Raw genomic sequence first — 72089 nt, 5'->3', positions numbered from 1 at the left:
CACATGCTCAGTTGAGCTTGCAGCTGTCCATGCAGCTGCTGTTAGATTGTAACTGTCAGGATGTGTTCACCAGAATAAGCAACTGTTAGCTCCTCCCACTTGTTGACTGTGCATTTTCTGTATGACCTTATATGTACCTAAAACCAGCATTTTGTACTTGTACCACCTTCAATGGAGCTCCTGTGTGGGTATAAAACATAAATAGCAAAGTAATCATGAAAAAAGAAATCATAACCCAAAAAGCAGAGGTGGTCAGGCAACAACTGTCGCCAACCTCAAAGGAAGCCAGGCAACTCCATGCATGTAAGCACTACAAGGAACATTAGATATGTGCAACAGAACACACAGATGCGGTAGGTAGAGGTAGAACTCCTACCAGAAAACATTAATAACTCCAAGCGAGTGCCAATGAGTATGATCACTTAGTGCCAAGCATCTGGCTAGCTCAAACTGTATCATGTAATATTCATCGTAATGTAAACTTAATTTACCTCTGAGTGTGAGCAGCATGCTATTTTGAATAAAAATATTAGCATGGTAAAACACAAACACAATAAAATATTACTCACCAAGTCCTGAAATCTTAATTCCTAGCAGGTCAATCAGGTCCTGCTCAAAGTCAATAATGTTGGCCCAGTGTTTTCTCAACTGCTGTTGGGTGCACTGAACTTAAATGTTGTGGCACCCTACCCCAGCCCAGCTGACGCTCATGCAGGGCATACCTGCTCCCAGGCCTGCCGCTTGCTGACAGCATGGTGGGGAGGTGGTGCTCCGGGAAACAACCTTTACAACGCAACTTTTACAACGCACTACCATTACAACAAAACTTTTACAATGCAACATCCATTACAACGCATGCATTTACAATGCAACCATTACAACGCATGACACTACAACGCACACCACTACAATGCATGCCATTACAACGCAGTCATTACAATGCATACCATTACAACGCATAGCATTACAACACATAGTACCCTTACACTATCCAACACTTACCCTACTGTTGCACCCCCTGGAGTTAGAATAGTAATTTCTACCCCTACACTATCCAACACTTACCCTACTGTTGACCCCCTGGAGTTAGAATAGTAATTTTAATCCCAACACTATCCAACACTTACCCTACTGTTGCACCCCCTGGAGTTAGAATAGTAATTTTTACCCCTACACTATCCAATACTTACCTTACATGCAATGTAATGTTATGCGTTGTAACTGTAGTATGCATTGTAGTGGAATGCGTTGTAAAGGTAGTTTCAAAGAATTTGTTGTAATGGCATGCGTTGTAATGGTATGCATTGTAATGGATGTTGCGGTGTAAAAAATGCGTTGTAAAGGTAGACGTTGTAAAAGTATGCGTTGTAACGTCATACATCATGGTGCTCCACATAAAAAACATATGCTGCCACTTCTGCCTCTTTAAATTGGTGCTAGCTGCACTGCTTGGTGGAGATGACGACCGCACGGCATGCACCTAACAGCCGCACTAGTGCTGCCACTCCCTCTCTCACCCCTCTCTCACTCCTCTGCCATGGTGCTTGGTGAGGAAAAAAAAAGAGTGGAGAAAAAGGATGGAAGAAAGGAAGAACTAAGGGAGTAAAGGAAAAACCAAAAAAGTAAAACAAATTACGAAAAACATTAAAGGCAAAAACTTAAAATACACAAACACAAAGAAACACTGACATAATAAAGGAAAGTAAGGGGTGGACGAGAAGGATAGGGGTAGAATTGTCAAGATTAAGGGTGATCTGAAAACAGGTCCAGCAGCACCATGCACAGAACAGGAAAGAAAAATGGGTGCATCCATACAAACAGAGTTGTGCTGTTTGCGTGCAGTTTCCAGCGCGGAAACACACATCGTACTACTGGAACACAAAATGGTTGCACAAATAGGCGTGTCGAGCAACTCTGCCCACCCTCAGAATTCCATTGAATCTCGCAGAGGATTTGGTCTGCTTCAGGGATTTCCTCAAACCAGAACTCCGGGAACATTGCCCAAGTGTACTGCACACACATGCCCTAAAATGGCAGGCCTGAGACATGTTTGAAGGGGTTACTTAAGTGAGTGGCACAATCAGTTCTGGCAGCCCAATAGCAGCATTTAATTTACAGACCCTGGGCACATGTAGTGCACTTTGCTAGGGACTTTTAAGTAATTTAATATACCGATTGGGACAAGCCAATATTATCCTAATCATAGGAGAGTGTACATGTACTTCAGCACATGTTAGCAGTGGTTCAGTACTCCAAATACCAGCAAAAAAGAGGTCATAAAAAGTGGAGGAGTAAGGCAAAATAAGTTTGGAGGAGACCACCGTAAGGCTGACAGGTATACCATTAAATGCAAAAACAATTGATGGACAGAATGCATAACAATGTCATACATTCACCCCAGTACAGAGATCTGGGCCTACAGCCATCATTTTTTTGCTCACCATGCCATTCCAGTTTTAACCCAGCCATATGCAAATCAGTCTTGACCCTGTCCCCAATGGGAACAGTCCAGTCGGAACTGCCAATCCAGTAAGGCACAGTTTTACTAACTGCAATATATTCAGATAGCTGATCAATGTAATACTTGATTTTGAATTAGATGTAGTAATAGTTAATATGAATGCAGGCATTGCTGGATGTAGAAAGGGAGTTGGTGGTTATGAGGCATTCCAAGGTAGGAAAAGAAATGGTGTGGATGGCTGTGCAGCTTAGAAACTCTTATTAGTAGAATCCAGGGACCATATTTAATCACTATTGGAATATGAGGATCCCTCCATTTGAGTCATAACTGGAATCTGGGGACCCTGGCCTAGGCATTTTCAATGACGTGAACTAGAAAACAATACACAAAATGAAAGAAACTGACATTTATCCAAGAATTACACATTTTGCTTCTTGTATCTTTAAATGTTGTTTTTTATTTTTATTTTAAGTGTTCGTAGATCCTGTGATTACGCGTTGCAGACCCCCAGGGATCCCCGGCCCACAGATAAAGAGCCACTGCCCTAGGTGACATGTACTATTCTTATTCCCTATGAGGGAGAGTTAAGCCAGGATTCTGTAATGCATAATCACAGGTGTGAGAGTCAGTGAGGTTTGTTATGTGGTAACATGGATATTGCCTAATATACTATTGTGAAGCACGCACATATGAATATATAGCTGGGTGTCAGTCAGTTGATAGACTAGTTGTGAACGCATAGGAAAGGAATAAGGTTGGTCATATTAACACATTTGTGGCAGACATGTTTCAGGAAGGGAAATTAATTCTGAGAATTAGAGATGGGAATATGGTATACATATAAATTAACTGGTGGGAGACATGTTTAGGTCATAGAGGGGCATGAATGGGTATGGAATGCTGTTGAATTTGGAGGCTCATTTCTGTTTCTACTTGCTAAATTAAGAGGACACATACCATTTGTTCAGGTCCAGAAGAAGAAGCATAGCATTGCCCTGACAACCCCAATAGAGCAGGGGCTCCGCAGACCTTCAGAGTCCCCCATTCAGCCAAAGGCAAGACTGTGCCCATCCATGCCTGGACCACGCCCAGCACCAGGAGCCCTGGCTTCTCCATCCCATCGAACGACACCACCACAGAATTCTGAACCCAGGTTGCACCAACAATCTCTGCTGCACAACATCCCTTCAGACCACCGAAGGACTTTTCTTCTGCCAACACAGCCACCTCACCTCAGCACCGAAGCAACCAACCTCACCAGCAACACAACAATCGCACCCGCTACATCAACTGAGACCCCCACAACAAAAATTTCAGTCAACCCTACTCATCGCACATTCTCTCAGTAAACACCATGGAGATCTGGGACACTATCTCCTCCCTAGGTTCAAATGTCATCTTTCTCACTGAAACATGGCTTAACCCTGCCCCTGCACCAGACATCGCCACTACCATCCCTGAAGGTTATGAGATAATGCACCAAGACCGTATCGATAAGCACAAACGTGGAATCGTCATCATCTGCAGGGACAGTATCCTCTGCACAGCATCTCCAGGTGACCCAACACCAGTAATGGAACACCTCAACTTCCAACTCAACACAGATAGGAAAAGCACCATCAGAGGCACCCTTGCCTACAGACCACCAGAACCACGCCCAGCTTCTGCAACAAAAATCCTGGAAATCATTGCCCTTATTGCATTCAACTCCAACCACTTCATCTGTCTAGGGGACCTCAACTTCCACTTTGACGACCCTAGCAACACCAACTCTATCAACCTCCTGAAAGGCATGAGCAGCATTCTATTCAAACATAAATTCAGGACACACGCTCGACCCCATCTTCACCTCCTGTGACTACGTCAAGTACACCCACAAAACGCCACTCAAATAGTTCAACCACTAAAGAATACACGTCACCATCTGAGGACCCAACTTTTCCAGAGATGGGCCCCTCAGATCCATGTAAGGTAACTGGCAAAGTATATCAGAAGACCAGTGGAGAGACACGCTCTGCTCCCACCTCCCAGACTCTACACATGACCCTGAACAACCAGCAGAGAACTTCAACCAGTGGATCACAAAAAGCACCAATGTCATCGCCCCCATCAAGACAGACAAGATCAAAGAACATAGCAAAAGTGTGAGCTGGTTCACCAAAGGTCTGCACTCCACCAAAGACAACTGTTGACAGCGTGAAAGGAAATGGTGCATCAGCAAAATAAATGACCACACCACCTAGGGGGCCACTGTCAACTAGTACCATCGCCTCCTAAAAGAAACTAAGAAGAACGCCCTAGCAGACAGCATCAAACCCAGTGCAAACCACAGCAAAGAGTTCTTCACCATAATGAAGGGGTTAAGAAAATCCTACAGCCACATTTAACAATATCACTCCCTCCCACGAATTGTGCATCAACCTTGCAGACTTCTTGCACTACAGGATCTTTGCCGTCAACAAAAACTTCAAACGCCAACCATCCACTGCATAAAGCTTCAACCAGCACAAACCCACAAATAAAAAACACATTCTTGACAACTGGGAACTCCTTACCCGCAAGACACTATCTCCATCATGAACTCCATGCACCCTGGAGCACCCACGGGTCCATGCCCCTGCCCTATCTTCAACCTTGGAAGGAAAGCAATCACCGACAAGCTCGCGAAGTTGCTAAACACCTCAATCACCACTGCATCCTTCCCTGAAGACAGTTAACACACTGACGTGAGGCCCCTCCTGAAAAAAACCTCCTGCCGATCCAGCCAAATTGAGGAAATACTGACCCATCTCACTGCTTCCAGTGGCAGCTGCCTCAAAACGATAGTGTATAAATAAAAAACAATGTCCCAATAGGAAATAATAAACAGTCAATTAATTATGCATGCACATTGCATTGCTAGCAAGGGAAAAAGGAGACTCTCTAATAAACTTTCAGGCAAGGTAGTAAATCATCTTGTTTTATGGTGAAATGTATGGTCGGAATATTACAGTTATAAGCAGCACTGCATATATTCAAATTAGATGACAACCAAAAAGAAACTTGGTGCTCTACAAAAAGTAACTGTGGTGCAGGTGGCGACGCAAGTGAAGAAGTGAAACAGCAGAAACGGCGCACTGTGAGAGGGTGCAACTTATCTCCCGCTCGTGTCCCTTTCTTTACAGGACTCGTGCTGGATCGGCGGATCACAGATGACCGCCCAGCGCTTCTAGACCTGTATGTACACATTTATTTCTGCCTTTTGCTAACCGTCAATAAATGATTCCATATGCTGACTCTAGACCCCCACTGCCTTTTAACCTACAGAGCCTCGGTGCAGGTCACCATTCAATCACGGAGGACCAATTAATATCGTCCAATCCTTCAGGTAATTACTACCGGGTTTTCCAAACTCTAACAGCCTGATTCATGATCGGGCCGTTTTGCGAGGCTCAAATAGCGAATCATAAGGAATCGCTATTTGAGACTCGCAAAACGGTAATCATGTAGGAATCGCAATATTAATTGCGATTCCCACTGATTCCTTATTTGCGATTAGCTAATTGCTAATCGCAAATAAGGAATAACTCCCCATGCATTCCTATGGGCCAAAAGGCCCATAGGAATGCATGGGGAGTATTCCTTATTTGCGATTAGCAATTTGCTACTCGCAAATAAGATAGCGATTTAAAGGGTGCCAGGGGTGTCCAAAGGACACCCTGTAGCACCCCTTAAATATAAATTGAAACAGGTGTTGCGCACACACATGTCCAAAGGACATGTGTGTGTGCAACATGCAACTTAGAAAAATGCTTTTAAAAGCATTTTTCTAAGTTTTTGCTATTTACCGAGAGGTCTGACCTCTCGGTAAATAGCGGCCCAAAATTGCATTTTCGCAATTTTCAAATGCTTCATGAATTGCATTTAAGGAATCTCAAATAGAGATTCCTTAAATGTAATTCCTCGCAATTTAGCGATTTAGTAATTACCGATTTTTGCATTTGGGATGCTGAATCCCAAATGCAAAAATCGCACTCGCAAAGGGCCGGATTCTCAGAATCCGGCCCTTTGCGAGCCGATTTAGCCTTCATGAATAAGGCTGTTAGTCCCTTCCCTACCACCGGTTCCTTGTTCCTCATTCCCTCCTTCTCTTTCCCCTTGCAGCACGCCCCTAACAAGACAGCCAAGTCCTGATGATGATCCTTATTTACATGGATCGAAACGCCGTCGACTACACAGCTTATTAATAGGCGCATTCTCTATATTGTGGTTCTTAAAAACAAAAATTGGAAATATAACATTGTATCTGTGATTTCACTTTGTCACATGATCCGAACCACTCACTGTAGATAAGTTGCACCCTCTCACAGTGCGCCGTTTCTGCTGTTTCACTTCTTCACTTGCGTCGCCACTTGCACCACAGTTACTTTTTGTAGAGCACCAAGTTTCTTTTTGGTTGTCATCTAATTTGAATATATGCAGTGCTGCTTATAACTGTATTATTCCGACCATACATTTCACCATAAAACAAGATGATTTACTACCTTGCCTGAAAGTTTATTAGAGAGTCTCCTTTTTCCCTTGCTAGCAATGCAATGTGCATGCATAATTAATTGACTGTTTATTATTTCCTATTGGGACATTGTTTTTTATTTATACCTTCCTACCCAGTCCTAATCAGGTATATGGGTCATACTCCTGTTAACTGTACTATCAAAACGATAGTGGGCAGGCAAGATGGGGGATTTAGGGGAACATAATGATTTTTTAAAACATACCTCTTGCTGCCCCTGATGCCGACGGTCACCTCAATCCTTCAATCTCAGCAGTCTCAGGGAAGGCACAGGCTTCCCACCAAATCCAGACACTGCTCTCATGCTATAAGAGCAGGTCCAGGATTGGTCTGAGTAGCCTGGTCTGCCATTCAGACACTGCCTGGAAGCCTGCAGCTTTTCTCCAACCCAGCTGTGAACACAGCCGGGTTGGAGAAATAGAAATGTGCATGTCTGTTTGGCTGGCCTAAGACGGATGGCCAAACTTACATGCACACCACTCCTCCACCTCCTGACCTAGCCCTGTCCTACACAGGCATGTCAGCCAGACAGGGAAAAATACAATTACATTGTTTTAACATCATTTTTTTTCGGTGATTGACTCTCACAAGTAGGGCGACACTCCTCCGCCATTAAGGAGGAGCCACCCCTGACTGCTACCCTACCGAGCAAAAGTCCTCGAGAGAGCAATCAAACAGCAACTCACCCAATACCTAGAAGACCACAACCTCCTGAACCCCTCCCAATATGGATTTCCAACTAACCGTAGCACCAAGACAGCCCTGACTGTAGCTACTGATGACATCAGATCCCTCCTGGATTGGGGGGGCAGCAGCCCTCGTTCTCCTAGACCTGTCCGCTGGATTTGACACCGTCTCCCACTACATCTATATCAACAGACTCCACAACATCAGGATTCAAGGAAAGACCCTCAATTGGATCGCCTCATACCCCAAAAGCAGAACCCAAAGGAACCATCTCCCGCTGTTCACCTAAGATCTCAAGAAGATCATCTGTGAAGTCCCCCAAGGATTGTCTCTCAGCCCCACCCTCTTCAACACTTATATGCCCACCTTGGCCAACACCATCAGGTCACATGGACTCAAAATCATCTCCTTATTCAGATGACACACAGCTCATCCTCTCACTGTCGAAGATTCCTCTGCCACAAAAGCTAAGTTCCACAGATGCATTATGAATGTCGCTGACTGGAATAAGGATAACTATCTCAAACTCAACTCAGAAAAAACAGAAGTCCTCATCTTTGGGAACAACACCTCGACTCATGGTGGCCCATGGAGCTTAGCACAACACATGTCCCAACAGACAACACACGCAACTACTATTTCATCTTAGACAGCAAGCTATCCATGTAGAAATAAGTTGACGCAGTGACATCGGCACGCTTTCATACCCTTAGCATGCTCTGCAAGATCTCCAGGTGGCTCCCGGTAAACATGAGAAGGACAGTAATGCAGGCCCTCATGACCAGCAGACTGACAACAGAAACAAACTCTACGTAGGGATCACTGGACGCCTCCTGAAGAGACGTCAGACAATACAGAACTCAGTGGAAAGACTCATACTCAACCTCCACAGAAGGACCCACATCACACTCAATCTCAAGAAACTACACTGGCTCCCAATTCAGATGAAAACCAGTTCAAGATGCTAACCCACGCATACAAGGCCCTGCACAATGAACAAACAGCATTTATCAACAAACACATAACCTTTCACCAACCCACCAGACACCTCCGATTAACCTCTCGCTCCCTCGCAGACACCCCACAGATCCATCCAGCCCACAGCGGAGGATGCTCCTTCTCGCACATAGCAGCCAAGGCTTGGAACAATCTTCAATTAAGCAATCAGGGTTTTTAAAGCGCAATCTATTCACCCGGAAAGGGTCTCGAGGCGCTGAGGAAAAGGGGGATGGGGCGGGGTTCTTCTGTTCCTGGTAGTTCACTGAGTTCCATCGAAGAGCCAAGTCTTGAGGTCCTTTAGGAACTTAGGGAGTGATGCAGTCTGTCGGAGGTGGAGGGGTAGGGAGTTCCATGTCTTGGCCACGAGAAGGGAGATGGAGCGACCTGCTGTTCAGTTTTTCCTGATCCGAGGAACCGTTGCAAGGGAGTGCTGGGCCGAGCGGAAAGAGCACTAGGGAGCGTGAAATGTAAGGTGGTGGTTCAAGATGGCGGGTCAATAATTGTGAAGGGTCTTGTGTGTGTGAGTAGCTTGAAGGTGATTCTCTTCATAACGGGAAGCCATTGTAGTGTCTGAAGGTGTTGGCTGATGTTGCAGTGGCATGGTAGATCAAGGTCTAGTCTGGCTACTGATGAGGGTGTTTGTGACAGTTTTCCTGTGTTTGGGGGGGTCTACTTGAAGGTCTTACAGAGGAGGTGGAGGGTGTGGTAGCAGGAGGAGGAGATGGCGTTGATCTGAGGTTGCTTGACTGGTCCGTGGGGGAGGGGAAGTTCCCAGGACGTGGGGCCACCAGGTGTTGTCCCAGGCATTGGGGTGTGGGCTCATGATGATTACCTAGGTATTGTCCATGTTGAGTTGAAGATAGATGTTCTTCATCCATCTGGTGACAAATTTCATTCTATCTTGAAATTTGTGTTTGGTGATGTTGGAGTCGTTAGATAGGGAGAGGATGAGTTGGGTGTTGTCTGCTTACGATGTGATGTTGAGTCTGTGTGCTCTAACAATGGATGCGAATGGGCCATGTAGAGGTTAAAAAGGGTTGGGTTGATGGAGGATGCTTGTGAGACCCCGAAGGTGGTTGGAGTTGGTTCTAAAAGAAATGGAGGGAGTCTTACTCATTGCGTTGCGCTGGAGAGGTAAGAGAGTATCCAGTTGAGGGCCTTGTTCCAGACTCCTGCGTCATGGAGTCTGCGGGCTAGGGTGTGGTGAGATACAGTGTTGATGGCCGTGGAAAGGTCTAGGAGGATGAGGGCCACAGTCTTTCCTCTATCGAGGAGCGTGCCGATGTCATCTGTTGCTGCGAGGAGTGTGGTTTCGGTGCTGTGGTTCTTCCTGAAGCCTGATTGGGAGTAGTAAAGGATGTGGTTCTCTTCAATGAAGGTGGAGAGTTGCCTGTTGACGGCTTTTTCCATGACTTTGGACAGGTAAGGGAGTAGGGAGATCGGTCTGAAATTCTTGAGATCGGTGGGGGCCGCTGAAGGTTTTTTTCATGAGACGGTTGTTCTTTGCATGCTTCCAGTCATCGGGGAAGAAGGCAGACTCAAAGGAACGGTTGATGATACTTTGAAGCTCTGGACAATGATGCCTGCTGCTTTGCGGTAGGTGCAGTGGGGATAGGGGTCCGTGGGGGCCCCGGAGTGGGTGGTCCTCAATATTCTCAGAGTGTCTTCCATGCTGAGGGTGGTCCAGCGGTCTAGTGTTGGCTGCATGCCGACACTAGACAGGGGGGGTTCCTCGTAGGGGTTGTTGTTGTCGAAGTTGTCATTGATGGCCTTGATTTTGTAATGGAAGAAGGTACTGAGTCTGTCGCAGAGGTCCTGGGAGGGAGTGGTGTCTATGGGATCGCTGTTGGTTTGGGCAAACTCTTTGATGCCATAGAGTTCCTTGCTGTTGTGTGCATCGATGAAGATTCTGTCCTGGAAAGCTTGCTTCCTGGAGAGTCTGATGAGCTTGTGGTGGGCAGCAGTAGCAGATTTGAAATTGTCGAGGTCTGTCATGGTTTTGGAGTTCCTCTATAGTTTTTCGAGTCATCTGCAGGTGCGTCTGCAGTCTCGAAGTTCAGATTAAAACTGTCTGGCTTTCTTGCGTGGGGCATGGAGGCTTTCTTGAGGGGGGGGCGATGGTGTTGGTGCAGTCTATGATCCAATTGTGTATATTTCCGGCGACGATGGTGGAGTCATCGTCTGTTGTGGTTGGAGTGGAGTTGCCGAGGGTGGCGGCAAGCTGGTCGTCAGCGATCTTGTTCCAATTCCTGTACAGGAGCTGATGTGGGCAACTGCGGGGAATGTTGGCTTTGAAGGGGAAGTGAACACAGCAGTGATCTTTCCATGGGAGTTCGAAGGTGTGGCTGAAGGTGATGGAGTTCCCAGCTGTGAAAATGGGAACGAGGATGTGTCTAGCTGTGTGCATTGGTCTGGTACTATCTGCTTGTGTCTTATGTTGTGGAGGTTGTCCAGGAGGGAGGCAGAGTTGAGGTCCTGGTGGTTGTCGAGGTGGAAGTTGAGGTCTCCTAGCAGTATAAAATCAGTGAAGGTGATGGCATGCAGCGTGATGATGCCTGTGACGGAGTTCGAAAAAGGAGAGCGGGGTCTGGGTGGTCTGTAGATGAGGGTGCCTCGGAGGGTGGAGAATGGGTGGGTGTGGATCTTGAAATGAAGGTGTTCCTTCAGGTGTGTGGGCCCATCGAAATAGGTGGTCAGTTGGAGACTGGCCTTGTGGGCGATGCCTCCTCCGAACCGAATGTATGATGTTATAACACATACATTTACAACACATGTCCTTTTTTATTTTAATGTTTTTATTGGTATTTACAGGTTACATAAATTGACAAAACATACAGACTTGACGTTCTTTGAAGGATTATCGCGCCGGGCATTTGTGATGAGTTCAACGGTACAACTTTGTTCGCCCTGTTGGACTGGCCCACAAGTAACATGTAAAACTTATTGTCGCCATTGGCTGGCTCTTAGTTAGAAATATAAAACATAAAACATGGAACCTGGAGTGATGGTTGTTGTTTGTGACAGAACATCCCTACCAGGCTAGAGGTCTGGTTATGTTTTGTCTATGGTGGTTTGAAGGAGTCTATCAGATTATCTAGTTTAGACCACATCTCTCTATTGGGGTGTCTCCCTGGTGTGTTTCTGAGGGTGGTGTAGACTGCACCTCTGAGGAAGATCACCCAGTTTAGCCACCCTTTGAATGTGGCCTTGGTTGTGTCCTTCCAGTTTGTGAGTATCATTTTTGCTGCTTAAGTGAGGAGGAAGTCAAGGAGATTTCTGTCTTCGTGGGTGAAGATGCCTGATGAGATGTGTGCTGTGACGATTGTGGGGAATGTTTGCTTAAGGCTGCAACCTAGCGCTCTGTTTGTGAGGTCTAGCACCTTTTTCCAGAACTGTTTGACTTTCGTGCAGCTAAATATGAGGTGTTCTAGGTCTCCTCTTTCTGTTCCGCAGTTCCAGCAAGTGTCGTTGTCCTCTAGACCTATGGAGGCTAGTCGTGCTGGTGTCCAATGTACACCAGCACTACTAGCTGCAACACAGGCCTGCTTTTAAACTTACCTCAGGCCTCAGCAATGCGCAAGTGCAGAAAAGGCTGCTGGCCTCTAGATTGCTATGTCCTTTTATATACTAGGGAGGTAAAGGTAGTTTCGAGCCCCCTGCCCTATTATGTACTAGGGTCTGATAGGTATTTCATGTCAATCATAGGGGTACCCTAACCCATAGTGTAAGCTAGTGTATGTAGGTGTTTTATCTGTGTTCTAAATGTGTTTTCAGCATAGCACTGGCCCTGGGTCTGGTTAGGCAGAGAAAGGGAAAGTCAGAGTCAGTTACCACCAGTACCAGTCAGCACAAAATGGGGGTGTACAGGGCACAAGGTTGACTTTGCAACATTGATCAAGAAGGAAACCTTTGCATTTTGTGTTTATCTTGTCACATTTGCTCTGGGTTCAGCCAGTTGTCAGGTATGTCTAATAACGCAATGCTGCTTATTCTTGTATCAACGGATATGGTATTTTCTTTTCTTTCTCTGACTGCAGTGAGAAAAGTATGTAAAAGTTACTTAGGTGATAATCTCACTGGGGTGCAGGGAGTGTTAATGGAAAGGTTGGAGGCGGTCATTGTTTCTACTACATACATTTATAAAACTATTAGCAGCACCCCAACTCTGAAAATTGTGCCAGAACCACTGGGAGCTGGTATTAAAATATCTTCCTCCCCTGCGTAACTCTCAGTTTAAACGTGATTACTTTATTCACAATCTGGTATGGTAAGTAGAAACTCGTGCAACTTAAAGTAAGCTGTACAAATGGACACCTGCGTTTACAATGATAGGGCTTGAAAAAGTACATGGGCCGTCAAACTACAATTTCTTTGATTCCCACTACCAGTTTTAGAACAACAATTATGCCATCGTGCATGCATCAATGCACCATCTGATTAGAGCATTTAGCACATTTCAAATAATCCTTTTGCATCCTTCCTTGGCAATTTTCATCCAAGATCTGGTTCGAATTACACATTGCGACCTTTAAAGCATTTCTACGGCCAGGCAGTTATCTTCAAGTTTAATTTGGGTCAGAAGAAAGCTACTGGGGCATCTCCAAAGATTAAAAGATGTGACCAATAAAAAGCGTCGTCAGTGATGTAAATGTGGGGATCTCGAGGTCCGTAATTGCATCCAAACGGAGAGGGACATTCCTTCCCATCTGCTGATAACAAGGTGTATTCCTTTTCACTCTGAAGGCCCATGTAAAGTGATTCCCTACTCGTTTCAATAATTCTTATTGTTTTATATTACATTTAATTATATTGTATTTCGCTTCTGTTTTTTGGTGCACTGCATGGATGAAGTGCATACAATTTTAAAATAATTGTCATGCTGTCCTGTTCTTTCCCTGACAAGTTTTTCTTTTTTATTGTTGTAATTGACTTAAAACGGAGGTGGCCAACATGCATAAAAGTCTATAAATTGAAGCTCCCCCGATGCCCTATGTCAATTAAATCTTAAGAATACGTTGACAAGTAAACGGTGTATGGGTGGACATGCTCCCCTGGAAACGATAACCGTTTTGCTTCCGAGGGTCAAAGCCGAAGCTCGGAATAACATAGGCAGTGCCAAGGTAAAGCATAACGTATTCATTTTATTGATGACATGTTGACGACCGAGTAAACGTGAAGCAAATGCACGTTGTGTGGCGTCATGGGCCCTAGGCCCTCAATGTCGCAGCAGTAATGACACGGACAACAGATACCACTGACTGTAGTTCACTGACTTCAGGCACGTGCGCCCGGCCTCTTTTATTAGCGGAGTCACCTGATGTTGCACCTGTGAGGGATCGCTCTGTGTTTCCGCGTCCACACGTTGCAGACAGAAACCGGACAGGAAGGATGAATAAAACTAGGACACATGGATAAACAGATAAAAAAGAAAGATGACACAAACACGTCCAAAAAGTTAATAGATTATTCGTGTTAACCTTTTGCAAACAAATATTGGGAAATGTCCCGGAATGATTTGCTGATGATATCTGAGTCTTCCCATCGTCCTGGCACCTGGGAGGAGTGTGCCTGCGCGAGCGCCTGATTTGAGTATAAGTATGAGTGACTGGAAGGGTTTACAAAGCTGCGCGCCTAAGAACATCCCAGCAAACCACTAGGACCGTCCGCGCGCAGTCATGAGGGGGCGCATTGTCTTCCTGCTCCTGGCACTTGGCTGCTGCTTGGGTAAGTAAACATTAGACGATTCACCAGCCAAAGCTTGTCAGGTTTATAAATCAACAGTGCTTAAGGGATTACAAGTCACCTTTTCAAGCTCTGAACTGATTGTGTTAGCTTACCTGCGGCTACCTTTTTATTGGAACTGTTATACTTGTGCATTCAAAGCAATTAGTTGATTTTAATGCATTATCAGTTGTTAATTTCTGAAACAGTGATGAGGGGTAAACTACCTACAATCAAAAAAGAAAGCAGAGGGCCATTCATATTAAAAAGTTATCCATCTCCAGTTTTACATTTTTCCCTCATACACAACTAATACGTGTCAAGACTGTAATGAGAAAACCACATGGAGCTAAAATGCTTCACCTTACTTGATTCACAAACCCCAAATTATGGCTCGACAGATTTCTGACAAGAAATCCCTTTATAGGCTTGTGGTTGCCCGATATCAGTTGGTAACTCCCACTCTACCCCCTCTCAAGCATTGCCTTAAAATATCCGAGCGATGTCTACAAAAGGGCGTGGTCTTCTAGAAACTGTAGCCAAGCTGGTTGGCAACGGGTTTGACATCTCACACTCAACTCTTCAGGGCCACTAGTAATTGAAGATACCTAGAAATGCCACTGACAATCTATTTGCTCATCCATTCTCAGTAGTAGGGCTCCTTATACTCCTTGGGTTTACTCTTCGTTGTCACCTGATGTGAACTCCACTGGCTTCTTCAACCCTGGACATAAGCAAATGAATGCCCAACAAATGCTCAGTTTTATGATGTCCCAAGTTAGTGTAAAATTCCTCAGAATCCACATGTTTCGTGTTTTTGAACTACAGTGTCTGAGTGAAGAAGATAAGGGGTGAACCTCAAGAAGGTACACAGTTCTCCTGCATGTGGGGTCATCTACAATAGCACTATATTTCCGCCTGCGGGGCTAAATTCTCAATACTGGGGTTTTCTGTTAATCATCCTTCAACCTATTGCTATCCAAACTATACCAGAAGATATGGCATCACCAGTAGAGAGACTTGAATTTCTACATGCTAAAGACATTATAAATATATAGGTCCTTATTTAGAGTTTTGTGGACATGTTCTAGTGCCATATTACAAATGCATTGTTGCCTATGGCACTTGTCATTCGGGGACAGGGTATCCTGCACATTTTTATGAAGTTGAGGGTGACTTTTGGCCTCTGCTATCACTGTCTTTAGAGTGAGTGTTCAGAAATATCTGGCAGTATGTCTGCACCTATAAATTCAGGGAGTAGCATCTTTAGTCTGGGGCTAAATTGCCTTAGATGAGAGACAAGTTAAGCAAGGAAGTATATTCCCTATAAAGCATGGAGACCTAAGGCATGAGCCTGCCATGACTAATGCCTGTGGATGAGCCGGACCGTACCTGCCTTAATGATAATTAACAACAGTGATAACAAAATGCACACTGCTGAAATTAGAATGTAATGCTGCAATGCTCATATATACTTTCATTATACGAAAGTGAATATCGCTACTGCTGACGGGTGCATCAAACCAGGGCTTTAAGTGGGCCGGGTCTCAAGGGGTCTGAGCACCGGCAGTTTTTTTCAGGGGGCCTCGAAACGGGTCTCTATCGGGCTCTGTTTTGAGCGCTGACACAGGTAGCCCTTTTTTTCCCGGACTGCAATGACCGCTGTTTGCCGTCACTGCAGTCCGGAAAAAGTGCCATGGCTCAAAACAAAGCCTGATAGAGACCCGTTTCGAGACAGCACCAGGCACATGGATGCCCGCTGCTCACACTGCTCACTTCTCAGTAGTAGAGAAGTTACAGCACGACGTCATGCCAGGGGAGCGTTGTGGGGGAAGGGAAATCCTTTAAGAGTCATTTTCTTTCTGGATTTCCCTTCTCTTTCTGAAACTCAGGAGCAGCAACATTGTGGTAGGGTCACCAAGGATTTAATTGGAAGCTTTGTCAATATTATATACAAGTTATAGTTGCAGTTTATTTATCTTCTGCAAGTAATAACCATTGACAAAGCCAATATTACTTACTTATTGTAGGTATGATGTTACTTGTATCAAATATCTGGATGCAATGACGGAAACAGCAAAATATAAGTCGGGCGGCACCCTATGCCTCCCGCACAGATTTTTTGCGTAAGTGATTTAAAGCCACGCCCCTAATTACACTGGCCACGCCCCTTTGAGAGACCCCCTAGTTTTTTATCCCACTTAAAGCCCTGCATCAAACGTTCGTCTGTTTGTCTCTCTGACATGTTGTCATGGCACACCGGCTTTCCTGCGGTGAGAACCGACGTGGGCGGGGTAGGTGTCTACATGCCTGAGACAGCAGCGAGTCAGGTGCTAGGCTATCAGCACTGACCCCACCAGGTCTGCCGGGAGGATTACCACCCAGGGACCGCGGTCCCAGGGAGGGCTTCATTGAAGGGGTGATCCTGCGACACAAGCCAGGTCGTATACCTAGGTCCTTAATTCTTAAGGAACACTATAGCAATTTATGAGCACTTAAGGTCCTGATGAATTGCCCTGTTGGGCATGAAACATGTCGACCGCACTTGGACTGAGGGTTGAATGAGGCCTGACTACCCTAACTATCACGCCTCAGTACCCCTCACCTCTTCACATTTTTTAATGAGGCAGTGAGCCATGCAATTAAAGGTTTCCCTCTTTGGACTCCACTGACCTGTTTTAACCTCACCCACGCTCACCTTTGCACTTTTCTAGGCCCCTCACACACATGCACCCACTGGCATAAGGAATAAAAGATCTCCGTAAAAGAGCGGCACTTTTGTGCTGCCCGACGGGCATTGCACCGCCAGCCTGCCGTTGGAGCAGGGTGCCAATGATGATACTGAACATTCATCGGGTGGGATGACATCAGCCATTCAACCTTTGGTATGTGTGAGGCACCCTAGATTCCGAAAAGGGATTACTTTACTCTCTGCTATGTCACACCCTGGAAGAGAAAGACCATTGTGAGTTTCTCTAGTTAATCTTGTTGGGGAACTTTGTACTTACTTTGTTGATTCTCATGTTGTCATGGCATTCTTAAGGATTGATTTCAGGATGTCATTGAATCATGAACTTACATATCTTGGTAACTTTTTAGTAAAGAGTGCCATTGATTTATTAGTGCTGCGTTCTGCATGGGCAGGAGGGTAGGGTTGTTATAATGACAGTGACATGCAGTTGAATAATTTGCGTTTTAGAGCATTTCTTTTATAGCTCTGGCTATATCCGATGTGCGCCCAAAATTCACTCCCTGTAGCCGAGATGACTCAGGAGGGAGCGCTTTGGTCAATAGTGCAACACTTCACAGGTTGGAGTTCCAATCCTGTTCGTGTCACAATTTTCCTGTGAATGCATATTTTCATTGAGCCAATTGGTTCAAAAGACATAGATTGAAACATGTTATCTGTTGCCTAGGCCATGCATTCTTAATATAGTGACTACCTAAGGGCATTGCTCACCTTGTCGAGACATAACAGAACACACATTGGATTTAAATGTATTGCTGGTTGCAGGCTTCCATGAGAAGCCGTCATATAGGTTAATGTTTTTTTTTTATTTGTCCTCCACCCTTTAACTAATCTCCCTGGTTTATAGTACCACAGATAACAGCACAACATTTTGCCTTTCTCAATGAGCTAGTCATAAAACTTCCACGGAGTTTCAAGAACATATAGTACACATCTGCTTACCAAGCTACAACTGACAACAAAAAACTGTTTATTATTAATCACATAGGCGAAACCTATTGCATTTACCAATGCGTGTTAATGTTTGGGAGTAGATAACGTTGAGGGTGTTGTGTGATGTTGCAGGACGCCAGGTACTGTTTTGAAATATTGGATGAAAGGAGGAGGGATGGATATAACATGGGGTGGGCCCTGGCACCAGGACCATGGGTTTAATATGGGCTAAGGGTAGGTGAAGGGAAGGCCACCTCATGTAAGACACCCCTTAAGACACTTTTACTCCTGCACAGCTGATGATAATAACAGAAGATGAAGTAGCGGAAGCATACGAAACACAAAACAAAACATTGTGAATAAACGGGATCTTTCAAACATCAGGGCACTTCGTCTAGTTGCCTATTCGATGTCCATCAGGGCCCCTCAGTAAAAATCATCCCCACTACTCACAGTTATCCATTTATAACTTTATGTATCATTAATAAGGAATGTCTCTGTTGAAGTGAAATAAAGTAACACCAGAACTGGGCTAGGCTCATTTCGCTTTATGGGATGTTCTTCCAAAAACTCTGGATTAAGACACATTTTATTAGGGAAACATCAGTCGTTTGATTTGTGAGACAGCATGTGCCAAAGAGAGATTTCAAGTCGTGGTGCGTGCAGTTTTTGTGAAATGCAATGACATTAAGTATTTATCTGCCTTAAGGTGATAGTCTGTCAGTGATTTTCAACTGTACCGTTTTATGTTCCGCAGCAAAAGCGACAGCCTTCAATATTCCTGGGATGGAAAACTTGCCGGTAAGTTGGTCCTCATGGTGAAAGGCTGTAAGAAATAAGAGCAGCTGAATTAAAGAGCCTTACCTTTACCAGTAGCCATGGACAATGCATACTCACTTCAGGCACATCATAAGACTTTCCCAAGAATAGCTGTTAATCCATTTGAACGAGACGAGGATCAATTTGAAAAGTCCGCCCACAGACTAGTTATGTTCACACTTTTGAAATTAGTCAAAAATGCGGAGTGCTCTGCAGGGGTCTATCCAACCTGGGGAGTTGGTCAAATACAATAAAACTAGTCTGAACCACCATGCGGGTCTTCACTGCTTAGTAATTATATTCACTCACCTGCAGGGGTTGAAAAGTGTAAATAAATTCCGCACTGCAGAATACTGACCAAGAATATCCAACTATTAGAGAGATTCAATTGTTAATCGCATTTGAAGAACCAAAAAATCCCATCAATCTGCACCCCGCACACAATGCTTCGTCCATGTCTATGTTCGGGGAAAGAGTGCTTCAGAAAATACTTTATATGAGAAAGATTCCCCCCTAAAAATCTCTCCAAACAATTCGCTTTAAGAAAAAGTGCCCTGAGGATAAAAAAGGCCTAATACATGAACGCATTGTCCCATTGACAGAGAATATTAAAACCCTCTGACACACCAGACCCTAGGTATCCCTCGTAAGAGTTCACTTAACGATATATTGTCTACGTAGAGCAGTAATTCCACCAATAAAACCCGATGTTGGACAATGTGTAACTGGCCACGGTAAATGGAAGCACCATGAAAGAAAACATGCCATGGCGAGGAAATGTCACTGTTCAGAGTAATGCCGAGTCGATGAGATAGCATAGGATACATGTCAGAATATGGTGTGCACATATATGATGTGCAAATTAGACTAGCCATAATGTTGAGTCTTACAATATAGTTGAGGTAATGTTCAATTTACTCCTCTTAACTACACATCGATATACCTTGAAGATATGCATATTGTCAAAGTACATCAACGTGAAGTCAGAATGCTAAATCTTCACTTACTTACATGGGCTTACACTGTCACTATTGTGGTAGTCAATATTTCGGCTCTTTTACTCCACTGTATATGAAATTGTTCCTAACCAATGTTCCAGGGACACGTTCTTTATCATTCATGCTCAATTTTACTAGTCATTAATGGACCCCTCCCCGTGTCCCCCCAGTTTAGACCCAGCCATTTGAAAATCAGTCTTGACCCTGTGCCTCATGGAAAGAATCAAGCCTGAACTTCCCAGCAGGCCCTCTCTGGACTGGAAACAAGCATCCTGGGACCAGTTTCGAGGCATCACCCTCACCAGCCAGGCTAGCTTGAATCCAGTGTCACAGTAGGGTGAGAAAGCAAAGACACAAAGATGATTAACAGAATGCAGAGCTAATGAAAAATTTAGCTCCAGTCAAGAGATCTGGGTTAAATCCGTTATTCTTTTGCTCAACATACCACTCCAGTTTAGACCTAACCATATGCAAATCAGACTTGACCCTGTGCCTCATGGGAGCAGCCTAGACCGAACTGTCAAGTCAAACTCGGTGGTGAAGTGAGCTAAAGATCGATGATGGATTCAACCCAGATCTGTGACTAGGGGTGAGTGTCTGAAAAATGTCAGTGCTCCGTCAATCATCTCCTCGTGTTTGCCTAGTCATTAGTGAATACAGTATCAGTCATGTCTGGAATTCAGAAAAGTGTTTTTTTTATATGGAAATATATTTCCTTTATAGTCTATGGTGTCAACATTTATTACAAGTCAAACAACTGTTAAAAAGTAATGTATGACGTTACAACGCATACATTTACAACGCATGCCTTTACAACATAGTTTTTACATCACAACATCCTTTACAACGCATACATTTATATCGCATACCATTACAACAAATTGTTTTAAACTACATATACAACGCATTCTATTACATCACATTATATCTTTACAATGCATACCATTGCAACACTTTTTTTAAAAATACATTTACAACGCATTCCACTCCATTACATCACATTATATCTTTACAACGCATACCATTGCAGCACATACCATTACATTGCATTTAAGGTAAGTGTTGGATAGTGTAGGGGTAAACATTACTCTTCTAACTCCAGGGATGTGCAACAGTAGGGTAAGTGTTGGATAGTGTAGGGGTAAAAATTACTATTCTAACTCTAGGTGGTGCAACAGTAGGGTAAGTGTTGGATAGTGTAGGGGTACTATGAATTTTAATGGTATGCGTTGTAATGACATGCAATGTAATGCCCGCGTTGTAGTGACATGCGTTGTAGTGTCATGCATTATAGTGACATGCAATGTGATGGATGCGTTGTAACGGATGTTGCGATGTAATGACTGTGTTGTAAATGTAGTGCGATGTAATGAATGCGTTGTAAAGGTTGCTTCCCTGTTAAAAGTGATCATAGAAAATACAACCTTGCCAAATGAAACCCTTGTCAAGTAGATGGCAATCTGAAGTGATAGTGAGAGTATCTTCGAGCCCTACTACCCACAAAGTCAGAAAACTGTATGTATATATGCTTTATAGTCTTCCGCTGTTAACGGGTCAGGACACCCAGCATCACACTAGATGTCCCTAATGTAAAGACCGCCTTATCTTTGCTTGCTTATTTGAGTAATTTGTTTTAAACTGTTTTTCAGAAAGAAGATATTAAATATTTCATACGCTGCATGGACCATCTTATTGTGAAGTACAGAGCGGCTGTGGTAAAAAATACTTTAGACTCTTTCTTACATTTGCAAAGTGATAATTGATAAAGAAACACAAGGAATATGATCTTAAAACTGGAGAGTTCCCACCTACTGGTGTTTATCACTAAAGAGTAAAGTTGCACATTCATTAAAAAAACAGTATTGCAACCAGAACTACTGTCAAAACACGCCGTAGAAATAATGCATTGAAAAAGTAGAGAAGCTGCCATGGCTCTAGCATGAGACCACAGTTTTGAAACTAAGGATGTTTGAAATTGTGCCAAAAAGGTTCCCCTTGCCTGCACCTGACGAGGACCCTCTTTCAAGTCCATGTACTTTTGGTAGAGAGTACTATAGCAAGGGTTGCAGGGATCTTATTATATAAGCAATGAAAATGGTCCTCGTGATCAAGGGCTTAGCTATCAAAAAATCTGTGGAAATGGGACCTAGAGGTGTGAGGGGCCCACTGCGCCACACCTATGGTTGTTTCCTTCTAAACAGTGTGGTAGACAACACATTTGCACAGCCTCAGTTGTGGTGCAATGGATCCCTCAACTACCTTGGGCCTGGTGCCAATGGACCTGTTGCTCCAATAGCAGTTACTACCTTTTATATGTGTTTATTTCATGCTATTCTTGATGAAGTGTCCCTCTCATCCCTGGTTAAGTGTATTTATATGGACTGCTACCAATACCACAAGCAGTAATACTACAGAATATAATGTATTCAGGTATTCGTCCATAGTACATGGAAGCCTGCAATCCAATCTCCTTATTAGAGACGACTTGTGACAACAGTAGTTGGAAAGAAGAAAGCCACACAACTCTAATAATCATAATTGAATTCATTTCAGTTCATAAACTTTATTTGACAGTTAAGTCATAAAAGCAATTCGTGCAACATTCAGCAGTTAAAGAATAAAACAGTCATGATAAAAATGATTTATATAAATAATTAAGATGTAATTAATCTCCCTACGACAACTATCGAATATAATATTCTTAAGAATGCAAAATAAAATCATTTTTAAAATGTATCAAATTTACAATTTTACAACAGACACTGCTCTAAATACGCTAATTCATTATATAGGTTATGGGGTAATTCGGGAGTCATGCAGAAGTTCAAAATGGAAGACTATTCACTTGACAATAACTTGTTTCGAAAGAATTGACCAAGCTCATTTCAAAAACTTCGCTACGGCTATGGCAATGGGGGGTGGGGGGGGTTGGGTTCTGTACATAAAATTCTCAGTGCCTCTTCATGTCTACGAGTATCAATAATTTGACAGATTGGTTTTATCCACTTTTGCCGAGGCGCTAAATATAGAGGACAAAAGAACAAGATGTGACTGACAGATTCTTGTTGGTCCGTACGCATAGTGCATTTGTCATCTGTTGTCCCCGCCCATTTAGCAGTCAATAACCTTGTCGGAAGGGTACCTACCCTGAACTAGAAATACAGTTTGCGATCAACAGGCTTTTCTATAACATCCCAATAACTTTCTTGCAGTGGGCAAAACTTGAATTCAAGGAATCGACTTGTGAGATGGGAGGAGAGACCATTTGAGCAAGTTGATGAGAAGACCTTCTCCCAATATCTATCCTTCAGGATTTTTTTAGAGGGAAATACTGCATTTAAAGGGTCGTCTCACAATTCACTCCTTCCCAATCTCACTAGCAGGGATCTAATTTCCTTCAGCCATCTCATTTTGTGGAAGGAATCCTTTTCAATAACGTCCTTTAGACCCTGAGCGTAATGGAAAAGTTCCTAATTGAATTCTGGTGTGACAATGCCTGCTGCCAGAGCCAGCAGCCAAAGTAGAAAGGCAGGTTCAAGAGCATAATTAAACCTGGAGGTTAAAACACGAAAGCGAAACCTGGCTTTTCCTTCTTCTGCTGTTCTTCTAGATGAACAGTGAAAAGCAGTAAGAAGGTACTGGTAGCAACATGTTTATTCTATGCACGCTTTAGGTAATTGTAAGAAAAACAGAATCTCTCTGATTCTACACCTTATGAGCTATGGTGTTTTTTTTTTTACATCTGGTAATAAACTGATTTGAATCCTTTTTTCAAAAAATAGCAAACTTTGTTTGGTTTGTTTAATTGTGCACTAGGAAGTCTTCTTTTAGTCTTCATATTTGCAAACATCCTATTACTTTCATATGAAAGAGAAACACACCAGTCTTTATTTGGTTTACGGGAAGGGTGATGAAGTGACCATGCATTATATGGAATAAAATGTTCCTGCCTGTACATTATAAGGATATTCCAAGTCATTCCAGAGTACTATGTCCTTAAAAAAGAACTCAGTCTTCTGACCTATTCCTCTTTATGGTAACAACACTGCTCTGTGACTTGCAATACCCTTATAATGGACGGAAGCAACTACTTTATCCCATATATTAATTATTTCTTTGCTGATATAAATACTGATTGAATTTCATGTTACGTTTATGGGACATGTGCACCCACTCCATTATTTTATGATGCATTTTATATAGCTGGACATGTGTGGTAGGCAGGAACTGGCTGTTTTAATGATAGCACATAGGTTTGAGGGGGTGGCCGGGGTTGTTTTTTTATTATGTGTGTGTATATTATTTTATAGACTTGTCTAAATAATAAAGATGTTGTACTTACTAAAACTAACTAAAAACACCAAAGTGCATTAGGTCCATTGGGGTCTCTAAACCTACATGCCCTACCATATATTAAGGACTTGAAGGTAGGAAGTCTGAACCAATTATAATTACACCAATTACCATATACCATTTAAACAGAGCACTGGCCCTGATCTTGGTTACCAGAGCCCAGGGCACATTCAGAGCTGGTAACCACCAGCATCAGTCAAATAATGGGGATGATCAGGGCAAAAATGATGACTTTCCTATAGGCAGTACACTACAAAATAATCCAGGCACCCTTTGTAAATCACACAGAACAGCCGTAGATGGCATCTATTAAAGCTAGGAGGATAGTGCCAAGTTGGTGATACAATGATTACTTTTTGCTCTGCCGGCAGAAAAGTAATTGAGTCAGATTTTCTTAGCTAATGAGCTACATTCAATTGTAATCTCATTTAGACTAATTTGGTTATTATGATTGGTATAGGTACTTCTTGTCTACGGTAGCCTTAAAGGCTAGGAAAGTACATGCCTGCAAGTTCCCTTCCAAACTGTCTACGGGCACATAGTACTTTTGGGGAGCCCTAACAGTTTTTTCAGGCATTTACCCTGACACCTCTCCCAACTTGCCTCTGTGCTTAAAACAGCAGTTCTGCCTCATAAAGGCATTGAGTTGGGACCATAGCATTATAAGCGATAAATACCGGAAACAGAGATGGACCAATGTATGATTTTTTTTTTTTTACTAGGCTTCCGGTAGTAGAGACTGCACACACCTCTACCCTACCTTTCTGCGGGGTCCAATGCAATATATTAGTAAACAGCATCCCTAAACATTTATATGATGTTATCACCTCTGCACTATTGGTACCTAGGACCCACTTATATGCTTTTGTTATTTTCCCAAAATTAATTATTTTTGTTTTCCCCAAATTACCTTTAATTTATTAGCCACACAGTAGGAATTGGGTCTTTCCAGCTTCCGCTGAAGGCCTACCTGTGTCAGGTGAAAAATGGCCAAATCATGGGCATGGAAGAGGCACAATATGTGCCTACCCCCCCATTTTTGGCAAGAATGACTTTGTATTATCAAGGGCATAAGGCAAAACTACTAAAACTATAGAAAACAATGTGGGAGACAAGGCACCACCCTGCCTTACACCGTTACCCAGAGGGATTCTTGTAGACAGGGTCCCATTTAAATCTAGTTGTACCTGAGCCAACGTATCCTGAAGGATAGCATGTAAACTACTTGGGATGACCAGATCGCAAAGCTTGCCCCACAGGAAGGTACCTTCCACAAGATCAAAGGTCGAAATGAAATCAACAAAACAACAATAGAGAATCCCTGTCATTCCCATTGCCTTCTGCCCAAGAACCCAAAAACTGTAGCAAAGTTCTATCATAAAATGACCTTATTTAAAACCTCCTTATTCCATTGGGACGAGTTTCTCATTCTCAGGCCAATCTTGCAGGGACACTAAAATTACGTTAGAATATAATTTAGCACCTACATCATGCAGATTTAAATAACAATAATTTATTGGGTCATCCATTTCCTTTTTCTTGTGGATGAACTGAATTATTGTGCCCTTCAAACTTGGCAGGAAACTATAGCTATTTGTTACAAAAATATAGACTTTTGGGAGGAAGTAAGCCCACCCCTTAGGGTTAGATTTTTTTAATAATGGCGGGTAAATTGTCTGGTACTGCTGCCTTGGTTAATTTTAGGGAAGCTATTAGTTTCACTAAGGAAGTTTCAGAGAAAAACACTAGTAAATCCTCCTCAGGCATAGGCCACCTTTCACTCTGATCTTCCCCTTCAGCATTATAGATGTTACTTAGGAATGTAACTCAAGCATTTTCCAGGACTACATATCATATAGGTACCCTTGATTTACTGTATCCTCTCCAGACTAACAAAACTTTTGCAGATCTCTAGCCTCCAGGGTATAGCTCATCAAATCCCAATTTGCCTGATAAGTGTTCTTAGAATGTGGGTCTCTAGTTGGCAAAGGTATCAAGCCTGTCCAAGTAGGAACCACAATCCTAGTCAGGGTAAGTCCCTACACAACTAAATTATCCTGTGCTCACCCCCATGGTAGATTGATACAGAGCAGGCAAGCTTAACTTAGAAGCCTATGTATAACGTATTTTTGCAATAACTCATACAGTAAAACAGTGAAAATTTCACAAAAGACTCCATAACAGTTTAGAAAAATAAAGTATGACTGTAAAATAAAACAAGCCCAAAACAACAAAAATCCAATATGCAGAAGCTGAGTACTGATGTTTATTTAAAGGAATAAATGAGTTATAGCGCTAAGTAGCACTAAAAAGATTACATTTGGACCAGGGCAAAGTCAAAGTTTTGGCATATCATGAAGGGGTGCTGGATGGCTACAGGAGCCCTGCAGGCCCCGGTGAACAAAGTACCTTTCCTGGTCAGCTAGATGTGTTGATCGTCTACACGCAGTGAAAGCGATGTGTCAGTTCTGAAGACAGGTGCCAGAGTCGAGGGGTGTCGAGTGATGAGCCGGTTTCTGCCAAGTATTCAATGGGATGCATCAATCTCACCAAGGTGCAGCGGCAATGTTATGCTGCACAATGCATCGATTTCTGAAGATAAACCTCTGGTTTCAAACAGGCCAGGGCAGTGAACTCCGCTCTGTTTGAGGAATCTTTAGCACTTTGTGCTCTGCTATGAGAACTAGACTTTTTTCCTCGTTTGCACTCACCAACGTCAAGTTGGTGAGAGCGAGATAGGAAACTCCATCTCCCAGCGAAAATTCTCAATGCTGGCAGTCGTGGATTTTTGCAACTGCTCGCATTGAGAAGCCTCACATTCGCATTGAGAAAGCTGCCGCTTGGGTAGAAAATCTACTCATACGGCAAGAAAAGAAGCTGAACCCTCTTGTGCTGCGTATGGTGGGTATTGCAATGCCTTTACAGCGCAGGACTAACACTCAGTGCTGAAAATCAATGTGAATGGCATGACCAAATGCACTCCATCCCTTGCAGAACTCCACGTGGTGCAGCAGAGTTTTTGGGTCACTGTTCTGAGTTCTGCATAGCGGAACTTGGCAAGCTCCACCCAGGCAGAGTTCCGAAGTAATTTGAAGATTTTACTCCCTCAACCGATGTAATCCTTTGGTTCTGCTATACGCAGGCAGGAGATTCATTGACATCCTTGTTGCAAATATTCGGGCCCCTTCCAGTGTGCTAGGCACAGGAGTAGAGTTGGAGACTTTAATATCCACGAGTCACAAGCAAAAGGATGCAGAGCCAACAAGCCCTTGGATATCACTTGGTAGAAGGCAGAGTCAGAGAGCGGCAGGCAGCAGGTCAACAAACAGAAAAGCCTCATCTGCTGCTATCTGGCCATGCTGGACCGGGACAAAGTCAGAGTTTCAGGCCGACCATGATGGAGTGCCAGTCAGATAAGATGAGTGTTTGGACCCAGTCAAGTTTTTACCTTCTGACTTTGGAGCTTTTTCTCTCAAAATCGAGTGATCAGGTCCTCAAATTCAAATTTTGATATGATGACAGGAGGCTTCTGCAGCACAATGCTTCAGTGAGACCTGGAGGTCTTTGTCTTCTTTGTCGATGGTGAGGAGTTCCAAATATTTCAGCAGGGTAAACCTTTGCAGTCAGGCCGATTCGTGGTTCGACGTCACCGGCTTGACTATCACTAGGGACATAATGTTTCAGTTTTGGGAATTAATTTACTAAACGAATGCATTCTGAGAGTTACAGTCATACTGTGCCTTAACTTAACCAACAGAAATCAAGTTCTAGATTACAGAGGTTTATAGATAGAGAGAGTACCTGGCATAGGTGACCTTGATGACATGGAGTCATATGTAATCAATACACCAGAGGAAACGTGGTTTCCTCATATTCACTATCTCTAGAATACCTTCCCCTCTGGCATTAGATATGCGAGTGCTAACAGAGCTTTAAAAAATGTAAGCAATATTCGTATTGGTGGTCTCCTGTTTCTACTTCTCAGCCAGAGCTCATAGGCCTCATCCCGAGAGATGCAGTAATCTGGATAGAGCTGGAAACAGGAATAACAGCAGTGGCTCGAACAAGATGATAAAATGTGGCGTTTCACCTAGAGTTCTCGAGTGCTGAAATCAGCTGAAATTTCAGGGCGAAACACCAGGCAGATACCTATATGCAGAAATACGTACAGAAACACAGATTCCCGTATAATATTCCTAGAAATCTCACTGTTCGAGGTATATCTGCTTCCCCAAAACTACAGATGTTTCCAGTGACACTGCTGGCGAGAAACTAATGCAACAAATTACACACACAGATATGATTTACTTTGGAGGAGGGGATCACTACCTATACCATCGTTAATCTCAAGTAAACGTTTTTGTTCTCAATGTTTTCATTGTTGAAGAGGGTATATCAGGGCTCAAAACTCCCTAATTTATGTTCTCTCTACTCTGTCCCGTTTTCACTTTCAGCAAGACCAATCAGAACACAAAGATTTTAAAATGAAATGCACTTTTAATGCAATTCTCATATTTGTGGTAAGTGATTTTTACCTGAAAATCATTTCTAAGAATTAAATACATATTTACTTAAAAACAAATACAGTGTACGTGAATGAAAAGAATGTTGTTTCTCTATTGGGAGTAAGTATGCTTTAAATGTTTTTTTTTTAATTCTGTGTTCCTTCTCCTTGTCTGCTTTTCTGTAAATAGAAACGCCTCAGTCACATAACATGATCTATGACATACAGGTGTGCCTTAACATGTTAAATGGCTTTATGTTTGTGAACTATTCTTTTTAGGAAACCCCTTTTCCTATTGTGATCGGGGTTTCCTAAAAAGAATAGTTCACTGCTAGTGCGTCCCAAATGGTAGTTAACAAAACTCATAAACCAGTTGTGACTTACCACAGTTTCAATGGCTCATTCGCCGGACTGTTGACCTCCATTACAGCAGCAGCGGCTGGCAGGGGTAAGCGCGGTGAGGCGCAGCCAGGCCTGGCAGGGCGCAGCGGGGCGGGGGAGCTGGGGGTGACCGAGCGACGACAGAATAGGTATTATTTATTTAATTATACTTATTCCGTAGTCTTTCGACTTACCCCTCTCCCCCTTCGCCCTGCCATGTTTATCTATGCAGGCGGCCGCTGCATTACAGGACACAGCAGTTACATTTCTACAAGCAGCCGTTGCCGCGAAAGTGGAACTAAGCCACCACAGTTCGAAAAGAAAGAAAGCACCATAAAACTCCAGACATTTCCAGCCTGATTCATCAATCTCCCGTTTTGCGAGCCCCTAATAGCGATTCATAAGGAATCGCTATTAAGGACTTGCAAAACGGGATTCATGTAGGAATTGCTAAATAAATAGCGATTCCTACACAATCCTTATTTGCGAGTAGCAAATTGCTAATCGCAAATAAGGAATAACTCCCCATTCATTCCTATGGGCCAAAAGGCCCATAGGAATGAATGGGGAGTATTCCTTATTTGCGATTAGCAATTTGCTACTCGCAAATAAGATAGCGATTTAAAGGGTGCCAGGGGTGTCCAAAGGACACCCTGTAGCACCCCTTAAATGCAAATTGAAACAGGTGTTGCACACACACATGTCCAAAGGACATGTGTGTGTGCAACATGCAACTTAGAAAAATGCTTTTAAAAGCATTTTTCTAAGTTTTTGCTATTTACCGAGAGGTCTGACCTCTCGGTAAATAGCGGCCCGAAATTGCGAATTAGCAATTTAAAAATGGTTGATGAATTGCATTTAAGGAATCTCAAATAGAGATTCCTTAAATGTAATTCCTCGCAATTTAGCGAATTAGCAATTACCGATTTTTGCATTTGGGATGATGAATCCCAAATGCAAAAATAGCGCTCGCCTTGCTGAAAAGGGGAAAGCAAAAATGCACTTAGCAGTGCATCGCAGAGCCTGGACAGGGCCATTCCTCCAAGGAATAATCAAAGCATCACATTTTCTGCCTATCAGCTGTATTTAAACAAAATAAACTGGAAAATTTCACAGACCACGATGGTGTCTTCCTCAAAATGATAACAATCAGAAAGGTATTCGAAAGCATTTGAAAATAGGTCACACTAGGTCACTGTGTAGAATATTACCTCAAAGAAGAAGTCAGAAATACACGGATTAGCCAAAGTGTATTTTACTGTAATAAAAGGCACAGCTTTGAAAAACTGCAACCTATTATTATAGTAAAACTATTAAAAATATGACAGAATTTTCCAGCATTATTTGTACTAATAGTGGTTGAAGGTATGCCGAAAGTCACCGGAGAGGGTGAATTTTTCCACAAGATACATGGGGATGCTATTCATGAAGGCTTTGTAAAGATGCAGGGTGCAGATGGGCTTGAATATACTGCTAGCTGGCAAGCAGAGCCAATGGAGTTCCTTCATAATTTAAGTGATGGATCATATTTCTTCCAGCTCTGGGTGAGTTGTTCTGTGGCATATAGGATGTACTTAAGGGAGGCTGTTGGGCCATGGAGATGCACCAACCAGTATGAGGTCCTTAAGAGCAGCTTCAAAGTTGCATTCTTGAAGAAACAGTGTTACTTTCTTCAGAAGAGAAAGATGATACCAGACATCAAGGTTCATATCACTGAGCAATGTTGTTGAGCTAAGTTTGCACTATTACTTGACTGTTGTTAATGGCAAATAACAGGAATTCTGTCCTGGTTGGGTTGAAATTCAGGCAGTCACTAGACAATCACATGTCAATGAGATACAGGTAGTATTTGAGACACTGGATGTCTGGAGCAGAGGAGATTTTTGGGCATATTGGAGAATCTTACTAGTATAGACTTAAGTGGCTCTATGTAGAGTTTGATGATGACAAAAGAAAGTATCAACCCCTGGGAGACTTCGTAGGAGATAGGCATCTTTTGGATATGGAAGTGCCCAAGTGCCCATGTGAAAAACATAACTCAATTGAAAATCTAGGAGGAGAACCTAAGAAGGACTGTATCTGTGAATTATATTTGAGATTCCAGGACATGGATATGGGTTGGATAGCCTACTATGTCAAAGGCAGCTCAGAAAATCAGCAATTTCAGGAGGTGGTAGTGTAAATCTTCAGCAATGGTCAGGAGGGCATCATCTATGATGTCTAAGGTAGCAGTATCCATGTTGAACCTTGATCTGAGGCGATATTGATAGTCATGCAGGAGATGCTTAACACTGATGTGATCTTGGAGCTGTGCGTAATTGCTTTTGCAATTATCTTGTTGAAGAAAGGCAGTTGAGTGCTGGGCTGGTTGTTGGCGAGATCATCTGGGTCTCATTTAGGAGTGGTAGGATCTGCCCTGTCTTGAGAACTTCTGGTAATATGCCTTGAGAGACATAGACATTGGTGAGTAAGAGATAGCATGCTTTTCAGGGAGAGCTTTGATGAAGAATTAGGGTAAGACATCAGCTTCATAGGAAGTGGCTCAGCACTTACTTTGCGCTCAAGGCATTGCCGAGTCAGTGATGCTGCGAGCGGCAACAAGTATTTTTATTTATTTACTTTTTACTCTCCACTTTCCCGTTGTATGTCACACTCCACTACCCCCCACCAAGGCACACCCCCGCCCCGCCGCCCCACAGCGTTATCTGTGCAAGCCACCACTGATTGTAAATAATTTTACTCTCATTCACATCTGTATGAATTCCTATCACGTGTAATTTATTACGCATTAGAAATAAAAGTAGTAACATTTTTGTATATAAAAAACGCAAGGTAAAGTGCAAATGGTGATTTAATTGTGTAGAAATATTTTTTGTTATCGTGTTTTCATATCGGGGTATCCTAGGTGTAAGTAAAACTGAAACAGAAAGGTATTTTTGCTCGAAATTACATTGCAATAGCATTGACCATCACAAAATGAAAATATAGGCGAGACACCAAATTTGGAACAATGTTTCGTAGTAAACAAATTAAAATAAAGGGTATCTAAGATTCAAAGCACAAACACCTGTGCATTATGTGTTTGCATGTGTTACCACGTCCATTATATGTACTTCTGCTTGTTGCGTGATCGCTCGCTATGGTCAGTGTATAGGGAAAGAGCGAGCGTGTTGAGAGGTCAAGAAATATAGCCTGAGCTGCACTAAAAGGAAACGGCCAATGTGTGCATTGAGTAGAGCTCTGTACATATTTGACAGAGGTTGAGAACAGTGAAAACAATGTATTTATTATGCATTGTATTCAATTCCCTGTACTCCATTTATATTCAAAGGTGTATGAACCTTCTGCTTCATTTCTGGTTTTGTATTCGACATATTCATTCCATTCTCTGAAGCTTGTTTAATTACTGTGCAATCAATTCAAAGACAACCTTGTTTAAAGTTCACCAAAGACAACATTTCAAGTCGCTCTAGGGCCCAGAGAAACAAAAATGTAGCATGGCCCCAGTCAACAACAATAAATCACATATCATGGCATACCATTGTCCAAATGTCACTGACCATCAACTTGTGCTGAAAAATATTTTCAGTTGTTTTGTCTACGTGGCGCAATCTGGGAATTAGCTCAAATATAATACCCTACACTAAAGTGCAATTAAAAAATTCAGTTAGTTTGAAGATGAATCCAATTCTTTAATATATTTTTCGAATCCTGGACCCAGAATGCAGTGCATTGATAGTTAAAACAAGGGTAAGAACATATTGCAAATGTAATCATCTAATAAATTATATTAATGGACAGATGTCACCAGCCCATCCACTATGTCAGCAGTGGCTCTGCTGTCAATCCTTTATCTGCCTTTCATTTTATCAGAAAATGTTCCATCGGAACCAACTCATATGTATGTGATAAGTTGTGATTCTGGTGAAAAATCATCTGTGACAGCCATTCCACCATGCCTTGCCAGAATTGTGTAACTGTCACCACTAATGCCATTTTTGGCAACAAACGCATAAAGAGTGGGGGTCCATTTCCATGATTAAAACTCGTTACATAAGTACGCTAGCCCTTGCACCAAGAGGACTTCAATTCACCTTAATTTTCCCTTCCTTGTGGAGTCCCATATGGTTCCTTACTGAGCCCTATGCTCTTAAATATATATGTGGCCCCCGTGGCGAGATTAATTGCTTCATTTTGCTTTTCGGTGGTGTAGACACACAAATCCTGATATCCATGGCCAGTAACCCTACAGATACCACCAAGTGTTTCCACAACCACTTGATTGAAGCTGGGAACTGGATGGCTGCAAACTGCATGAAATTCAATTCTAACAAAACAGCGGCCCTTCTTTTTGGAAGCAATCCTTCCTTCTGGGCACCTATGTGTTGGCTGCAAGCACTAGGTGCTCTCCCTACACCGCCAACCAAGGTAGAGAACTTGGGGTTACCTTTGACCACCTTCTCTCATTCGATGGTCATGTTATTATGATATCCTTGGCTTCCTTCCTCATGATTAAGCTGCTAAATTTGTTTTACTATTCATTCTGCAATGATTAAAAACAATGGTTACATCCACATTGGTCTTATCAAGGGTTGATTACTGCAATGCACTCTTCATCAAAATCAGGAAGAAATGCCGGACCAAATTACAGATTATGCAAAATACCATGGCTCGTCTACTCCTAGGCATTTCCAAACAAAAATCAGCTGCACCAATGTTAAAACACCTACACTGGTTACCCACCATCAAGCACATTATTCTTAAGGCCTTCTGCATTGCCTTCAAAGCTCTTCTCAGAAAAGGCCCGGAATTCCTCAGGAGGAGCTTCCAGTGGTATGTTCCAACTAGATCACTTCAGTCCACCTCAGCTAGCTATCTGGTAGTACGCAAATACAGCAGAAGGGCCGGCTGGGGAGGCAGGAGTTTCCTGGTTGGCACAACCAAAGTCTGGTACACCCTTTCTTCTAATTGGAAAGACGAAATCAGCTTACTGATGTTTAGGAAGGCTCTCAAAACCTGGCTTTTTAACCAGTAACTGTTTTTGCAGTCTCAATTTCTTCAACAAGCTAGTGCCTAGACACCTGTGGGTAATAGCCACGTTTTATAAATGTAATTTTTCATTTCAGAATGTGGGAACATTTGAGACTGTTGAGGTTAATGTCTTAATTAATTGCCAGTAACTACATTACTCTGAGTCCCATTCTCTTGCTTGTAGTATACATGTGAGGCTGCAAACGGGGGAATGGATGATGAGACAATGTGTTGGTCCCGGACAGGCAAGAAATAGGTAGATGTTGCATCAAATGGGTCACGACTATATGAAATGGGTGGACACAAATACAGCTTCTACTGATGTAACATTCATCAACATTGATTTCCTGAACGTGGAGCTGAAGGCTGCACACCGGGAACCCCTCAACAATCCTAATGAGGAAGAGGATGGTAAAATGGGCATTCAGGATATTAATTGTTTTTCAGGAAGTTCTATTGGCTCCAGCCTCTTAAAGAAGTGTTCAAAGTTTTATTAAAATGCTTACAACAAACCCGGTTCTCAGAATTCACTACTGTTACTTGCTTGCCTTTTAGAGGGAAGTCTCTGAAAAAACTGGTTGCCCAGTGGAAGAAATTCTTCGAGAAATGGTAAGAAGAAAATTTTAAGATGTTGTAATACATGTTTAGACATATTGAGTAGTTATTTTAGCTGGAAATGTTGCTATACTATTCTATGCTGATGCCATGCAATTCATTCCAAAACTTTAAAGTTCATTTGAATTTGACTTTTGTAACATGGTCACATTTCAAAAAATCAGTTGACCACTTTTGTGTGCTAATCCCCTTATTCTCACAACTACCATGCCAGAGACTTAGGCATGTTGTAACCTAAACAATCATCAACTCTCAACTCTTTGGCTGCAGGGTGTAGGTGTGATCATGGACACCAATCTATCTCCTAAACCACAAGTAAAATCAAGTTGCTAAACAGTGCTTCTAAATGATGAAGTGCTTTTGTTGATAGCTCAAACTCCCAATGAAGCCCCATGTAACACCTACTATAATTACCCCACTCTGGCTACATGGACCTTCTCTACTCTGTCTCTATCACAAATTCCATATCTATTGTCAAGCCAGATTGCTCGGCTCCAAGTTTACTTGATTACTCTCTTTGCCTGTTTTAAAAAAATCATCAATTGATGGAACATCCTTCTCCATTTAGTCAACTAAACATTGAAACTCTATACCTGCATGAATAAGGACAATTGACAACAGTCTCTAATTCTGGAAAACATTAAAACATGGCTCTTTCCAAAGTTCTAAAGAAACAATCCAAAGTATGATGTATACAAATAAAATGGGACAGTCATTGATTGCTATCCATTTTTCAAAAGAATATGATGTAGACATGTAAAATATATTGTGACCTTACTAGTTTAAAGAATAGTTTCTTTATATCATAAAATAAATGAACATGCTGCTGTTTGCCTGTACTTTTATGGATATGCATTGGTATCCGAATAAAGTTTATAACAAAAAAAATAATAATATAAAAATAGTAAAATATTTTTCTACAAAAACTGGATTAGATGGTGGCAATCTCCTTTTCCTGGAAATATATTTTCTGGACTTATTTAGGGATGTTTTCTGCACTCATTCTAAATTAAGGTAGGTTGTATCTTTTCCCTCCTTTTGGCGGGTTTTGTTACTATTACTGTTATTCCAGGATCACCTGCCTATCTCTGTGTTTCGGGATCCGTCCGTTTTAGTATGTATATCATTCAATTTTTAACCAAGCTTTGAGAAATTATCAGAATTATCTTGCACTTGTCCTGAAATCACTATATAAAAATTAAACAAACATTACATTTGTGACTTGCTTCTGTTTTACTTACAGTTTTTATATTTCTTTTCAGGGTCTTCCACAGCCAAATATCCAGGACATGGAAGAAATAATACAGGTAAACCCAACATCACCTTCACCTCCTAGTTGCACAAATCATTCTTGGCTCAGACAGAGTATTAACATTGAACAGCAGACACAACATATAACCTTATCATAGGTATAAATAATGCAAGATGTTTGATGAAATGGAAACAGGAGCCAATGAACACGACAGATACTAGACAAGGAGTATGAAAGACAAAGAGGGACATGAGACTGGCTAAAAGACAAATAAGACAGAAGGTACAGGAGGACAGAAGACAAGATAATAAGAGAAATGAAAGCACACATCAGAGGCGAATTGTAATATAGTGTATGCGAGATGCAGAGTACCATAACACAAGGCATGGGGCAGAAGAAAACAAAATAGATGAAACAAAAGGAAGGGATACAAGGGGAGATATCAGAGTCAGAGTGGAATAACGGATCCAGGACTATTCCTGAAAAGGGCAAAAGAGAGCAGATAATGGAGCAAAAGACAGTGTGGTATAGTAGATGCCAAGTATTTATTTATTTATTTATTTTTGTGATTTGTTGAGCGCGGCGAATACCCGTGGGCGTCTCGGCGCTAATTGATTCCATTAAATTCCCTGATCGCTCATGGCAGGCTATGTTGGACTACTGATCGAATAGCCAGGTTTTCAATAACTTTCGAAATTGCATAAGTGAAGGAGAGGACTTGATGCAGATCGGCAAGGAATTCCAGAGCTTTGAGGCCGCAACTAGAAAGCGACGGTCTCCCCAAGATACTGTCTTGGATCGAGGTACCACTAGATGATTCAAAGTGGTGGATCGAAGCATTCTGGTTGGTTTGTAGGGTATCAGATTTGCCTTAAAGAATTGGGGAGCTTGGTCATGTAATGCTTTATACACTATGCATAGAGATTTAAATTTTATGCGGTTGCGGATCGTTAGCCAGTGATAGTTTTTGAGGGTGTCAGATACTGAGGAAAATTTAGGTGTTCCAGAGAGGAGCCGTGCTGCAGCATTCTGTAATGACTGAAGTTTGTTTATAATCCTGGTTTGGGCATTTAAAAATAGCCCGTTGCAGTAGTCAAGAGAAGTTAGCACTAGCGAACTAACTAGTGTTTTTGCAGCAGTAGCTGGGAGAAAAGGAAGGACCTTCCTAATCAGCCTCAGTTTATGGTGGGCAGTTGCCGCTACCTTGTTTGCATGTGCCATGAAATTTAGGTCCACATCAAAGGTTACTCCTAAGTTCCTGACCTTGGGTGTTGGTTTTGGAGGCTCACCCATTTCCAATGGCCACCAAGTTGATGACCAGTCGGGTCTGAGGGGTCCGAAAATTAGCACTTCCGTCTTTTCGGCGTTTAGCTTAAGACAGTTGCCAGCCATCCACTCACTGATTGCGAGCATTCCGCGCCAAAATCGGTCAGCCACCTCAGGTCCATTATCTTTAATACCCAGAACCAGCTGGGTATCGTCTGCATAGGAGGTTACGCTCATCCCATATGCCTTGATGACATTGGCAAGGTCCGACACATAGATGTTAAAAAGTGTCGGACTTAGGGATGAGCCTTGAGGAACCCCACATGGTAATGACAGATTAATGGATTGGTGAGGGCCGATGGTGACAGCTTGTGATCTGTCAGCTAGGAATGAGGCAATCAGTTTGCTCGCCGATTGGTGAATGCCCATCTTTTCGACACGGTCGATTAGAGTGTTGTGGTTGACCGTGTCGAACGCCGCCGACAGGTCCAGCATGACTAGGACTGCTGTTCCACCAAGATCTCGGATAGTCCTAATGTCGTCCGCAGCCTTGATTAAGGCGGTTTCGGTGCCGTGGTGTCTTCGAAAGCCAAATTGTGAGTCATCCAGTAGATGGTATGTCTCGATGTACTCAACCAGCTGTTGATTCATGGCCTTTTCGACCACTTTGGCTAAGAATGGTAGGCTTGCTATTGGTCTGTAGTTCTTTGGATCTGTCTTGTCCAAGCTGGCTTTCTTTAACAGTGGCTTCACAATTGTATTTTTAAGGGATTCTGGAAAGATTCCAGAGCCTAATATTGTGTTACAGACTGAAGTGATCATCGGGATGAGAGTATTCATCACTGGAGGGAGGACCGAGAATGGACATGGATCCAGTATGGATCCTGTCTTAATGGAGGAGACTATGTTTGTGGTTTGTTCCATGGTCAGAAGTTTAAAACTCGTGAATTCATAGTCCGGTACTGATTTAGGGGGAGACGAGTTTGAGGGGTTAGAAGAGAAAGCCTGATAGATGTCATTGACTTTGGAATAAAAGAAATTAGCCAATTCATCACAAAAGGATTGAGAGACAGGCGGGGTAAGATCTGGGGCGTTGCCCGATAGTGTTCTGGTGATATCGTATAGTTGTCTGGATGAATTTTTAGCTTTGTCAATTTGTTCTGAGAAGAAAGTTTTCTTTGCTTCCGTAATCATGTCTTTGTACAATGATAGTGACTCTTTATATTTCACTTTCTCGTCGGGATCATAATTTTTTCGCCATTTCCTTTCCCTGGTTCTGTTGAGCTGTTTTTGTCTCCTAAGCTCGTCAGTATACCATGGTGCAGATGGGGTCGTTCTGTTCGTGGAGACTTTTTTTGTAGGAACTAGGATACTAGTGGCATTTCTTAGCCAATCATGAAATTGTTGTGTGGCAATGGATGGATCGGTGGAAAGTAATGGGCAGGAGCTGTCCAATAGATTGATTAATTCGGAATGGTTAATATTTTTCCAAATTTTAAAAGTGGCTGGGTTCGACGGCAAAACTTTTCTCTTTGAGGTATCTGTTAGCGTCAGCTTATTAAATATGACATAATGATCTGTCCAAGGCAATGGCAGGATGTCAAGTATATGTAGGGTCTCAACATTAGAAAAAATACCGTCAAGAATGTGTCCAGCTTGGTGGGTCGGAGACGTGATCAAATGTTTGAGTCCTACCATGTCCAGATCCATAATCAGGGTCTGGGTATCCTTGTCTTCTTTCATATCCATGCAGTATGTTGTGCATGGTTATCAAGGACACTAGATGACTGTAGAAACCTTAAGATATACTATATAAGTGCAAATAAGAGAGAGAATGATAGGGCAGCAAAGCAGAGGGCACATTATCATATAGAAATGGTAGTGCCTGGGAGCAGGGCTAGCTGCTACTCATCCATGCCATTCCCAGATGCAGTACAGAGAGTGTGGGTGTGGCCCAGAATGCACAGAGAGCCCTTTGCATGATCCCTGGAGCTAATCAGAATATGAAGCCTGTCTTATGAGGTCAGTCAAATCACTTTATTTGATCCTTGTTCATAATGACCATAAAAGTTCCAATGTACAAATAAGAAACATTCATCATTATACAAAATATACAATTAAAATATCAAAACACCATTCATTAAAAACAAATACAACTTAAAATTAATTCCAGGTTATTCTGTGATCTCCTAGTCCTTAAAGAGAGACATAAAAAGAGGCAACACACTAACAACCAAAGTGATTAGACAACAACTATAAAAAGTACATCCCTGGGCGGCATTTCCAAAAATTGCATTTGCGCATAATTGGCAATATGTATCTTTTACGATGCTCTGAATAAAACTTACAGAAAAAGAAAATATGCAGATTAGATTGCGTGGACACACCATCACATGGGCATGGCGGGAGCTCTTGTGGAGAAAAAGTTCCCGCTGGATCGGCCAATACACAGGGAATAAGGTTAAAACTAAGCCTAATTAGTATAAATCTATGACATTGGTTTGTGAAGGACAGTTAATATGATGTTATCCCTATGTTGCTAATTGGTCCCTCTTAGTAGGTTCTTACCATTTATTTTGGGCTGTTAATCATATATTTCTTCTGGCTTTAGAATTAGAAAGCGAGTTTTAATGTCCTTTTTAGAGAAGGTTATACATTTGCTTGGCGTTACAAATATCTCTGCTAAACTAGGGAAATTAGACCGTTTTGAACATACATGATCCAAGGGATCCTGTGTACTTGTTCAAGTGAAAAATAGTCTTCAATAAACTGATGTGTAAGATTGACAGATTCTCTTCTCCACATTGAGAGCCCTAAAAGAATTGGGGCCAGGCTAATCTGGTCTGAGATATATGGGACATTCAATTCAGAGTGAAGATAAAAATTTGTCTCATTCATTAGTCCACGTATTGCTTTGATTGTCTTTAGCCCTGAGTAAGTCGCCAGGTTGAACTCAAACAACGAAACACGTGTTGGCTGGGCATTCAATGGATTAAAGAAAATACAAATAAAGAACAGAAGAATGCGTATCTGTTGTTTATTATACCACTCCTACTCAATGTCAATTTGACTGTTATACTTGCGTGTGTGCATGGGATAAGACTCTGAATGTTTGAGAGTACATGACTATATGTACAAGTAAATGATCATTGGTGTCATTATTTGATTAGTCTGAGTCAAACCTTTAGGAAATATATTGACTGTGTCTTTCAATGACTCAAAGGATACAATCTGTTGGCTAAGGAAAGTATAGTCTTGCAATGCAGTAAGTCAGCATATTTACAACCATTGGGATTCAAATACATTTATGCTCAGAAGAATGGTTGTATTATTTTTCTGATGGGTTTACTTTTTAGCTGGACATAGTTTTAATATGACTTTGTGCAAATGGTCCATTGTCTGTTAGGGGTAGGATGAATGGGGTTGCCTCTGAGGGCAGATGCAAAATCATTTGCTTTGTCTGACTGGCAGAAGTTAAAAAACGATTGTCTGGAGCTATTTTGGTGTTTTAATGGAAGCAGCCATATGAATACTATCAGAAGTTTGACTATTGGTAATTCAACCAATGTATTAAAAAATCAAGAAGTTGATTGACAATCTGTCTGTGGTAGCTGAGGTAGGTACATTTGTACGCTAGGTTCTGCTGTTAAGCACATTCTTGCCATGTGTATCACAATTTATAAATGTGTCTGCAAATTTGGGCTTATGTACTTCTCCATGCTAAGTATTTGATTCTTATTAAGGCATTGTGTACCTAATATTTATTGTCTCCGAGCAATATCACCATCTTGAGTTAAAGTAATATTAGTCGGAACACATTTGGACAGTCCTGATACAGCAAACTGTGTTAGCAATTTCATCATTTAAACCACGCATCACCTTCACCATCAGACTGTCAAATGTAAGGTGGGATGCCTTTTTGTTTACCATGATGTTCTTCACCAAAGAATTTGCTGATTTTTGTTCAACCTAGACACAATAGGAGGTCAACAGATCCAGAAAATGACAGAAGTAATCACAAAGTCAAAATGTAAGCGTTGTGCACAACACAGTCTCTTGCATCATCTTTGCCCTGTCACTGCACTCTTTGCACCCCACACTGCATAAGATTGCAGCTGATATTAAGCTTGCAACTGTGTGGTGAGTGTAGCTGTAAACAACACAGACTCTGTGGGTCAGTGTGCCATCCTGTTGTGATCTTCCCACTTCCTCCTCTGCAGCTCCTCATGAAACATCCACAATAAAGCAAACTAAAGACAGATAGTGTCAGAGAAGGGATCTGCACAACATTTTTTCAATGAAAGAGGAGTTCAGACAATGTAAAAACATTGAATAGATTGTCAACTAAATTGAAGATACAAACAACTCCTGGGACTGAAACAGTGGAGCAACACTACTAAATCACAAGAGAAAAAACTGAAGACCAGGCATGGTGTTTGTCGTAGGAAAAATTAGTGAACTGCAAATGTTAGATGAGTCTATGGTTCTTGATTGCTTTCTATTTCACCATTTCAAAACACAGTTGTAGCATGGGTGTGGTAATATCATACAGCCCATCCAGAGTTGATCCTTACAACCATTGACTCATTCTTCACAGGGGATGCAGTACACAAACATTGGCTAGGTTAAAGTGTGTTGTACGTTCCCTGACGACCTACAATGGTATTGGAAACACTACTCTCTCTACATTGAGCATACAGTGGGGCGTTCACCACAGTAAAAACAGTTCTCACATCCATTCTCACATCCAATTTAAGTACCACCACACCTCATCCTGTAGCAGATAGAGGGACACAGAAACTAATGATGTAAAAATACTTGAGTTTGCAAGGTTACACTTATTCTGCTCCTGAAAACAACTCAGTTACTGTACCAATTGTTGCACCACTATGCTGGAGTAAATGTATAAAAGTAAATAAAAGGTGCACCATATAAGTATCCATAAGTTGTATACATGACACCACTTAGATGACTGAGTTTCACTTCTTTTTATGAACGTGTACAGGGCTGCATTGCTAATGTTGTTAAGTTCAAGCTCTAAAAATACCTAAAATATTTTTTTATTAATAAAAGCGCTTTCTACCAGATGCATAACAAACACCACAACAATTTGGCAAAACTGGTTTGAGGTACACACTCAGCAAGACATTTTGCCTACACCACCTTTTTCCTAATGAGCAGTGTTTAAAATCTTAATAGGGAGCAACAAATTCCCCTGGACGGCAAAAAACACAAACTACATTCACCTGACAATATAGTATAAAATAGATGCCCTTTTAACACATGTTTATGCTTCAACGTATTGTGAAAAGCCCTACTTGTAGAAGTATTTAATATCTCCAAAACACACACACTGTATTTCATCAACATAAGATCCAGAATAATTGCAGCTGGATCCCAGTGTAAATTTTCGAGGTGAGAACAATCATCATGTTTTTTAACGATAGTTGCCCTGCAGTAGACTTTTGGAGAACCAGAATAGGGTATCAAGCCAACCTGAAGAAAATGCAAATTAGGCATCCTTTTCCTATTAAGCGGATCCCCTCACTCTGGGGCCGATTACGATGGCGGGCAGACAAAGTCCGCCGGCCATCGCTGCTGTAAAAGGGACCGCCTGCCATGGGTGCGGCGGTCCTGCAAAATGAATTAGGATGCGCCCCCACACTGGCAGGCGCATCCTGTATGTTTACATTCTGACGGGACCCGCCACAATGTAAAAATACATGTTTTACATTTGCATGTACAATGTGGCAGGCACTGTGCGGTGCCTGCCACCTTGTACATGCAAATGTAGGGGGGTACCATAGGTGCCTCCCACATGCAGCAGCCCACCCCCCAACCCCCTGGGGGCCTGCAACAGGCCCCAAAGGCATTTTCCGCCTGTCTTTTCGCGGCGGGAACTCCGCCGCAAAAGACAGGCATCATAATGCCCACGGCGGTGCCTGCACGGCACCGCCTCCATAGACCCATTGTAACTGATCCCGCAAGGCGGGCGTAAAAGGCCCGCCTTGCGGGACCACTGTGGACGGTGTTTCTGTCCGCCGAGGTACCTTTACCCTTTCCACCGCCATCATAATTTGGCGGTGAGAATTATAAGGGTGATGGTGGGAAGTCCGCCACCGCCGGGCCAGCGGTCCTCACCAATGGACCAGCGGTGGCGGACTTCCCGCCATCGTAATCGGCCCCTCTGTTTGGTACAGGTACAGTGGGGCCGCTTAATGAATACTCTTTAGATCCCTTCTCAATAGCGCCTTTACATTTTCTCCAGTAAAGATTTTTACCTCCAGTAATGTCTGAAAGGGAAAGTTTTCATAGGACAAATCAACAACTTTTGCTCAGCCATGGTCACTCATGAGTGTGTATGCAAAGGATGCTAAATATTTTTTTTTTTTTTTTGTTTTACATGGAAAATTATTTAATTGTTCTGCCGCATTGACCTCCTTTATCCTATTTCCCTTAATTGCTGGCATTTTGCTGAGTAGGTATTTCACCTTCCCATTATCAAGGTTAGGATTCGGAATACTCAGAAACTAGCTGACCTTTTAACGTCTCAATAGAGCATTTAACAAAAAATGTGTTGTTTATGTCAGTTGCAGGAAATTGAGAACTCCAAGCACTACAAGAAACATTTCACAAGTGCAAAAAAGTGCTCATAGTTAATTATAAATGCCTCCTATTAAAATAGAAAAACAAAAAATGTATACAATAGGATGCATATCATGATCTGTACACCTCTGCAGTGTGCACAATTTATGATGATCATATGTTTCAGATCCACATCTTCTACAACCCTGAAGTCAATTACTTTGAACCTTAATTTTAAAAATCCTCACTGACATTCAATGTTCATTGAAGGCAAACGAACTCAATGTTGTCTCCTAGTATTCATGCACGTCGTCCATGCATACAGTTAGTTATTCTGTAAAATGCCCTTATTTAATAATAGATTAACATTTATTAAAACATTAAACAATATAGAAAATCAGTTGCATGCATGTCAATGTTTCAGTTTTCGAATTAAATATTTAATGTTCTATAAATCAAAATCTTAGTAGATGTTTGTATGAAATACTTTAATGTGCTTCATTTGTTATTGAAAATTGAATTCAATATACAGGCATGTATAATAGATTGGCTGATGATGGGATAGATAAAGATATATATATACCTATATTGCATAAATACCAACTAAATGTAGCAAACATATACATAACTTTGCCTTTCTCTTCATAATTTAGGGACAAGGTTCTGTTACAGACTTGGAGAGTGAACAATGCGAGGATTTAATCATGTCCATGCTGGAAGGTATAATCGAAATGCTGGTATGAATAACTTATTTTTTCCAAATATTTGGACCCGTTTACTACTTGCAAGATACAGAAATATTCAGTGCAGCTTCTAAAATTGTATAGTCTTCGAATTTACGGATGGACACAATTATATCTGTGTGGGTGCTTCTGAGAGTAGAACAATGCACTGCTATGGGACACAGAGTTTTGTTCTATATTGTAATGAGCATCTATATAGTACGCCGCAATCACTTGTGTCACTTCAAATGTATATACAGTCCTTGTTCAAGTTGTTGGAAGGCGGGTGTCTCTTGAGTGTATACGTGGAGCTGTCTATGGCTGTTGTGTAAACTGTGGGGAAAGCAGTGGGTATTTTGTGTAGGGTTTTCACCGTGCAAAGCCTTGGTACCATTTTCAAGTCACAGCAGTTCTCAAGTGCATGGATCTTTGTCGCGAATTGAGGGTTAACATCAAGGGTTGACCAGTATTTCAAAAATAGTGAAGCGCACTTTGCCACACATAAATGACAGAGAGTAGTGGGGTTGCACGCCAGAAAGGTTTATTAGCAAATTAGCACAGTCACAAACTCAAACCTGTGAAATTAGTCACAAATCAATAATCACCTGGTTCCAGCTCAAGTCCATATGTTAATTATAAGCAGGTCAAAATAGCAAGCGTGAAGCCAGGTGTTTTAAAGGTAGACATATGTAACATTAATAAGAGGCAATTCCACCAAGTAACACTAAGCCAAGGCTTCAAGTGAGGTTGAGAAAATGTAACCAGCATGTGCCAGCAAATTAAGGGGCAGATTTATGAGGCCCTTGCGCCACGTTTACGCCGCTGTTGCGTCACGCAAGGCGGAGTAAACGTGGCGCATCCCTACGAACGATTTACAACGTGACGCATGTAGGCAGATGCGTCACGTTGTAAAGCCCTGCGCCGCTTGTGGGCGATCCGGCGCAGGGTGGGCGTTCCGGGGCAGGTGCGCCTTGCAAAAGTGGCTGAGTGAAATCTATGAGATTTCACTCAGTCACTTTTAAGCCAATGCTGCGTCAAAACCCATGCGCCTGCTTGAAGCAGGCGTAGGTCTTGACGCAGCATTGTTAAAACGGGGCACCCCCGAGCCTTGCTGGAGTTGCGTCGCGCTTGCGACGCAACTCCAGCAATGCGACACATTTCCGGCACAGATGCGTGACGCATCTGTGCCGTTTTTGCACCATGGTGCGCCGCATTATAAATGCGGCGCACCATGGCTGGCGGAGCTGTGGCGCACTGTGGCGCATGTTAACTGGCGCATCCCTGGGGATGCGCCAGTTAACATAAATCTGCCCCTAAGGCTCTAATGCAGAACCAAATGCATGTTCTATACAGACAAAGGAAACATGTATTTGCTCAAGAGATTAACTCTATGAGCAGAATTAAAAGAAGCATAGGTACTCAAGAGGCACAGGGGCATCCGCCTTCAAAGGTGGACAGTAACAAATATAACTATTTCGCTAAAATAGCTACTCGGTTCACAATTAAAACATACGATTCGGCAATACAGACACTCCTTTCTGTTCACGCTGAGAAGGTACAAATCAAAAGGAAATATTCATAGACCTCTGGTGTTGGCCCTCTTCCCATGACTCATGCAAAGGTAGATTTCAGGTTTGTTACCTTAAAAGATCTCTTGAAAGGGAGAACGCATGTCAGTTGGTCTGAATCATATAGAGATGTTCAGATTTACTGATCAGTTTGTTAAAAGTTACATACGGGGATCTTTACACAGAATTTTTTATGTTTGAAAGCTTTATTGAAGTAAATAATCAATCCAACAAGGTAACACCAGCATATATAAATGAGGAAGAGGGAGTATGATAAAAGGATAAAAATAAAGCTGATGGTACAAATGAGGAACAAAGCATTTTAAGCGTTTTTAAGAGGGGGGGGAAAGGAGGGAGGGAAAAAAGGGAGGGGGAGTGAGAAAAAACCTAGCAATAAGTCATAAACGGAAAATTGCAGTAATTATGAACAACAAGCATAAGAAAGTACAGTAAAGGCACCAATGACTATAAATAACGATAAATATATGATCTAAAAGGCATTAAATAACATATTATGAAGTATAAAACGGCATAAGTGAGAGAGTAAGTAAAATGAGTAGGTATAACGATAACAGCACTGTTGTAATGTGCATTCTGTTGAACCTGGGCTTCTGAAATTATAAAAAAAAAGCAGCACAGCAAGCAGAAACACAACATTTATTTTAATATAGCCCTTGAGATTCAAGTCCTACAGTGACTATGGGTAACATTACGTGAACACCTTCTATGACTATTTATTAATGTGCAAAATACTACTTATTGTCAATCTAAATATGAAATGACAGTTGGATATAATTGAGCAATGCTTATATATGATGTGGATTAGCGTGTTATCAACATTTAAAATAGTTTTATTGATTCACCATGTACCTCGATCGCTATGAACCATTCAGTGTGCAGAGGCAAAACAGTTATGCCCATACATGTGTAATTGAACATATTATGCTATAGTATTATGTTTTTTCGATATTAGCTCCATCAGAATGACCACAGGGGTAGGAGTTTCTTGTTACAAACCCTCTTCTGTAGTTGTTTACCGGGTTTTGGTCGTTCTTCTTAGATCCTTTCCTATATGCTTTATGCATATGTGCTAGGTTCATGAGTAAGTGGCTCATATGGGAGGCAATAATAGCCATGTTTACTTTCCTCTTCAGAGTTTGAGTGTATGGCGAAGGTTTCAACACCCATAACAGATAATTGAATAAGCGGTAGAGGTGCTGTCTTGGATGTGAGGCTCACTCTTGGGTGGCAGGTTTGAAGCTTGAGCTGCAGGAAAGTCATGCCACATTATTAATTGCCAGATGTGCAAGTGAGAAGTGAAGGCCCTGTTTCTGGTGACAAGGAGCCAGTGAAGAAATTCTAATAAACATGATTTTTTTCTTTCTTTCTAGCTGGGCCTCTTAGAACAACTTCTTGGTCCATTGTCAGGGATAATGGTAACTTTTTTTTATTCTTCTTAATTGTGAAATAACATTATCTTTGTAGTCCGTAATCATATGAGAAACTAATGCTGCCTACTGTCAACCAGCAAAAAAGGTCGAGTTAACGAAGATAACAAAACATTAAAAGTCAAACATTATAATCTGAGCAATGTGCTCAGGATCTAACATATGTAGAAAGAAAGATACATTTTAGCAAGAAGACAACTATGCACAATAGGAATTTAGCTGAAGTATTTAATTTGAAGTATTTTGATCAGTGCAGGGTAGGCTTTATGATGGTGGGTGTACATATGTATAACCTAATCATTCGATTAACTATTTTAAAATCTATTTTATTTAAAATCTTCTTACATATTTTCCTTCATGATATTTAGGAAATACTACCCACAATTTTGATATTCATTGTTTTAAGAAAATCAGAATATTAGGAAAATACCATCAATCATTTTAATATTCAATGATTTAGCAGTGATAAACATTCAAAGTGTGAAAATCCTATTTTTTGCTAGTTTATTTTTAATCTTTGGTTTTGTCATTGATTGATCAGCTTTATAACCAAGATCTTTTTGCTCTAACACAGGATACATTTAGTGGACCCGATGGACCTCTTGGGGCTCTTACGGGATCTCTCCTTGGGGGAGAAAATGGTCTCCCTGGACAACAAAATGGAGGTCTTCTTGGAGCACTTCTGAGTGGAGAAAATGGAGACCTTTTGGAAGGGCTTATGACAGGGGACAGTGGTGCTCTTCTTGCAAGACTAACCAGAGGAGAGAATGGTGGTCTCCTTGGAGAACTGCTAAGTAAAGGAAAGGAAGTACTGAGTGGATTTCTTAGAGAAAATGAAGGACTAAATGGCAGTAGTGAAGATGAAGGGAATACTAGTGGATTTCCAGGGAAAGCTAGTAAATCAGGGGGGGTTGAAAAAGAAAAAGATAGAGGCCATGCAAATGGACATGCATATAGAAATTCAAAGGAAATATTGGTTGAAGAATCTGAAAATATTCAAGTTGATGAATCACTTACTGGTAAAGTAGATGGAGGTTCAGTTGGAGGCAAGAAGGTCAGTGTTCCATGGGATAATAAAGGAGACTTTCCTGGAGAAATTATTGGCGGGCTGACAGAGCAAATGAATGAAGGAGACAATGTAGTTTCTGGAGATGCCTTTGAAAGAGAGGAAGTTTTCAGAGGACCCATCGACATAGTTATTGAACCAACAGATGATGTGCCTTCTATGGAACCCCTAGGCAGAATTATAGAAAAAGAAGATGATGTTCTTGAGGGGCAAACTAGAAAAATAGGGGAACATGATCATATTGGCGAGGATGATATTCATAGAAACCTTATTGGAGGAGTTGTTGAGAGTGTTACTAATGAATTTGGAGAAAGAAATGGTATTAACACTATACCCCTTGGAGGTGTACTTAGTGACAATATTAATAATCCTGAAGACAAGCTTGGACGTTTTAGTATAGAGGACGTAGTTCTTGAAATCATTGCTGGAGATAGCAATGAAATTGATGACAATCTTGGTGGCATGACAGGAGGGACTCTTGAAGGTATTGATGGAGATGATATCGGGGGTAAAAATGTTGACTTATTGAAAGAGCTTGATGGTAGGATAATGGGTGGGGAAAATGTGAAACAATATACAGAAACTAGGGGTATTACTGGTGGTGATGAAGTTTTTGAAGTATTTGAAATTGAAAATGAGATTGAAAATGATATCGAAGGGAAAGAAGTAGTCAACACCAATGGAGCTACAGTGGAAGTAGGTGGTGAAGTTGCAGGGGATAAAGATGGAATACTTAAAGGGTCAGAAATAGGAGACAATCTTGATGAAGTGGAGCAAGTCCCTGGGGTTCAAGACAAAAGTGCTATTGGGAAAATGAGAAGTGAGCCTACACACAAAATTCTAGAAGAGGACGAACATCTCAAAAGTGTTACTGATGGCAGTAAAAGTGCTGAAGCAATTATTAGCAGTAATGTTGCTACCAGCTATGGAGTGCTTATAGTTGGAAATGTTAGTCAGAGAGATGGAACTCTTTGGGATTCTCTTGGAGAAAATGATGGAGATTTTTCTGAAGGAGATAGAGCCGGAATTATAAATGAAAATGTTGCTGATGAAATTAGATCTCATGAAACACTTAGAAAAGAAGAGGTTGATGAGTATAATGGAAGTACAAATGGAAATAGTGAGGATTTGGGGAGACTTAATGACAACATTAATGAAGAAGATGGGCTAATTGGTGGATTTATTGAAATAGTTAGTGGTGGTGTAGAAGTTGTGGAAGGAAGTACTGATGGTAGGAGTGGACAAACCACAGCTGTTGAAGAACCTAATGGCAGTGGAAATGAAAGAGGTAGGTTTGTTGGAGATTTTATTGAAAACGTTAATGGAGAACACGTTGCTGAAGGACGTAAAAAAAATAGCAGGTATGGTGGAAGAGGTTTAGAAGGATTTATCCAGGAAGTTAATGCTGATGAAGAGCTTGATGATAATACTAATGGGAAAGGTGGACTTGCAGGAAAACATAATGATAATGTGAGTAAGCTAGATGGAGTTGTGCGAGAAATTATTAGAAGCGGTAGTGAAAGGAGAGGAGTTGTTGGAGAATCTAATGGTAGTGCTAGTAAAGAAGGAGGTGATTTTGGGATTATTGACAATCTTTTTATGGAAAGAGGACTAATGGGAGAAATTGATGGTAGAAGTGGTAGTGGAAGTAAAAGTGGAGATGATAGTTCATTCATGAACACTATTACGAGTGGAGAATCAGTTGTTGATGTGCTTAATAGCGAGGACAATGGAGAAGAAAGAAATGTTGGCCAACCTGACAACAAGTTTAATAGAGGTGGTGGGTTTAATGCAGAATTTAGTGGTACCAGTGGTATAAGAAGTGAAACTGTTGGAGGATTTAGAAACACAAATGTTGAAATCAGTGGAATTTTTGGAGAACTCAAAGATAATGTTAGTGAAGAAAAGGTTACAGGAACCTTTGGAGGGCTTACAAGTGGGTTTAATGGAGAAACAGGGGGAGAGCTTGGGGACAAAAGTGTGAGAGTCTTTGGAAGATTTGCAGGAAATGTTAAGAACGGAAATCTTGGAGGAGTAACTGATATGTTTGGAGGCCTTATTGGAGACATCTGAATTTAAGGGAGACATTCCTGATTGAAAACAAAGAGGTGTGTACTAGTCAAAAGTATTCTCTAATTTGCAACTGCACAATTGTCTTGCTATTTCAATGAAAATGTTTTTGATACTACAATACTATTTACAGTGATGATTTGTATTAGCAAGTTTAACTCCTGCTATTTAAAGAGTTTCTAGAATGCATGGAAGGAGTTCAGCAGGACAATGCCAATAATAATATATTTCTCTAAGGAGAACCAATGAAAACTACAACAGAGCCCCTAACATTTGTTCATGGAGATCTGGTTCAATGAGTCCTCTGTGTATGATATTACCAACCCTCCCTCCTGAGCATGAGATCTTGTGCAAAAGCAAGTATAGTGGTTGATTTCAGCAAAGTGAATAAAGGCCTATCCTTTCTGGAGTAGTATCTATCCAACCATACTTCTTTCTTCTCTTGTGCTGTGCGTCTATCGACCTCCAAGAAATCACTAGCTTCACTGGTGATCCACTGACCTTGCTCATTATATGCTATTAATTTCAGTAGATGGTGTGCAGGCGGGGTGGGGACGAGGGGAGACAAAAAAATAGCTTACCTGCCCGTCCTGCACACAGCGGCTATTCTTCTCCTTCTCGCCAGCACAGACTCCCAGAATCCCCTGCAGCCAATCCTGGTTCTGCTCTCACTAATGAGAGCAGCATCATGATTGGGCTGAGCACCAATGATGTGCACTTTCAGGGAAGCATAGAGCCTGTGACTGTTGTTTCCAACCAGGTGGGGTTGGAGACAGCTTCAGTGCGCATGACACTTTGGCTGGCCTGAGACAGCTGACCAAACTGCCATGCGCACTGAATCACAGTGCTCAACACTTTCCCTCTGTGACTTCCCCCTAGCCCCCACCCTAATAGCCCAGCCCCTAAGACTCGCCCGGTAGAGAAAAATAAAATGATAATACACTTAGTTTATTATCATTTTATTTTTCAATTTTATGAAGATGCTGGTATAATAAGAGTCCTTCAAACCTTGGCCAATGATACCTTTGTTCCTTACAGACAACAGTGGGAAAATGTACATGTTCAAGTACTCCAAATTAGTTAATATCAATACACATTCAAGAGGCCATTGACTCTGTCTTCTTTCCGCAATACCTAATCTTCATATTTGTGGTGCCTTCCAATAGTCATTTTCGTCTAATCACAGCTTGGTTAATCTTAGGTAAGTTTATCTCAGAAGACAAATGCTGCAACATCCCAAATTGCTCTACTTCCTCAGATATCAAAATCTCCAGTAGGATACTGACTAATTTGCAACTTCGATCTTTTGCTTATTGATGTTTTTGACACTTATTCAGAATCAATTATTGCCATGGTAGCCCACATTGTGAAGAAAATGACAACAGCTGTGGATACAGTTACTCCTCCTTCTACTTGAAAGATGAAAGCACATAAGACCATTAAATGGTTCACAGACAATAAGCACCTACTGACATGTTGACTAAGGGTGATATAAAGATGGTAGCACAAAACCAAATTAACTTCTGAATGGAGCTCATGGAAATTACATTCTAAAGGCATTTAAGCGTTCATTTGAGCAAAAAAATATACTTCCAAGTCTACTACATGGAGCCAACATCTCCATGAAAGAACTATTCCATGTCTACAGCAAAATGACGTTTCTTAGTCACCTGTCAAACACATTTCCCATATCCCTTTGTTAATATCCTGTACTTCTTAATTAACGCCATCAATGCTATTCATAAGACAATTCCACAATGCAATTCATTGATGCCCCCATCGCCGGCACCTCCCTATCCAATTTCCTTTTTTTCCGAGTTCACATCTATCACTCATTACGTAAGCAATATCTTGTAGTTTGTCAAGAAATTTCTCCTTGCAAAGGACATTTGCATTGCCAAAGTTAACAACATGTCCTCTCTCTCTCTGAGAGGCTAGCCATTACATTAATTAGAAGTGGTGTCATCTTCAACCTTTCAAGTATACCATTATCATATCTCTCCTAAAACACCCTGACAATCTCCTCAACTAGAGGTCTTTTAAAGCTAACTCTCCTGTAACCTGGAAGCATATGGCCCCTTCCTTGACTTTCAATCAGATTTAACATTGAAGGGGGATGAGCTAAATTGCTAGTAAACAGAGGAGAACATCCACTTGACTGTGTAAGAAATTCATAGTTTTTGCCCTGATCACCCCCATTTTTGACTGATTTTGGTGGTTACTGACTCCGAAAGTGCCTTGTGCTCTGCTAACCAGGCCCAGGGCCAGCGCTCAGTCTTCTACAGGAATATGGAAATTGGTATGATTCGAACTGGCCAAGACAACCAACCTACAGGTACCTAGTATATGGTAGAGCATGTAGGTTTAGAGACCCAAGAGGACTTTATGCACTTAAAGGTGTCCTTTTAATGTCAGTTCTGCCTTGCAGGCTGATTTTAAAATAAAACTATGTCCAAATACATCTTTGGAATTAATAGTATTTCCAAAGTCCGAAACTATCTTTTGATTACTTTTAAGTTACCCCTGTGAAGTAACCTAGGTGCCCCAAGGGCAAGGTACATTGTTATGAAAAGCAGGGACATTCTAACATATATTTTGCGTGCCCTGGTAATGAAAACCAGCCAAAGTCATCTTCCCTATTTTAGTGCTGCTAGCCCTTAGGCTGACATGGGAAGGCTTTAATAATTTTAATAAAGTCTACCTTTTGATTGGAGCTAGCTAGATATATCTTTCAAAGTATCAAAATAATGGTGAAAATGTCAGATTTATTATGAGTATACAGGAGTGTAGTTTTAGAACTTACTATCCTGAAGTTACCTAAAGCAGCCCTGTAGCAGTCTTTCCTGATTTTACAAGCTGAGCCATGCTTCTCCCTGAGTAGGTGTGAAAAGGCTTGCTGTTGAAAGAATGTAGTTATTAGATGGGGTGAATTGCTTCCTTGAGGAAACAGGGAGAGCAAGGGGGCTGGTGAGATAGGATTTACTTGAACAGCAGAATAATAGATGTCAAAGGGTAAACAGACAAAATATTGACTACAAAATATCGAATGGACATAATATCGAGTACGAAATATAGGCTGGACAGAATATTGAATGGACAGAATATAGACATCAAAAATATCGTTTTGAAGGTAAGTAATGTAATATCGTTTTTTTAAATATAGATAGTCAAAATATCGAAGTACATAATATAGGTTAAGAAAAATATTGAAATTTTAATAATATCGATTTTTTTATAGTGTATTTTATGTGTTAAAAGTGTTTATTTATGTTATAATGTAATTTAATTAATGAATTTAATGTTATTTAAATTTTGCGTAATTTAATTCTGTAGCGGGTTGTGGGTTTATAGGGGAGTAGGGTGGGAAGTAATTTAATTATAATTAATTAAATATGGTAATTTATGTAGTGTAATCTAATTATCATTAATTAAATCTCTGGAGTGGGAATAGTAATTTTTACCCCTACGCTATCCAACGCTTTCCCTACTGTTACACTCTCTGGAGTGGGAACAGTAATTTTTACCCCTACGCTATCCAACGCTTTCCCTACTGTTGCACTCTCTGGAGTGGGAATAGTAAGTTTTACCCCTACGCTGTCCAACTCTTTCCCTACTGTTGCACTCTCTGGAGTGGGAATAGTAATTTTTACCCCTACGCTATCCAACGCTTTCCCTACTGTTGCACTCTTTGGAGTGGGAATAGTCATTTTTACCCCTATGCTATCCAACGTTTTCCCCTACTGTTGCACTCTCTAGAGTGGGAATAGTAATTTTTACCCCAACGCTATCCAACGCTTTCCCTACTGTTGAACTCTCTGGAGTGGGAATAGTAATTTGTACCTCTACGTTATCCAACGCCTTATCTACTGTTGCACTCTCTGGAGTGGGAATAGTAATTTTATACTTCTGCTATCCTAGGGTAATAATATTGGATATATTTTAATTATATTATGTTACTATATATGTATGTTTTAACAAATATGATTGTAAAATTTTTTTTTATAACTTTAATTAATTATTTAATTATTATAAGGTAATTTAAGTATTTTAAAGTATATTTTAGTAAATAATTTTTAATTTTAATTTATTTTAACATTGTTTTTAATAAAGTCGATATTTTTACTAACTATATTTTTGTAACAATATTTTTTTACTCAATATTTTTGTACTTACCTGTTTGTAGATACAAAGTCGATATTCTGTCTGTCGATATTTTGGCGCCGATATTTTTGGTACTCGATATTATGTCCCTCGATATTATGTCAGTGATCCATGTCAAAGGACCCAGGCCAGCTCCCACTTCTGTAATCCCCAGACAAATAAGAGCTCCCTGTTTAGATTACTAGAAGGTCTGGAAGGGGAGTGTAGTCAGATGTTAGCAACACCTCTGGGTTGGGTTACACACACCAAGGAAAGAAATGTTCTCTTTTCTATTTTGATATTTGGTGTATTCTGTGTCCATGGAATTTGTCTTAGCAGAGGGAGGTAGATTTACCCCTACTGGTTGGGGTCCACCCCACTCCTGCCAGCCCGGAATGAAGGATAGAGATACAAGAGTTGCAGGAGCTCCTCAGATCACTCCCTGAAAAATCAGAGAATGAAGGACTGCCCAGATGGTCCCTTGGACTGCACCAAAGAAGGCTTGCAGTCAAAAGGATTGCAAAAATACTGCACCTTCTGCACTCACAAGGCTCTACAAAGAAAGGACTGTGCCTGACTGAACGGAAATGGAGTGAATTCCCTGATCAGCAATAGGTACAATAGAGCTGTAGGAAGTCACCTTCCAAGCCGAAAGAGAGGATCACCCCATCTGACCAGTTGCAACTAGATTTTTCCTGAACTGTGCAAGAGCACTGAGGAAAGTTGAGTCCTATCCCACAAGAAGCAATTCAGAGACTCTGAACCCGTGGATTGTGCTACCAGAAACTGCAGGAACTAAAAGTATAGAAACTTTCTGCAAAGTGTGTCAGAAAATCTTAAGTGAGATGCTGGCTCAACATCAAGAGTCAAGTTGCCATTGTCGAATCGTTGAGCAGATTGCCCTTGCTTGTTCATCACGCTGAAAAGTCAACATCAAGAAGGAAGCCATCAATGGTGAGGATTCAATGCCTGTCTTTTCACCGAGCTGCTGAAGTGCAGCAGGCAGCTGTCATAGTCTTAAACTTCTGATTTAAGAAGCCAGAGGACCCACTGATGAGCCCGTTATCAAGAGAAAAGCTCCAAGACAAAGACTAAGGGCCAGATGTACGACTGGTTTTTGCAGCCGTAAATGGGAAATTGGCCCGTTTGCGAACGCAAAATTGGTCTGCCCCATGTACAAAGCCTATTTTGCGAGTTTTATACCTAATACCAACTCACAAAATAGGGTTTGCGACTCGCTATTAGGAAGGTACGTGCCAAGGGGATCCCTTCCTCATAGTGACTTGCACTTCAATGTACAATTGTTTTGTAAAAACACTAGCAGTTTACCACCTAGTTCAAGTAAGTAGTAAGCCAAGCGCAAACCGGAAGGTGTCCCCAGAAACGTTTTCTTTTTTTAAATGCATCCCGTATTCGTTTAAGGAAAATTGGATGCATTTAAAAAAACTGCTCTATACAAAAAGCAGTCACAGACATGGTGGTCTGCGGATCCCAACGGGCCAACATCCCTGGGAGTCCTAGCCATTCCCAATGGGGTCACAAAATACACCAGCCTCATGAATATTATTGAGTCATGCATTTTGCAACCTCATTAGGAATTGTAAACAGTGTCTGAGACACTGTCGTAAATTACATTTTACTAGTCCCAAATTGCGAATCGCAAAACAACGCAATTTGCAACTCGCAAATTGTAAGGGTCATACATCTGGCACTAAGTCCAAAGGTAAACTTTTGACTGCAACCTAGTCTTCAACCTATCTGACCCGCTCTTCATCGAGGTCTGCCCCAAACTTTGACCTTGTTCCCTTCCAGTGCAACCAGATAGCAGCAAGTGGCACTTTATGCTTTTTGTTGCTGGAATACACATGTTTTGATTTATTCTTTAAAAATGTATATCTCTGATTACCTACAATGGATTTTTGTAATATTAATATAATTTATTATAATATTGTTTTGTGTCTTTAACTTATATACTGTTTTGGTTATATTACATGATTTCCAATACCTGTTTCCTAAGTCAAGCTTGAAGTCTCGTTTGCTAAGCTACCAAGGGTTGAGCAAGGATTATTTTCTAAGACTTGACTGAGATTATTAGTCATTGTGTTATTATTACTGGCTGAGGATGACCACTCCACCTCCAGCTAAGAACGCTAAGAAAAAACCCGGGGGATAAGGTCCTTCTTGCAAAACTTCAGAAGGTTCGGACGGACCTTAAAAAACTGAAATGGAGAGTCAAAAGATCCAACGAAGAGGACCTCTGGGCAAAACTTCATCATGACTCAAAGGGCAACAACAGCTCCCAGTTTTGGTCAACAATAAACAAAATTATAAATCCAAAAAACAGCGGAATAACGTCCCACATCACTAAATCTTCATGGGAATCCTTCTTAGACTCGCATTTTAACCAGCAGGTCGCCACCACAAGTAAGCCCCAGGGAGTCCTAGAGGGCCAACCGTCACAAACAATAAAAACTTGGTTAGATAGAACGCTGCCAAAAAATTATCGGCTGATAGCACTCCTGGATATCGAGGCCAAATATTTTGCGGGGCTCCTGCTGACCCACCTGTGTGAATGGGCAACACACCACAACATAATTCCTTCGAGTCAAACTGGGTTCAGCAGAGAAACGGGAACTACGACAAACTTGCTGGCAATTTCGCAACTTATCGACAAAGCGAGGGTGAATAAACAGGCTCTTCACCTTTGCTTTGTCGACTTTAAGGCGGCGTTTGATAACGTTAACCGGGGTCTCCTCTGGAGAAAATTGGCCTCCTGGGGGATCCCCGACCCCCTTCTGCACTCTTTGATCGAACTGCATACCAATACGTGGGTCCAGGTAAAACTCGGCAACAGCACACACCTCTCCAGGCGCATCCCGACCACTAACGGCCTAAAGCAAGGGTGCGTTTTAGCACCGACCCTCTTCAACTTATTTACAGCCGACTTACCACCCACCCTAGAAATCTGCAATGGGCACGCCCCACGATTGGGAGGTAAAGCGTTGCCCAGTATATCTTACGCAGACAACGTGGTCCTGGTCAGCCACACCAAAATAGGTCTCCAAAACCTCATCAACGCACTGCAAGGATATGCCGAAGCGAACCTGTTGGAAATAAATCTTGACAAGACCAAAGTTCTGTCTATAAATGGGAACAAAAAGCTGCATACTTGGTTCCTTGGAACAAAGGTTGTCGCAAACTGTTTAGAATATAAATACCTGGGAATATTGTTTGACAAAGGAGGTCGCTTCTCGAACCAATTAGAGGGAATCAGGAGGAAAGGGATGCTGATAGCGACCACGCTCAAACAGCTAAAGTCTAATCTAAATGGTCCTACTCTACTCCCACTGCTCCGTGTGGCACAAGTTAAGCTAGAGTCCTCTATTACATACGGCAGTGAGGCTCTAAAAGGCAAAGACGCGAAACTGCTGGACACAACAATTGCAAAGGCTTATCGACTTCTCTTTAACCTGCCAACCTATACCTCACAGGCCCAGATCCGGCTAGAGTTTGGACTGACCTCCCAAAACCTTGCGAGGAGAGGCGCGTACATAAAGTGCTGGCAGAAAATCAAGAACTCGCCAGAAAATTCACTTAACCATCTGCTATGGCTAGACTTAAGCAGCTCTCTTCAATTGCCGGCAAAAACCTTCTTAGAGGAATCCCTGACTGTCACAGGTCTCAAAGAACTATGGGAAACTCCTTTACCGCATGCGCAGTTCAAGCGTGTTGTAACCAAGAGCATAAAAAGTCAATCGCACTTGGAAGATAAAGCGACTTTTTCACAAAGGCGACACGCTTGGATGACTCTGGCCACATATAAATCGCCTGGGCGACAGGCATACTTTAGTCTGGGGTACGGCAGGAAATCAAAAGAAGCCTTTTTAAAATACAGGCTAGGAATTTTACCCTCTATTCCACATTTGCAACCATGGTTGAGAAGGGACTGTGGGACAAAATGCAGGCTGTGCGGGGCAGAAAATGAAGATCTCGAACACCTATTATGTATCTGCCCAAGGCTGAAAGTGGAAAGAGTAGCCCTGTTAAAAACTGCCTTCAACGAACAAAAAATCCGCACACGTAGACAAGTGGTTCTTGCTTGTTTTGACCCAGGCCTTCCCCCACTAAACGGGAAGTTGGTAAAATTCTTGAAATGTCTGGAACTGAAACTAAAAAATCTGGCAGAGAGCACAAGACTGGACTAGTTGAAAAATGGCCAAGACTTTACATCATGACCACATAGCCGTACCAAAACGTTTTTATTAAGTTCTCTTGTTTTAAAAAATAATATATCTTTCTTTACAATCTTTTATCTGAATGCATGAACTATCAATGTACTTTTGTAATGGTTTTAATTAACCTAAAAACAATAAAAAAAATACTTACTTACTTACTTACACTCCACCTCCTGACAACTCACTTTCCTAATGACCTCTATGCAGCATTGATGCTACTGATCACCGAATACTCCTCATTGGATTGAAATTGTGGGCAAATAGTGTTCACTTTGTGTGTCCCCTAATTACATTGTAATCAACCGCTTAGGTTGTTCCCACTTCTTTCATGCTCCACTGACATCTCCTGTGGCATTATTCAAGTTTTAGCACTGCCACCAGGATGTAGACTCCATTGACATAGGGTAACCATCTAATGCAAATTTGGTGATGTATCTGTAAATCTCACAATGTCTCTAAATTCATCAAAGGATGCAAATTAATTGTCCATGCCTGAATGCTAAGAACACCCAAATCCTGCTTCTGGGGATGACAACACCATCCCACTTGTTTGTGAATGAAGCCCACAACTTGGGTGTGTTGTTTACTTTTACGGCCTTTCCTTTTTTTTCTGTGTTGACATGAAAATCTATGAGTCCACCGAAGGTGCTTGCTCCAGGTACCTTAATAGCATTTGACCAAAGGGCCAAGGAGTCAAAGAAATATGGCTGATATTTATCATTTTTTTCACGCAGCGCAACACAAAGTCACGCTGTGTGAAAAAGGCTGGAATGCTGTCAGAAACCTAGCAGTTCCCTCACCTACAAATAAACCTGGGGAATTGGAAGTTTGGTGGAGCATGTGCCCAGCCAATTTCGAAAGGGATTTCCAATCTGCAAAACAAGAGATGACACCCTACCCAGAAAATTAATTTACACTCAGAGCCTGATGACAAAGGACCTCTTAAATGATCTTGGTAGAAACACCTGATTGCTCAGGGATCAAGACGATAATTAGCATGTATGCTAAACTTCACACCCTCTGTTAAGTTTTGGCAGTTCAAATCTGCCAAAATGTAATAGCTGAATAATGCCCAATGTTGTCCTGAACATGCAGATTTTTTTTGTGGAGAGCACCAAATCTGCATGTTATTCCATAAACAATCAGACATAGTATAATATGATGCAGTTAATAAATTCTGAAGGGCCCTCTGGAGCACTTGCAATAGCACTTGATCATAGCAGCACTTATTATCAATGCACTTAACCTCCCTTTTAGATGTCACCTGCACAGTACTTGCGCGGTGCTTGTGAAATCTAATTTTATTTGATATAAAACTTAAAAAGGGCTTACAATCCGCCTTGATGCTTTCCTTGCTTTTCATTGGCTCCTGTGCTTCCCACATATTTATCCTCCATTTCTTTTGGTTACAGCATACTGTTTCCTGCATTTACCAATGCTTGTTCCTGTGTTGTTCGTCCTGTGCTTCTCTTATCAGTTTCCCTTGTCAGATGTACTGTTTCCATCCTCTGTTGTGTAGCTATTTTTTTTAGGTTTTCTTTGAACAGACCTTGCATACTTTCAGCCAAGTACATGGCTCTGCTAATGTGCAGTCCTCTATCTGTATCTGTCTATTGGCACATTATTAATATTATCTTTGTGCTCACACAAACAGTCTGACTTCAATATGGGCATTCTCTCAGGCCATTAGAAAACATGGGCTAATCATAACCTGCAAGCTCAGGTGAAGGCAAAACCCGGAAATTCCATGTCAATTTAATGCAAGGTACTACACCAGTCACAGAAGTTAAAGTTGTTACTCTTATAGCTTGTGTGGTGTTTACTTTGGTGCTGGTAAGTATTAATGAAAAGTAGATCTCAATGCTAGTCTTGTATTTTCAAATAGATTTTTGATGAGTATTTAAGCGCTCTAATTTGGTATTACAACTGTGAGGTGGTCACGAAGTTAAGATGGCAGCATTCCAATAGTGGTCATGTTAGCCCTATTTCTATGTGTCTGTATCTGCATAGGTAGAGGCCGTTGATGGCATGGGAATGGGAAGAAGTGTGAGTTTGACTTCAAGCATGCCTTTGTTGAAGGGGCAGATGCCTGGGCTGCATTGAGTAGTATGCTTGGGAGAGGCTGGGGTGGGAGGCAGCCTCTGAACCACCTTTGGACCCAGAATGTGGGCCACTGTGGATTACTCTTGATTAGGGATTCCCTTCCAAAACTCCACTGTCCTACTATAGCGGGTGCTGCTTTTTGAGTGCTTCTCTCATGAGTTTTTGTACTTTTGCCATCTCCATTATTTTGTTTTCTTTTGTTGCCAGCACGGGTAATGAATGACTAGATGAAAATATTTGTATAGCGCCACAGGTACCCTTCTAAGGTTCCTGGTGCTTTGGATGTTTGCTTGCATTCACCTTTTTTACAGCCCGAGGGGCTGCAGCTCAAAACCCCCAAAATTCTGGCCACAATGGTATGCTTTTAACTGCTCCGAAATCTTGGTCCAGTGATCTGTCATTGCTAGGGCGGATCCCATCAGGCTATGACGTATTGCACACACGGCAGAAATCATTCAATTAAACGAGTCCAATGTGTTACAGGCTGCTGTGGAAAGAAAAGCAATGCCCTGTGGTTGTGTTTTGTAGCTTCTGTATTGTGGTCAATAGGCTCCCCTGGTTCATTTGTTCAGTCAGTCAGAAAAGGTTTATTCGATTATCTTAAAAACAATCATAAAAGCATACTGAATATGTACAATATACATCCAATGTAATAAGCTCTAATGCAAATATCGCTAAGGAAAACAAGTTAAAAACATTGATGAAAATACTGACATGGTGCCACTCATAATGACAGAAGGTCAACAACATTAATTAAAATATCATGCTTTTCCTAGCGGCCATTGATTTCAAAATATACGTGGCTGTGAGAAAACAAATATCTGGATCATCTAGGGAAAACAATAGCCTCATTGCGGATTTTACCAATGTTACTGCCTTTTTTTTAAGTAAAGGTTTCAGATAAGCAATACGGAGATGCAAGTAAAGATCGCAGATAGATAGGAAGTGAATGGTACTCTGTTTAGTAACCCCGTCACAAGGGCAAGGTATTGATGGATAATTTTTCATAAAAGGAAACGACAGCAGATGATGAACGATTCCGAGTCTTAATGTAGTGAGGACAAACCGGTGAGATGGTCTGGTGACTACCTTTAAATAGATTTGAAAGCTAGAAGTGACCTTATTGGAGTATTAATACTGTGGAATAGTTAACAGCGTGTTAGCGTTTCAACGTACTTGGGCTTTCATACTCAAGTAGAGACACTTAAGCTCTTTCTTAGGAATATCAGATAGACTGTCAGGATCAGCCCGGAAATTTAGGTTAAACAGATCCCTGGCAGTTGTCACAACATAATTAATCCATGGGATCAATACACTTTTATCTAGGCGAAGGCAGTCACTAATGATACTCCTAGTAAAACTGGTTTCTTCCTTTAGCCAAATTGCTCTCCACACCATCAATGGTCTTAAACTGATTAGATCTGACAAATACTCCAGACCTAATTCCTGGTGTGTTATCTCGGTGGAAGCCGACTTAGGCAGACATAGCAATTTTTTAATAAAACAGTTTTCTTCCAGTTGCAAATCCACATGACGACTATGCCCAAAGACACCAGATCCATAGAGTGCAATTGAAACACATCTACAACGGTATATGTGCAGCATGTCATATATACGACGATAACCAAGCTTAGTCGCAAATTTAAATACTCCATATGCACTTTTCATCATCTTGACTTTTACATTGATAAGCTCATGAGACCACATTCCATTACTGCTAAATGTTATGCCTAGATAGCAGAATTTTTTAACAGTTTCTATTTTTTGGTCCTCTATATATATAAAAAGATTTCAACTTCCGCATTTTCTTTCCGCACAACATAATACAAGTTTTGGTATTATTAATTTTTAGTTTCCTTCCCTTGATAAATCCAGCGAACTTGTCCATTAATCTCTGCAGACCACAGGGGGTAGTCGATAGGAGCACAGAATCGTCAGCGTAAAGCAAAACAGGAATAGCCTGGCCATCAACTTGTGGGGCATCAGAGTTAACCTGTTTAAGCTCGACATTGATTGCGTTAATGAAGGCGCAAGGACGCAGCCATGTCTAATACCTAAGTTAACTCTAATACTATCGGTACATTAACCCCCTTGGCCGTATCTTATACGAGCAGATAATTTGGAATATAGTCTGGCCAGAAAATAGACAATCCCTGGAGGGGCGCCCTGTTCTAATAGGGTTGACCATAACAAAGCATGATTGACAAGATCAAACGCGCTACTTAGATCTGCAAAGCAGAGAAAGAGCGAACCTTGCTTAGCGCGTGTGTACTTCCCTATTATTAGGTCTAGGTATATAAATTGTTCAATGGTTCCCAGACCCTTTCGGAACCCAAATTGGGACCGCGCAAGGATGCCACTGTCCTCAACCCATTCCTCTAACCTGGCCAACAGCACCCGACTCATTATCTTTAGTGAAGAATCTAAAAGGGAGATAGGTCGGTAGTTTTTAGCATCCGACCTATCTCCCTTTTTGTATATCGGGATAATCACTGATTGGCCCCACGTTTGCGGGGAACTTTCCATAACTGCCGCATTAAAAACTTTATTCAGGACAGGACCCCACGATTTCGTGTCGGCCTTATACAGGTCAATAGGCACCCCATCGGGGCCAAGAGCTTTCCCTCCCTTACTACACCTACTTGCATGTTCTACCTACAATACAGTAATACTTAAGGGGATGACTGGCCATAGGTCGGCCTCCATGGTCGGTAAATCAGCCACCCCCTCCAGGTCAACAATACTCTTAAAATGTGAAACCCAACATTCCTCACTTACTTGGGCAGTAAGGACTGGGGTGTTATCACTTTTAAGGTAAGGAACGTTAACCATATCCCAGAATAGTTTACCATCTGATAGGTCGACAGCCCTGGTTAAGTTATCCCAGGCTTCCTCCTGTACTTCTTTTTTTCCTACGCTTTAACTGCCCTTTATAAGCGGTCCTAAGGTTTATAATAATCGTCCTATCCCTGCGCCTATCAGCCAAAGCCTTCTTTAACTTCTGTAGTGACTCCGTACAGGCGGAGTCAAACCTTCCTATCCTCGGCTTCTTATTGCTATGTTTAGAGGAGGTCATGATGTTTCCAATTAAGGCGTTGATCTTATTGAAGCTTGTCAAAATCCCCCTGAAATCTACATTTCCACCCAAACAGTAATACAGGTCAGGCAGGCAAGCCGCCACGATTTTAACCAATAGTTTTTCAGAATTCTCTCCCCTCCACTTTATTCTATGACCATTTGGTCTACAAGGGATAATGTCGGTAACAACCGTTTTAGCTGCTAGTGCTTTATTACCCCAAATAAATAAAGTTAACGTAACGCAGTTGTGATCGCTGATCGCAAGATCCAGTACGACCGGGGTATCAAAGTACATGCTAATATCATCTGAGATCAACAGATGATCAATAGCAGTGGCGGCATTCCTCCCCGTAAAAGTGGGGACAGGATTACCCTCTCGGTCTTTTGCATTCTGTAATACAACTAGATCATACTTTGCCAAAGCAGAGTTCAATGACTCCCCATAGGTGCTTTGAATAAAGTGGATGCAACCCTCACCTCTATAGCCATTTAACCCACATACCTTAGTTAGTGATAAAGGACACATTGAGATGTTAAAGTCCCCCCCAGATAAATACACGATTAACTCGACAGATCTTATCAAGGGCCTTTTCTAGATCGTTAACTTCAATGTAAGGAATAAGGCATGTTATTGTACTGGTTAATCAACAAAACGTTACGGCCGTTCATATGTCGTAGCCATAACAATTGGGAGTGACATCCAACCTTTACATATAAAATAACTTGCACAGGAAAATTAACAGAGAGCAAAATGAGGAGACCACCTTTAGCTCTACCCATAGTCGAACCTTGTGCTGGTAGATTGAAGGAAACAAATCTCTCATAACTGATGTCTTCCACACTCCATGTCTCTTGCAAGCTTAATATGTCATATGTGTCCACAAACTCTCTCCATGCCAACGAACCCACCGTGCTATTCCAGCCAGCGATATTCCAGCTAACTAATTTATACCCCCTCCGACCAATTTCTATCCCTGGTTCAAGGATATCATCCAAATCCCTATGTGCATCATCTATAGCCCCTATATATGATGGCTTATGAGTCCAACTACTGTTTCCTGGGTTAAAAGAATTACACTGACAATGTGTCTTTTCCTGGCCCGCCCTTTCTGGCAACCTTATAACTTTATTACCTCCAGAACTACAATCCTCCAAAGAATTTACTTGTTCTTTGTTTGCCAACTCTTGGGGATCTAGGTGCACTCCTACAACCGCTACCTGATCCAGGTAGTTTCTTGTTTCGTAGAATGAATAATACAGTCAATATACTGCCTCTCAGCAGCTAAAACGATTGTAACTAAGGAAAGTATCCGGAGTATACATGAGGTCCGGAGTATACAAAAGCTCCTGTCTACCCCAGGGCCCCCTATTCCCACCCCTCCTTTCCACTCTAGTCCACTCATTAATCGTCCCCTTCCCCACCCCTGCAGCATATGGTGGATAGAAGAAGGTTAATGGTAGTGTCTGGATGGTTCCAAACATCACATGATTAGGCCATGCACATATATGAGAAACAGTCCTAGGATCTCTAAAGGTGACCACTATACAGTCACCTTTTATCCTTTTAACCGTCCAACCTATCCATGGGATCCTCCTTACCATTACTATCTCACTCGAGATTTGGGGGGGTAACGGTCTGTTTTGGTTAAGCTAATTAACTACCTTATTTTTTAGTGCGGCAAAGGGTTCCTTCACATGCTCTCTCAAAACTGGAACACCAGCTAAAATCACCACTAGGGGGTTAGCTTCTGAGGGGAGATCTGGTATTAGTGTTCTCTCCTTCAAACTATTAGCTGCTTGCTCCTTTTCAATAGGCGGGTCAGCTGGTTTCTTAGATATGACCTGGGCTGCCACTGGGGGACCGGTAGTTACACCTTGACAGTGTTCAGAGGCAGTTTTAATGGTAACTGGGCCTTTACTTATAGGTTTATTGGAAATGGCAGGTAAGGCTACCCGCGCAGTACCGCCAGAACCCTGAAGCAGACTGGCAGTCGCAGGTTCCTTGGTAGTCTCCCTACTATTGGCTAATTTATTCAATGTACCAGTATTAGCTAACACCATCTTTTCTAACTGGTCCAATTTACTATTAATCATATGTGTTCTCTCTAGTAAGGGCAGCATTAAAAATTTCATTAGGATTTCCATTTTACCCAAGAGCTCATCAAATTAGATGCAGAGCGTTGGGCAGCTGTTAAATCCAGTAGAACTGGATCAGGAGAAGCAACCACCCCACTGGGGCCCAGGGATGAACGCTTTCCTGTCACTAAGTCTAAAGAGAGTCTTTTTTCTGTCTTGACTATTTCCTTTTCAAAGATTACTGTAGCCCACTTAAGAAATTGGTCCATGGTCCCAATAACTACCCCCCGCAGTTGAGAGGGTTACCTTGCTCCCCTTTCCTGATCGAAGGACCATGGTGCTGTGAAAGGACAGAATACAATAAACCTCTATATACAAAACACAGATCGTACCCGATGATGAAAGAGAGTAGGCCCAGCCCGGCCTCTATCGTTCTCGGACTGCCTCAGATGGCCCGCCCTTTGCCTGGGCTTAGCCCGCGCCCGGTCCCGCGATACGCAGTATGGGCGGGGCTTATATAGACAGAAAAAGGGTGGAGGCAGGCAGGGGGGTGGGAAGAGAACCAGCTGAGTCCGATGAAGGAGCGCTCTGGCTTCTGGTCCTCGCAGTCCCGCAGGCTCACCCAATGTCACTCTGCCTCAGTGTCCGTGATTAAAGTTCACCAGCAATCTTCCAACACGTACGGGCAAAAAATAAAATAAAAGCGTTAAAAGCTTTCCTGCAACTACAGCTGCGAGCTGTCTTTGTGTCAGGGCTTCAGCTCAAAGATGCATGGGCCTCTCTGAACTCAAACAATTAACAAGAGTAGTTTGCAGAGTAGACTGGGGAAACCAAAAGCAGCTTTGATGACGGTGTTCTAAAACAGCCTCTGGTATCTAATTGATTTGACTGACTTTAATTAGCTTAAAAGAGGTGCTGTTCTCCTCCTTGAGCTATGAGATAGGATAGCAGTGCCATAGTACCTGGTCAATGCTCAAGCCCGGTCACCGCTCTTGCTCATGCCTGGTTACCGCTCCTGCCACATCACTTCCCCTTCCCGGTTCCTTCTCCTGCCCTATCAGTTCTCCTGCGCCATCACTGCTACTGCCTGGCTATTGCTCCTGCCTGGTCACTGCTCCTGCCTGGTTTTTGCTCACGCCTGGTCACTGCTCCTGGCACAACATTTCTCCTGCTCCATCACCACTCCTGACCGTCACTGCTCCTTCCCGGTCACATCTCCTGCCTGGCCACTGCTCCTGCCCACTGGTCAACGTGCATGCCCGGTCACTGCTCCTGCCATACAAATTGTCCTGCCCCATCACCGCTCCTGCCCGGTCACTGCTCCTGCCCTGTCACTGCCCCTGCCCCGTCACTGCTCCTGTTCATACCTGGTCACTGCTCCTGCCACATCAACATTTCTTGCTCCCTTCAGGTTGTGGTATCTGCAAACTCATCTTGCCATTATATGTTTATTAATCTATTTCATGTAGTGAAAACATATGGCAGTTAAATGTGCTTGAGGGCACTGTTTGTAAATTATAAATATTAATCACATAGGGAAATCCAATGCGTTACCAATGCTTGTTTAAACTCTGTTGTCCTGCGAGCCGTTCTAGAGATTGTGTTCATATTTTGTAATTATCCTTGAAAGAAGCTGTTCAATATCTTTTGCCTTCTTTTCTTTCAGGGAATTCTCTCCATGGTTCATACAAGACTTCGTCGATTGCCCGTCCTGTCTCTGTGTTCTCTCTCTGTTGTCTTTATAGATAGAATATTGCCTTCCATTTCTGTTTGAAAAACATTAATGATCTCTGCTATTTGTGCCTTGATTCGTTTGCCTCCTGCTTTTCCACAATGATATAATACAATACAAAATGTATCTCATGCAATTTATTGGCTTCTTCAATAACTCGCATTCGGGTTCAAACCTCTTGCTTTCTGGCACATTATACCTTCGTTTTGAGTTGATGAATCCTGTTATATAGAACGACCAATAATAAAAAATCAACCTACTTTAACATGACTGGTTATCAAAATATGTGTACCTTAGAAACCTCTGAAATTGAATACCACAAACTACTGCGAAGAGAGGAAAGTCACTGTGTTGAAATGGCTATGTGTTGTATTAATAGTAAGCAGTGATCTTATCACCATTAACAACAAAAGTGCTGCCTCCAGAGTGGGTTACAGGACAAGGGCCAGGACTTATAACGTCCTTGAAATATGTCTTAATGTAAGCCCTTCATAGCATTGAGTGAGGGGATCTAGAAAGCAGCGCTGTGTGTTCTAGGACAGTTGCATAGGGTTATACTCTCAAATATAGATTACAATATCAACAAACTGCATTTTAAAGATCAACTTTTCAAATATGCTAGCATAAAATCTTTAAGGCCTGATTTTATAGTTTGGTGGCAAGATAACATTTGCCAATTCGCGCAAAATGTCAAATCTAGAGGAGAGTCTACCTCATCAATTTTCTCAAGCACATGGATACAATGATGTGAAACTATAGACAGCTGGCTTACCGTTACAATTAGAGTGTTCAACAAAAAGTTAGAGACATTTGCATTGCCACCAAATTTCAGATCAAGCCTTCGACATTTGTATTTACAATGACAATTATGCTCATAATCTTTTAATGGTGGATCTTTCTCACAACTAATCAAAACCATCAAATAAAGTAATAAAAAAAATACACCACTAAGGTGCATATTATCAAGGGGGTTTGTCTCTGCTTTTTTGGCTTTAAAAGCCAAGAAAGCGGAGATAAAATTGTCTCCCTATTACCTAGCTGTCGCTAACACCAGTTAGCGACAGCTAGTAGGAGATAGCGACCATCCTGGGCCCCGCTTTGCATGTCAGTGAAATTTATCACTAATGACATGCAAAGTGGGCGTGCCAAGATGTTAGCGACTGGAAACAGTCGCTAACATCGGTATCTCCTATTACCAACTTTTGGAGATATTCACGCTAAGCGCGAATATCTCCAAAAGCTAACACCTGCCCCTGAGCAGTTCTTAGCCATGTTATCCAGTGGGAGGTGGATAACATGGCTAAGAGCATTAGCTCGGAAATGCATGACTATTGCTGACTTTTCAGCGATATTCATGCATTTCGGACGATTTTTATCGCTTAGGAGATAAACCTTGATAATAGCAAGGTTCCTAAGCGATAAAAATCGCCGCAGCTCGGCGATAAAAATATTGCCGCTAAGCCAACATAGCGATAATTATCGCTAGTTGTTGGTAATATGCCCCTAAATTCAATATTTACAGGCACAATTTCTCCAGATTGTGCTACAGACATTACATTATAGGCCTCAAAATCATAAGGTACATACACAACCCCTTATTGCCACCACAACGTCACTTTCAGTGACGTTGTGATGGCAATAGGAATCTGGCCTTATTCATAAGGCAGAGTTAAGCAACTTAACGTGGCTTAAAGCTGCCTTGTAAATAAGGCACCATTTCACACTATGTTTAGCGTGAAAGGGGAGGGCAACAGATGTTGTGGTGAGCGTTTCACCGCAACACTCGCTGATTTTGATGCTGCCCCCTATTTAAAAGGATTCAGAAAAGGGGGTAGTGATGGACAGAGTATCTGAATTAAACAGAACACTCGTACCCAGTCAACAGATCAGGGCTTGATCCATCACCATTTTTTAGCTCACTGCAACATCCCAGCTCAGAACCTGGCTACATGCAAATTAGTCTGTCCCTGGCCCAGTGCATCATGGGAACAGGGCAGACCAAACTACCATGCCAATTCTTTTACTGGAAAGGAAACAAGCTTCCGGGGACCGGTTTCTGGCATTACAGCCGTCTTCGGCCCGGCTTGCTTGAATCCTGATGGTGCAGTGAGCAAGGGACTCACATCTGAGTATACCCTTCCACGCTTATGGTGGACAAAACGATTCAGAAAAGGGGGTGGTGAAGGACAGAGTATCTGAATTAAACAGAACACTCGTACCCAGTCAACAGATCAGGGCTTGATCCATTACCAAAACGATTCAGAAAAGGGGGTAAGAGTGGTCTGCTTAATTCAGACACTTAGTTCATCACCACCCCCTTTTCTGAATCGTTTTTGGCCACCATAGGTGTGGCAGGGTATACTCAGACATGAGTCCCTTGCTCACTGCACCATCAGGATTCAAGCAAGCCGGGCCGACGACGGCTGAAATGCCAGAAACCGGTCCCCGGAAGCTTGTCTCCTTTCCAGTGAAGAATTGGCTTGGTAGTTTGGTCTGCCCTGTTCCCATGATGCACTGGACCAGGGACAGACTAATTTGCATGTAGCCAGGTTCTGAGCTGGGATGGTGCAGTGAGCTAAAAAACGGTGATGGATCAAGCCCTGATCTTTGGACTGGGTAAGAGTGGTCTGCTTAATTCAGACACTCTGTTCATCACCACCCCCTTTTCTGAATCGTTTTTGGCCACTATAGGTGTGGCAGGGTATACTCAGACATGAGTTCCTTGCTCACTGCACCATCAGGATTCAAGCAAGCCGGGCCGACGACGGCTGAAATGCCAGAAACCGGTCCCCAGAAGCTTGTCTCCTTTCAGGTGAAGAATTGGCTTGGAAGTTTGGTCTGCCCTGTTCCCATGATGCACTGGGCCAGGGACAGACTAATTTGCATGTAGCCAGGTTCTGAGCTGGGATGGTGCAGTGAGCTAAAAAACGGTGATGGATCAAGCCCTGATCTTTGGACTGGGTAAGAGTGGTCTGCTTAATTCAGACACTCTGTTCATCACCACCCCCTTTTCTGAATCGTTTTTGGCCACTATAGGTGTGGCAGGCTATACTCAGACATGAGCCCCTTGCTCACTGCAGCATCAGGATTCAAGCAAGCCAGGCCGACGACGGCTGAAATGCCAGAAACCGATCCCCGGAAGCTTGTCTCCTTTCCGGTGAAGAATTGGCTTGGTAGTTTGGTCTGCCCTGTTCCCATGATGCACTGGGCCAGGGACAGACTATTTTGCATGTAGCCAGGTTCTGAGCTGGGATGGTGCAGTAAGCTAAAAAACGGTGATGGATCAAGCCCTGTTCTTTGGACTGGGTAAGAGTGGTCTGCTTAATTCAGACACTCTGTTCATCACCACCCCCTTTTCTGAATCGTTTTTGGCCACTATAGGTGTGGCAGGCTATACTCAGTCATGAGTCCCTTGCTCACTGCACCATCAGGATTCAAGCAAGCCGGGCCGACGACGGCTCAAATGCCAGAAACCGGTCCACGGAAGCTTGTCTCCTTTCCGGTGAAGAATTGGCTTGGTAGTTTGGTATGCCCTGTTCCCATGATGCACTGGGCCAGGGACAGACTAATTTGCATGTAGCCAGGTTCTGAGTTGGGATGGTGCAGTGAGCTAAAAAACGGTGATGGATCAAGCCCTGATCTTTAGACTGGGTAAGAGTGGTCTGCTTAATTCAGAAACTCTGTTTATCACCACCACCTTTTCTGAATCGTTTTTGGCCACTATAGGTGTGGCAGGGTATACTCAGACATGAGTCCCTTGCTCACTGCACCATCAGGATTCAAGCAAGCCGGGCCGACGATGGCTGAAATGCCAGAAACCGGTCCCCGGAAGCTTGTCTCCTTTCCGGTGAAGAATTGGCTTGGTAGTTTGGTCTGCCCTGTTCCCATGATGCACTGGGCCAGGGACAGACTAATTTACATGTAGCCAGGTTCTGAGCTGGGATG

At 42.1% G+C, this 72089-nt stretch overlaps 1 protein-coding gene across 2 annotated transcripts; it reads left to right on the top strand.

Moving 5' to 3' along the window:
* The first annotated feature begins 14277 nt into the window (after positions 1-14277).
* Positions 14278-68406, top strand: LOC147703263 (uncharacterized). 2 transcript variants are annotated; one of them, XM_086928899.1, is made up of 10 exons: positions 14278-14423; positions 18860-18903; positions 21569-21634; positions 28727-28792; positions 34744-34797; positions 36066-36110; positions 44560-44643; positions 47588-47632; positions 48219-50818; positions 68079-68406. In XM_086928899.1, the coding sequence occupies exons 1-9, from the start codon at positions 14375-14377 to the stop codon at positions 50781-50783; spliced, it is 3018 nt and encodes a 1005-aa protein (XP_086785025.1). In that variant the 5' UTR covers positions 14278-14374; the 3' UTR covers positions 50784-50818; positions 68079-68406. The 2 variants fall into 2 exon arrangements, with proteins under 2 accessions (XP_086785025.1, XP_086785024.1); XM_086928898.1 differs by lacking the exon at positions 68079-68406 and having other exon boundaries at positions 48219-51192.
* The last annotated feature ends 3683 nt before the right edge of the window (positions 68407-72089 follow it).

Source organism: Lissotriton vulgaris, chromosome 7 (genome assembly GCF_964263255.1).
Source record: "Lissotriton vulgaris chromosome 7, aLisVul1.2, whole genome shotgun sequence".
In the NCBI taxonomy this organism is placed as follows: domain Eukaryota; kingdom Metazoa; phylum Chordata; class Amphibia; order Caudata; family Salamandridae; genus Lissotriton; species Lissotriton vulgaris.
This window is presented reverse-complemented; position numbering and strand designations above follow the sequence as displayed.

Excerpts from the sequence above, each read along its gene's own strand:
- LOC147703263 (XM_086928899.1), top strand. The coding sequence starts at position 14,375 with ATGAGGGGGCGCATTGTCTTCCTGCTCCTGGCACTTGGCTGCTGCTTG. Across the intron at positions 21,635-28,726 it reads TGAAGTACAGAGCGGCTGTG|CAAGACCAATCAGAACACAA; the intron begins GTAAAAAATACT and ends TTTCACTTTCAG. Across the intron at positions 34,798-36,065 it reads AAGAAATTCTTCGAGAAATG|GGTCTTCCACAGCCAAATAT; the intron begins GTAAGAAGAAAA and ends ATTTCTTTTCAG.